The sequence below is a fragment of the Cololabis saira genome, chromosome 4 (genome assembly GCF_033807715.1).
Source record: "Cololabis saira isolate AMF1-May2022 chromosome 4, fColSai1.1, whole genome shotgun sequence".
Lineage (NCBI taxonomy): Eukaryota > Metazoa > Chordata > Actinopteri > Beloniformes > Belonidae > Cololabis > Cololabis saira.
In genome coordinates, this window is record NC_084590.1 from 36,718,504 (window position 1) to 36,787,968 (window position 69,465).

Consider the following 69,465-nt stretch of genomic DNA (forward strand, 5'->3'; position numbering starts at 1 on the left):
TATTTCATTACAAATATGGCTCCTTAATCCTACAATCCTTGACAGGTTAATGACATACAGGATGAATGCAAGCGACTGGAGTTGATGTGGGTCGCAGCAGTGAGTCTGTGCGAAACGGCGGCTGAAGCTGCGTATGTATCAGGTGTGTAACAGATGTTTCTCCTCACTCAGAAATATGTGGCTTTGTGTGGGGTTGGCAGGGATGTGGTAGTTGAAGTGTTGAGCCAGAGCTTCTGAGGCCTTTTCGAATGATGAATAAAATTGTGGGACTGGGGGTCACCTCGTGGCCTGTTCCTGTTTTATCTGTTCTCAGTGTTGCACTTCAGACAGCGGATGGATCATTTACTGCCACTCTGCAGGCCTTAAACAGAGTGGAGATGATTGACAAGAGTCCCCGCTTAATGACCGAATGTTATGTCTGAAGTTTAGCCTTTGAACTTTGCATTTCTAGGAGCTGATCACGCGTCCGTCGTGTTAAGGACAAACATCCAGGTGGCTCAGTCGCAGATGGAGGAGACCCGAAAACTCTCCATGGACGCAGATAAGAAACTGTCTGAAACTAAAGTGATGGAGGTTGAAAGGATGTCTCAGCATGCTGCCTCATTAGAAAGCGGGAATGACGAGGAAGAAATCCCTGAAGCTTATCTCAGAGAGGACTGAAAGTGGGTGGAATAACATCTCTGCAGCATCTTCATTCCTTGGTGTGATGTGTTTGACTCTTTCGTAACCAAATTTGTTTCTTTTGCATCTATGTCCTACAAATAAAATAAAAGCAGCATCATAATTCAGAACCTCCTTTGATGGGTTTGGACTTGTGATCAAATAGAAAACTGTTTCGGCGCTTTCAAAAGCAACAGGTTTATGGATCATGTTTTGGTGTATGTCATCGTAATAAATACAATCGAAAGAACTGCTTAATGTTTTATATTAATTTATTGTAATAGATTCACATTTCTAGTGTTTTAAATTAAAATATTTTAAAAATTACATTATAGTACATTTAGTTTTGTGTGCTTAGGGCTTGCACTTGTTATATCTTGTTGCACTAAATAAGAGGGATATTTAAATTGTACTTAAAATAGAATCAAGTCAGTGTGTCTTAAATTGTTGCTAAAACATGAGATCTGGAAACCATTGCTTTTCACATTTAGTCAGGTTTTAATTTAAATCATGAACTGATGTTTTACATTGTTTCTATGTGAGCATCTTGGATATAGTCTGGTTGCTCTAACAGTCAGAGAAACTTCAGAAAGAGTACATTTGATCACACTATTAATAGTAGCAGGAATGTGCTTATTTTTCTTATTTGAAATAGAGCTGAAGCTAAAACTTGTCCTCCCATTGGGGTAACTGTATATGTAAAGCCTTTTGCTAAATGTTCACTTGTGCACCTCTACAGGTAAGCCAATGGGACTGGCCAGGTCTGAAAACGTGTAAGGGAATGTTCACCCATCCAGCCTTCCTGCAATTGTTTCCACCCAACTGTAGCTTCAAATAATGCTGCTTTTGCTCGGCTTCAGAAGTAACAACTATTTTGCTTTTATTTTTCACAACAAATTATCCACATAAGCTATAGTTCTGTGTTGTGTGGTTATGTGAGCACTCTTTAGCTCCTCCACCTCTGACTGAGACTATTCCGTACTATGTGTGTATTCCAAGATATCTTTTACAATATCATCTATTTGTTTGTTGCTAGAATCCATGACAACTGTAAAGAAGGTCTTCTAGTTCTTTTCCTGGAGATCCAGCATATCCTTGTAAAAGAGCTTTTGCCGGTCAAGTAGCTCCTTTAGGGTGTTCATAGAGACATACTCCTCATCCATGCTAGTTTTAGGCTCCTCATTTCGTTCCCATCTTCGTTTTTCATGAGGCATGGTTGGAGAGGAAGGTGATAAGTGGTTGTAGGGGCCTGGTCTTGGCTAGCAGCCACTGGGCTGATAGTTATCTGACTGCTTAGATCACTTCAATTCACTATGTTATCCGTTTTAAGTGTTGTATTTGAAATGGTCTCTTTTGTGGAACAAGTAAACAATTATGAGCATAAGTAGCAACAGTTAAGTGATAAAATATTCAGGATTACCAAGATTTCAACCAGATTTCAAGAGTGAGAACTTCCTCAGCGACTTCTTTCCTCCTAAGACCTGCACTTCAGAACTGGGCAGATAGGATAGTTCCTAATGTTGATCTTTAAAAAAAAAATTAAACAAAGACACAAATAGGACCAACAGTGTCATAGAGCGTATACGGACAAAGGAAAAAATGTTATTATTAATAAATGATTTTGACTCAATTGTAATGAACTGGCTGGTCATTGCCATTAGGTCTCCATCTGTGGTGCCGTGTTTTAACAAGCTGGGCAGTTGTTGGGTGGATGAGTAGCAGTGAAACGGTGCGTAAAAGAGGGATCAGTACCAACTGTCCATGACTGAACCTCTGATGAAGAAAATATTAAGTGTTTGACAGTAAAACTGCCAATCTCACACGTTAAAGGAGATGTATTATGACCCGACCCCCCCCCCATTTTTTGGTTAAAATAACAGAGTTGCAATACAAAAGCTCCCTTCTATCCACTTTATGCTGATCTCTAAAGATTTCATACACGTCTGTCTCTCTGCCACACTTTCCAACAGTTGGTTGACTTATTTTATTAACGCTTTTTATTTATTTACAATTATTTATTCACAATTTATACAAATATAATTGTCCATGGGGATTAGTAACATTTTATTTAATTCAGTTCAGTTTTTAACTATGTTTGTACAACTCTTATTATAGCAGCTGATATTTTTTCTTAACCGGCGGAGTCAGCTTTTAAAACCTTTGTAAAACTTCTCAAAATGTGTGGTAATTTGTGAAAAATGTTTCCTTTAAGGTCTGACACCTTGAAAGGTCATACCTTTAGGAGACCGAAAGCATTTCCATGGTGCTGCGTGAAACAAAAATGATGAAAATATGAAGTTTCGTGTTTATTTTATGCCTTTTTAGATATCACGTTATTTTCTGTTCAAGTATTCCCATAAACAGAAACTTTGACCATACTTGCATGACAGTGCTCCTTGGCTTTTTTTGGTTTTTGTATTCACTCAGCGACTACACCTTCACTGCAGATTAGCCGTATCCTCACTCTCCCCGGTGGCGCTTTCAGGCCTGTCGTCACTTCATCTACAGAAAGCATCTTTCCACACTGACTCGGAGCAGGAAACGAGGCGGCGTGCCTCTGGGCAACATTAAGGCCTGGACGAGCTGTTACACTTTTATGATCCGCTTTTAAAATGGGAAGAACTTCATACTTGCACGTTTTTCTTTCCAGTCTACGTTGCGCTCGGGCTGAGAGGTGAGCGCCCGGTCACCCCTGAAAAATAAATTGCACGCAGACGCACCACACTTGCCTGGTGAGAGTTTTGTCTGGCCTTTACTCGAGAACAACTTTCTAAAGTAAACTTTTAATTCATAAGCTTAAATTCATGTGAAATAGTTGCTCTGCCAACGTTTGAATCAAATTCTCCTCCTCTAAGACTCGGCTTTTGCCATCAAGCCTTACTCCAGCAGATGGCGATCTAAATCCATTGGCATAAGCTACTTGTGCAGTTTCCTGGCAGTATTTTCTCAAAGGGAGATAAAAATAACATATTACTTTAATTCCATTAGTTCTGTATTATTAGAAAAGGTTTTAAATGTGAGTAAGTAATTAATATAAGACACCTCATGTGACTCTACTGCATCCCACGGTACAAATATCTACACCTGCCTCTCTAATGCAGCAAGGGCTGTACAGTAAAGAACTCAAATTAGTCTGCACTAAAAAGACACTAAAATGATTTCCGTGACTCCTCTTTCCAATAGATATGCATGTCTTAATAACAGAATTAATGTTGTGGAAACTTGCGGTCCTAAAAATAATGCTTAATCTAATAGCATATCCTTCCGTAATATGAATATGTCTTAACTGACCTCACATATACCTTCTAAAGGTCAGCGTGCACCACAAGAGGGTCATTTGAGAGCCAGCTCGTTATGGGGGATGACTTACGTGGAGCTGCAAGCACAAGTGTGTAGCGTCAGCAGCGAGGTGACCTCTCTCTTGTCTAGTTGGCCGACTTTGGCAGGGGATGGGACTGTGAGTGTGGCTACAATGGGGGAGGGACGGGAGAGGGGAGGGTTCTGAGGTGTGCAAGGACAGGCTCACCAATGCGACTAGTGAGGAATGTTGTGTTTAACAAAGGCTGTTTTCACAGGCTGTAAAACCAAATGTCCCAGACAGCCTGTGTGGATGTGCAAGCACTGGTCACAGGGGAGGTGGTGCCAGTGCAGCCGCGCCGTCGAGGATCATTTTTTTTGCGACACAAAACCTCAAATGAGGTAACCACAATTATAAAGGTCATGTACCACAAATGCGTGTAGAGTATTTAGTGCCACCAAGGGGATTTGAGCATTCATGCAGCATTATGTATTTATGTCAGTGGTGTGAAATAAGGCTTCCTAAAACAGTTTCACCCCAACTGGTGATGCTTTTAGCACATTAAATGTTTGAAGGGGGAAAATGAGATTTGAATAATGTTCTTATAAAGCAACCACCCTCCCCCAGCGCACCAACTTTACAGTTCCAATGTAAAGTGAACCAAAGGGACGATTGATTGGTGAAAAGGGCAGCACTTTCACCGGGGGACATATAGCTCTTTGAGGATATAAATAATACACCAGAGGGTATAAAAGCGGAGGGCATAGTGTGATGACACATCATGGGTCATTTTTTAATCACAGTAAAGCTGAGCCACAGCACCGGATGAGGGAGACTCCTTCCAGAGTCCACGTATCCGTATGAGGACTCAGGGCAAAGACAGGACAGGACGTCACTGCAGGATGAAACTGGTGGCTCAACGTGAGGGAGCCACATTGGAACAAGCATTTTTGCTTATCTCCAGAGAATAAATATGATGTCCGCTAAAAACTGCTGAGGGAGCGAGTTTATCAGTTCAGGCTTCACTGCATGATAATAACACTGCTGCACGCCGCGCTGGATTCCTGAATGAGTAAAAGCTGTAATTATCTCAAAGAAAAGAACAATGCAAGTGTTTCATTACCACTTTGTCTTAGGACATACAGTGTCTGCATGGAAGCTCTTGAGAGCACACATTTTCAGCGCTTTACTGGCATGTGATTGCTTTGTCTTTCACTAGATGATCTCCTGGGGTTTACATTAACTTTCACATTCACTTCCTTGTTTTCCCTGCAGTTTTAAGAATCTGATGCTGATCACACATCTTTTTTTTAAACACGTGCCTCACTAAAGCAACTGTAACTGTCAGCTTCCCATTACTGTTAAATTTGACAAAAGTGTTTTTACTCTGTGCCTTTTGATTTAACAGTGATGCAAATACTTTTGTTGATCTGAATTTATTGGCTCGATTGGATCGAATGTAAATTTCAATGTGCCACAGTATTCCAAGAGCCGTCACAAATGTGTAAAGTGAAAGCAGATCGCATATCAGCTAACGATTTAAAACCAGGATATTGAGATGTGATCTATAAAAAGCCTGTGCTTGGTGGACAGAAGGACTGCAGGGTAATCAGCAGGTTTCTGGTCTGATCCTCACAAAAGCCATAGGAACTGCCAAACCAGATAAAGGTTTGGTGTCTTCTTAAACGGATGCCCCCCTTTTTATTTAGTTTGTTCAGTCATTGCTGCAAGGGCGATAATGATGCTGAAAAAGTAAATGGTGGTTTGAACAATGAAGGGTTTCACAGTAGTTTTTTCGTGGCTGTAATGCCTAGTTTCACTAATGTGTCTTTGGAACAGGGGATTTCCCGCCAGTGCAAACACAATTTCATTTTTATTTCATTGTTATAGAGACAAAATCTGGTTTCTATATGTATAATGTGTAAAAGTTACTTTGAAATGAGTCAACTGAAGGCATAGTTAAGGATTATGTGAACGGTTTCCAAAAGAAAAAGGACAAATGACCAAATGCTCACCTTGCAGAATTTTTTGATTCATAATAATGTCCAGTATTATGAAAAAAAGTTCAAGCTTGGGTGTTTATGGTTTCATCAGAAAGGCATCTGATCAGCCCTGTATTCATTCTGTGGCTTTGCAAAGAATATCTTGTGTAACAACAAGAACAAAACGTCCAGTATCAGATGATATATCCCCCACAGAGTCCTAATCTCCCAGGAGTTGCTGTGGAATTACTTGAAAAGGTAAAAAAAAAAAGAACAAAACACTGAAACACTATAAATCCACAATAGAACTGTGACTAGTTCTTCAAGTACTTTGAACAGGTGGTTTATTTGTTAGGTCGCCTACATGGCAGTCAAGGGCTGGTAATAGGAACAATATAGTGCAATCATATTTACAGAGCAGTAATATGACAAAGACAAAACGGATGTTTTCACCCATCTTCTATACCTGCTTAATCCTGTACAGGTCACGGGGGTCTGCTGGAGCCTATCCCAGCTTATTACTGGTGAAAGTCAGGTGTACACCCTGGACAAACACACGCACACTTACGAGCAATTTAGAATCATCAGTCAACCTAACATACATGTGCACTGTGAGAGGAAGCTGTACCCAGAGAAAACCCATGCAAGCCCGAAGAGGACATGCAAAGTTCAGAAAGGCTCCTGCCAGGCCAGGTGAACCAGAAAACTTCTTGCTGTGACACCACCAAGCTGCCCTGTAATTTTTTTTCAGTTTGAATTTAAAACTGGCTAAGTCAGGGTTCATATTAATCAACCCGTCTCTCGAATGTAGATTAGCCAATGACTGTGGGTATTAGCTGCCCAGGGGCTAGAACTGGGACATCTGTAGCTTTGCGCTCCATAAAAGAAACATTGGAAGATCATGAACTTCCATCTGTTTTATGCCTTCATGAAAAAAGATGGTACAACAATGTGCATGTGGTACTTGTAATACTGATTCCATGTATTTCAAGAGAATGGGTAATGTAGTTAATTTTATCCTATTTCATAAATCCCGACAAAAACAGGCCTAAATCTCCGCTTAAGATTTAGCTGCCAACTTAATGTCCAGGAGATCAACAAGGATGTCTGTTTTTTTTTCTAGGATGAATCAAAGAAGCAATACTTTTAACTCTATGAACATTACCAAATTGTATTTAATCATTGAGTGCGAGGTAATTAACAGTATTGTATCATATATTTATAACTACAGCTCTAGTTCTAGGTAGCTAATATCTGAAGAAATATAGTGCTATAACTTCAGAACTTCTACTAGTTTTACAGCACTAGAGCTGAATTTCTATAGTGTAGTAGATCTAAAGTTATGCCATTCGAAATTGAACTACTTGAAGGTAAATGTATTAAATCTTAGCAGCGGTTGATCCAGGATATTGACATCTGCATTCCTGATGACAGTAAGATGAGACTTCACCTGCTTGTACTGCCATCTACAAACCCTCACTTCCAGTTTAACCTTATTATCAATCTTATATATTTTACTTTGTAAATATTCCTCTAAAGCATATGTTAGTACCATTTGACTGCTCCTCAATGAAATGTGGTAATTTTCTGTTGAATTGCATCAAAAACATCTTGGGACGAGGTTTTTGCACAGTTGCCATTATAAAACTAAACAATTCTGATAGCTTGTCCAAATTAGCAACAAAAAACAAAAGTGGGGGCAGGACCTACCAATAGGTCATTTGGATAATAACGAAATGCATTTTCATCCTGTGCAAAAAAAAGAGATAAAAAAAAAAGTTGGTCTGTAAAAGGGGCAATGTTTTGTCTTATATCTTGCATTTCAGTTTCTATGTATAACTTTGTGTAACTTTGGGCTGTCACATATGAGAGATAACCATCATGAAGGAATCATAGAAATAAAATTCACCCAAATCAGTTGTCCCAATGTGAGCAGTTTGACAACATACTCTTGCGACCAAAACCTGCTCGATATCATTTTCTGACCATGTCAGATGTCTTATGACTCAATCTACTGACTAGCCAAAGTTGAAAGGCAACTTTTGGAAATTGTGTACCCACAATCTCCACAGCATAACGTACGGTCCACGTAGGAGTTGGAGCCCACTAAGTGTTGTTGTATTTTGATATTTAACCAGTTTGTCTATATCCTTCTCAGGACTGTCTTCCTGCCAGCTTGATATGTCATGTTTATATTGACATAATCTAGCATTGGTTGGTCGCCAAAATAGACCTGAAACACATTTTTAGTGGAGCAGTGCAAACGGTTGCACCACTCTCATCGACTTGAATGGCACCGACTGTGACTGGCTCAGCTGTGCTGTTCTGCTCACATTTCACAACCAGCGTGACACAAGCTTTAAGACCACAAATGTAGTGAGGTGTATGATCAGAGTGGGTACAGTTATACTTGGGGCGGGGGGGCCTAAAACCCAGACATGCATAGAAGCTAGAACCACCACTGTGACAATATTATGACATTACACCACTCTATATGCACTGTAGACACTTTATGCCATTTGTTTACACTCCCAAGTCATATGCACTGAATATTTGCACTAGTTTAGCAACCTCAGATAGGTTGTTTCTATCTCTGCATTATTTAATTTATAATCTGTATATACTGTATTTACTATAATACTTTCTGTTGCACTTCTGATTGGATGCCAAACTGCATTTCGTTGCCCTGTACTTGTGTACATGTGTAATGACAATAAAGTTGAATCTAATCTAATCTTATCAAATTTTACAACAACTTCCACTGACAAATGTCTTTTTGTTGACTATTTTGTTCTATTAATAAAATTTTGCAAAGTGACCTGTCAAGTCTCCTGTTTTGGCCGGGAAACTACCGTATTTTACCCTTCTTTCCCGCCGTACTCCCTGTATTAGTATTTTCCCCCTAAATGTCCCGTTTTACAATATAATCATTTTAAAAAAGCATTCCTGTGTCTCTCCAAACTGAATTGTCACTAACCTCGCGAGAACTGCCACTTGCTTTAGCCTGGTTGTCGCGAGGTTAGTGGCAACAACGGGAACAAACTCGGAACAACAAATCAGAGATGAATGGATGTAATGAGAGAGAAAGCATTTCTGCCAAAAAAGCGAAGACTTTGTTTATATATCTCAAAAAATGGGATACCAAATGTACTTCCCTAAAGAGGAGCAGATGGGGCCAGAGAGCCACATGAGTTAAAATGACAAATTAAAAGAAAATGTTTCACTTGAAGACAATCAACGTGTATATAAACTGAAAATATTTAAATAAATAAATGTGCTTTAATTCCCTTTTGTGTTTTCATTTAGGCTCTATTATAGGAATAAGAATGTCTACAGCATTTCACTAGGGGGAGTGGCAGCCTAGTGGTTACAGAAGTGGACTGGAGTCTGGAGGACCCAGGTTCAACCAAGGTGAACCACTCTGGGCCCCTGAGCAAGGCCCTCAACTTCAACCGCTCCCCAGGCACTGTCCAAATACCAGCCCACTGTTCTCTAGTCTAATTAGTGATGGGTTAAAAGCAGAGGATACATTTCAGTGTGTTTCCATGTATACTGACAAATAAAAGTGTTTACTATTATATTATTTCAGTGTCAACAAAGGTAGGCCTATCAGATTCATACCTGTCAAGTTCCCGTTTTGGCCAAAAAACTACCACATTTTACCCTATTTTCGGTTGTCCTCTCGTATTAGTATTTCCCTGTAGATTTCCCTTTTTATAATACAATAATATTTAAAACAGCAAACTGAATTGTCACTAATCTCGCGATAACTGCCCCTTGCTGTAGCCTGAGTGCCAGTTCTCGCGAGGTTAGTGTCGACAACTGGAATACATTCGGAAAAACATATCAGACATGGATGTAACCAGAGAGAAGGCATTTCTGCCCCAAAAAATGAAAAGACTTAGTGTAAATATCTCTAAAATTGGGAAACCGAATTTACTTTCCTAAAGATGAGCAGGACAGAAACATGCGTCTGTGTCATCAATCAGTGAATGCTAGAGAGCCACATGAGTGAAAATGACAAACTAAAAGAAAATGTAAATGTTTCACTTGAAAATGTGTTTATAATGTGTATATAAACTGAAAATATTTAAAAATAAATAAATGTGCTTTAATTCCCCTTTGTGTTTTCATTTAGGTTCTGTTATAGGAACAACATACATAGGATGTACACAGCATTTCAGTCAACAAAAGGTCAACAAAGGTCGTCCTATCAGGCTAAAAGCACATAATTTTAGTTTGTTATTCTCATTATTCTCTCATTCATTCATTTATTTTAATAGTGTATATATATTTATGTTTCCTGTTTCTTATTTTGTTGTTTACATAGACTTTGTTTACATAGTCTTTACACGTGTGCACTTTTATGGAGCTGCTGCCTAATCTCATTGTACCATTATAATGATAATAAAGGCTTTCTATTCTATTGTATTCTATTGTATTCTATTCTATTCTTTGTAAGTGGTTGACAGGTAGTAATCTGTCTTAAAATGTAAGATACTGGACCTCGGTTGGGCTGGTGGGACAGCGGCGGGAAAATTTCCCTTATATTTTTTTAAATCCAAAACCTGACAGGTTTGGCCCCTGGTGATCAAGAACACATATTAGTTAGTTAGTTAATATTTATTTTGGTCAATCACAAGCATAAAAATCAACAAACAAAATAACAAACATCCACAGGTTTTTCCCTGGTGAACATTGTGATTATTTTGACCGAAAAGGTATGGGCTAGAAGCATAAAGCTTATCTTGCCCACCTTTTAACATAATAGAATATGCAAAAAGAACAAATGAAGTATCATGAGGTTACACAAAATAATAATAATAATAATAATAATAATAGTAATAGCTGTAATAACTGTAATAATAGTAATAGTAATAATAATGATAATAATGATAGCTCTGAAAACAGAAAGTGAAAAGATGCTAAAGAAACCGACAAAACCAATTTAGGTTGTCATTTCATCTCATGCATGTGTACATTCTTCTTTGTTTGCTTATTGTGCTCCTATATATGTGTCCATTACCTTTGCTTTGAATAATATCTTGTATGCTTTTATTGAGTTTGCTAATTTAAGGTCGTTGTCTAATGAGTTCCACAGTTTTACTCCTAAAACAGAAATACATCTGCCCTTTGTATTTGTTCTTACTGCTGTTGTCTTAAACATTGCTCTTCCCCTGAGGTCATGTTTGCCCTCTCTTGGCTTGAACAGTTCCTGCATGCAGCCCGGAAGTAAATTATTATAAGCCTTATATATTATTACAGTGGTGTTCAGATTAACTATATCTTGCAATTTAAGTGTATTGTTTTGAATGAAAAGTGGGTTTGTTGATGCAAGATAGTCAGCCAAGTTTACAATTCTAATTGCTTTTTTTTGTAAAATATAGATGGGTTGGATTATTGATTTATACGTATTCTCCCCCACACTTCCACACAATAGGTAAGTTATGGGAGTAGTAGGGATCTGTATAGTGTTTGTAATGATCTTTTATTTATAATACCTTTCATTTTATATAATATTGCTATTGTTTTAGATAATTTTCTTTTTAAGGTATTAATGTATGGCTTCCATGTGAGTTTTTCATCAATAATTATTCCTAAGAATTTAGTAATGTTTGTTTGTTCTAATTTTGTTATTGATGATTAGGTTTATTGGAGCATTTATCATTTTGTTGCCAAAAACAATGAATTTGGTTTTAGTGTACTTAATGATAACTTGTTTATTTTAAACCATTTATTCAGTATGTTGAGGTCCTTCTGTACTACATGCAGGAGCTGCTCAAGATCTATACCAGATGAGTACAAGCTTGTGTCGTCTGCAAATAGAACACACTGCATGTTTTGTAGGGCTTTACATATATCGTTTATGTATAAGATAAATAATTTTGGCCCTAGTACAGAGCCTTGAGGAACTCCAAAAGTTATTTGTAAGGGTTCCGACTCGACTCCGTTTAGGCTAAAAAATTGCGTTCTTTTATCTAGATAGCTTTCCAGCCAAGAGAGGGCAATACCCCTAATTCCATATCGATATTTTTTTTTTTCAATAGTATTTTGTGATCAATTGTGTCAAATGCTTTTTTAAGGTCAATGAAGACCCCCACAGTGTATTTTTTATTACCTATTGCTTTGGAGATGTTTTCTACCAGTTCTATAAATGCCATTGACGTTGATCTGTTGGTTCTGAATCCATATTGGTTATTACTTAGTAATTGGTGTTTTTCAAGCTATCAAGTCTTGCTACAAAAAGTTTTTCTAGAATTTTGGAGAATTGAGATAAGAGTGATATTGGTCTATAGTTTGTGTATAGTTGTTTGTCTCCACTTTTGTATATTGGTTCTATTTTAGCACATTTCACTTTGTGAACATTATACGATAGAGAAAAAAAAAATTCTATCGCTTTATTTGATATTCATTCAGTCATTGGCCTTTATTTAACCAAGCAGGGGCCTCATTTATAAAAGAGTGCGTAGGATTCATACTAAAAGTGCACGTAAACCCAAAAGCCGAAAATGAAAAAAAAAAAATCCAGATTTATAAAACCGTGTGCACGCACACTTGCACGCAATGTTCGCTTTATAAATCACAGTCCAGCTGGAAGGTTGCGCAGGTGAATTCGGCTCATATCCCGCCCTCTACACGCCCACTTCATACCATAAATGGGCAATGCAAAGTAGTATTTGCATATGAATGAGCCTGCTGAACATGCGTAGTGGCTTCCTGCAGCCTGTTTGGGCGTCAGGATGAATGAGATGTGTCGAGCCACCGTGCCACTAAATTTCACAGAGACTGAGAACGAGATGTTGTGGATGAGGTTGAGGCCAGGAAAACCACATTATTTGGTGGTCACAGTAAAAGTATAAATAGTATATAAATAGTATAAAATAAAGCGAGTGAAAATAAAACGCCATGAGGCGCAAGGGCGCAATTTCCACTGGGGACAGGGGCACATGTCCCCCCTGTTCCCAGAGGAAATTGCGCCCTTGCGCCTCACAGCGTTTTATTTTTCTTTTCAAACTCATGCTTGTCCCCCCCCCTTTTTACAGTTTAAGAACTAACGGTAGGCTCAGCCTGTAATTGCAAATCATCAAGACACTCTGTGCGAAGACGGGACGGGCGCCCCGCTCCCCCTCCTCCCCTCCCCTCTCCCCTCAGTGCTGCTCAAGGCTGATTTCTGGTTCCGCGTTAAATCGACGCAGAGCCTACGGCGTAGGTTACACGGCCACGCGCACCGTACAGTGCGCGTGGCCGCGTAACCTACGGCGTAACCCTACGGCGTAGGCTCTGCGTCGATTTAACGTGGAACCATAATTTAGGCATAATTAGGCTTAACTAGTGTGTGCGTGTGTGACAGACGTGCATGGGACAATTGTAAAATACGGAATAAACTGCGTTCTGTATTGAACCAATACGGAACGCAACTTTTAATTCCCAATTACGTAACAATTCCGTATTTCAAGGGACGGGTGGCAAGCCCACTCACCGCGGCTGCAGCTCCAGCAGCAGCTGAGCGTCCTGATTGACGCTGTGCTTCAAACACAGAGGGACACGATCAGCGCTATTATATTATAAGTCTGATATGTGATGACATTAGAAGTATGACATGAATCTGGCTTCATTTCACCACCTCACCGCCTGCGTCGCCAGTTCCCAATATCTTAAGTATGTTCCTACGGGAGGGTAAGGGTTGGCGTAGGGATACGCAGATTTTTCGGTTCGTTTTTTCTTTTTAAATCCCAACCTTTGTGTAGAAGGTGGCTTGCACATCTTTCAAGCCCTGTTTTGTGCGCAACCAAGCTTTATAAATGAGGCCCCAGGTCATTAAGAACACATTCTTATTTACAATGACGGCCTGGCAAGCAACAAGGACCACTTGGGGGGAAAAGGAAGTGGGCTAAGGAGTAAAACAGTAAAATTGTAGCTCTACAAAAAGGTAGAAAATCATTAGGTAGCATTTTTTGGCAAAGCAGCAGAAATTGGCAGAACACTGTTCTCATTTAATTGGGAAGATGCCTGTTAAAAATGATTGCATGGGTAAAAGGTTTTACAATAGCATCAGTTATATTTTTGAGTAAAGTCATATATTCTATATTTGTATAGTCAGTTCATTTTTTATTTTTCAGATTGTTAACAATTTTCACTATTTCTTGTTCATTAAAGGAGCATGAGGCTCCTTTTAAGAAATGAGACTCTCTAGCGCCACCCTTCGCCACGATGGCCGTCAGGGGTACTGCAGCCAACAGTGAAGCCGGCACGGGAGAACGTGCATGCAGCGTTATGTGACATCACATCCGCCGCCCAGCGCGGGAAATTCGGAGTCCGAATTGCAGCACATTTTGCAGCACACAGCCTGGTTAAGGCAACGGAGAGATACACTAGAGGGCTCATTCTTCTTGGTTTGGAACGCTTCATCTGACATTATTACTAGAAAACTTAAAACGTATACGAATTTTTTTCATAAATTCTGCCTCAATCCGGCCTCAAGCTCCTTTAAAGGAGCCGTCTGTAAGAAATGAAAAAAACTGGTACTGCAGTCACTTTCAAAATATTGTTGAGCGGCGTGTACCCTCCCCCTCCTCCCCCCGACCAGAGGTTGCCAGGTAGGCTGCAGAATGCAGCAGGAACGTAGGCTGCCATGGCTGCGATAATTTACAGCCGAGCTGGCAACCCGGATGCCGAAACAATACTGACTTGGTGATTGGGAGATAGGTGGAGGGTGGAGCTTCAGGCCAAAACAAAAAATGACAACATAAACATCAGTTGAGGGCTGCAACTCCTCTTTTTAAACTGGAATATCCTGGCTTGAGTGCTGTTGTCAGTGACATAAGTATTTGAAATGAACATGATTTTTAAATGTCTGTTGACATATCGGGGTCATTTTATGATTCGTTTTATTATTGCTCTTACATACAGCTCCTTTAACGCTAGTTGAAGCGATGCAGACTTGTACACGTCATCACGTCCGTACGTGCGCTGCTGTTTGTTGTCCTGGAGTGGTCCAGCCCACGCGCCCCGTCGCCATGGAGAGCAGCTCCCCGTGAGCGGCAGCGGCTCAGAGAGCAGAGAGAGGATCCACACGGACGGACGGACGGGTCCACAAGTGCCGAGGCGCACGAACACACGCAGGAATCATGGAGAAAAGATCCACGCACAGGAGGACTTTATCTCGAGACGGACTGCGACTTTTGCCGGCCGTTGTGGTGTTTATTGGACTGGCCGGTGAGTTAACGGGACTCCTTCACGGAGCTGCTTGGAGCAGAAGTTGCTGCTGCGGCTCAGGCTGTTCTCATTCCTCTCAGTTCTCTCAGTTCTCTCAGTTCCTCCGGCATTAGTCATCATAGCTGCAGCCGGACACACTAGGACTGGTTAAACCTTTATGTGCTTGCAAAAAGAGCTGTTTTGTATGTAAGTCAATGATAAAAGACCTAAATGTAGTTTTCAGATCAGAAAGGACGGAAAACCGCTGCTGCATTTGAATGCAACTCCTTTAACAATAGTTAACTTTTACCTCATGGCGCGACTTTTTTACTCCAGACAGAAAAAAAAGTCTCCTGAAAAAGTCTACTGAAGTAGATTTTTTTTTTTGGCCCAGATTAACCCAGGTCACAAGTTTAGATGCCGCACTGATTCAGTGGTTGTAATGCGTAGTCTCTTCATATGTCAGATCATTTAGTCTAGCATCATTCCCATAATGTGAAAGGGGGAATACCGGCTGGGTTTATTTTATTTTTTTATTTTCCCCACCCCTGTTCAAAAAAAGCTGCGGACACACCGATGGGAATCACTGCAACACACTTACAAACGAAATGGGAGTAACGTGGGCGTCATTCCCGGGGAACAAAGAGGAGCTCCCTTGTGAAAAGTTTGGGGATAAAGGCTGATTTATGGTTCTGCGTTACACTGACGCAGAGCCTACGCCGTAGGCTCTGCGTCGGTGTAACGCAGAACCATAATTCAGGCTTAAATGTTATGTGATAGGAGGGGATCACACTCCGCCTCGGGGTGGCAGGGGAGATGAAGACGTGTTTCCAGGCAGGCACTGCAGCCGCAGAGGCTCCCGAGGTATTGACCTGCAGCTGGGCTGCCTGCCAGCCACAGCACTGGCCGGGGAAGCAGCAGCAGAGCTGCATCCCAGCCCTGATCCTGCTAAAGAAGAAGTGCAGGGGACAAACATAGTGGCCACTAAAGTAAATACAACCCAGGAATGCGCCATTCGTTTTTTTTCTTCCCCTTCCCATTATTCAAGGGCAGTGACAATCCTTTCAACTATGCATCTGTCAGTTGTTTCTTTTTGTTTTTTAAATGGAAATAACACTTCCAGCATTGTGGTATTCTCTAACTAATAACTTCATACTGGCCCTTTTTTTAACTGTGCACATTAGTTTCTCACTATATCACTTTTTTCCATAAGTCTAAAGAAGAAAAATTGCCACTCCAGATTTTCAGGGCTCAGCATGACTTGTCAAAAGAATGATATATTTAGTTTTGAAACTACAAAAGGTCCCAAAAGGCAGCAACAAAGTGTTGGCTGAGATGCAATACCATACGGTGACCAAGCTGTGGATTTTATATTGTTGTGCTGCTCTCATCTCTCTTCCTTACATACGCACACACACTTGCAAGACATGTTTGTTGCAGAGTCCTCTTCATACCATACTTTTTCTGTCTGTACCCACAAAACACTTGTTCATAAATCAACGCAAGCGGCTGATAAACAACACATTGTTGCAATCTAAGCTGATTAGCTTCCAAATGCTGTTTGGCACTTTGTGTGTGCAGATCTGCAATTCAGCTTATCACCTTGACACCCAAATGTGCTTATTATTGACGCTGGTGACACACTATCCAGTAATAGGGTAGCTTCGTTAGCTGGTTTGGAAAGGAAACTATGCAAATCTGTATGACTCTTGGCAATTTATGGTTGGAGCTTTTGTAGGATCAAAATACAAGTGCGCAGGAGACTTGGTGACAAACGGTTTTGATGTCAGGTTTCTTCACTGTGTCATTTTCAGATTCCCTTGTAGTGTAGACAGCACTGTGAGGAGGGGATTCATCCAAGGCGTGGCTACAGGCTGTGAGGTCTGTAATTGAAGACCATAGTTTTGTGGTTTCTTCTCTAGGGGCCGCATGATTCACGATATAAATAATGTAGTAATGGAGCCACCTAAATTACAGACTCAAAACAGAAATAGCTTTGAAAAAGCAGTTCACTGACTGAGCAGATTTGATCCCTGTAGAGGTTAATAGCTTTGTCACCACATGGCGTGGGGCAGATCGGGTCAAGGTCTTTTGTTGGAGAGATTGTTGGATAACTTAATATAGATATATGGGGGCTATTCTTGTGTTAATGCTGATAAACCTTTTGTAACAATACTTTAACACCATTTTGTTGAGTCAAAAATTATGGTAAACTTTAAATGCAACTAAATTAACTAGATTGATGAATGACCTTAATCTTAGTAAATATATTTATGTAAAACAAACGTCTTTAAGATTCATTTGTTATTCACAAAACCTTTTTAAAGTAGGTTGAAGATGTGGATGCACATCTGTGGGACACAGCTGTTGCCTCCATCTGATCCTCCTGATTTGCTGTTAAATATCAGTTGTGAAGCTGATGTTTGAATACTCCTTATCACATTAAATGCAGGCAGGGTTCTCTCTTTGAAGGAAGGCCATCAGCAGATGAGTGTGGGGCTTTGTAGTGGGACACGGAGGTTTTGTGTGGGGTTGAGGGAGCAGGCTGTGGTCACCAGCTTCTGTTGACTCCACCCTTTGCTTCCTTTTCCATGACAGATGTAACCGACTGTCAGATGCTCCTAATAGCAAGCTGTTTCCCAGTGGTCTATTAGTAAATGCAGAGCATAAGCCCCAAGTTTAACTTATCCTTTAACTTGTCTGTAAAAGGATTATTATGACAACAAAATCAACTGAGTCACTACAGTCAGTTGTTAATCAGGATTGTGTGGACTGATCTGTTTTGACATGATTTATCTTAACAAAAGATCATGTGTCTTATACTTTATACTGGCAAAAAAGTATTGTAAAACACATACATCGGTAATGGTGTCCATCTAAAGTATGGCTGCATAATCATTGTAATATGTGGATAATATATTTTCAAAACACAGATCTTGTTACTGGTGAGGAACATGAAGCCAAAGATGAATGAATGCTCAGCAAAATGCTGAATAGGAACAAGCGATTGTAAAATGAAACAAAATCGACTTGAGGAGTGAGTGAGTTTATTCATTGGAGGTGACCGCGGAGATTCCCACTAGATCAATCCTACTTGTCTCAGTCCTACGAGAAACAAAGTTGCTGACTGGCTGCTCCCGGAAAAGTCCTCACAGTCTGTCTATCCAGGCTCTGTCTCTCTCAACATAGTAAGGGATTGAGCTGCCGACCCAGCCTTCCTCTATGCACCAGTCTCCCCACTCTTAGATACTGATCACTGTTCAGTTTGTGCATCTGTCTCCTCCCTCTCTTCACTGAGAAAGAGCTACAGTTTTCCCATGAGAATTTCCTTTTCAATGCTGTAACTTGTGCATGCTGTTTTCTGCAACTCTGTTGAAAGAACAACATTAGATGAGGACATTTCTGTCTGGATGAACCTGTTCAAATTAATCTCTTCTTCTTAATATCATGAAAAAAATTAATTACTGCAAGGTATTAGTTTTTTTTGTATAGTTATTGTGCAGGTCTTATTTGAAGCTTTCCACTTGCATCGTGGCATTATCTATTTAACTCTATTTAGTATTATTGTTTTTTTGTTCATTTTTGATATGCTTTATTGAGTATTAAAAAAGTGATGACTAAGCATCAACACTCCACATCCGCCTGCATATGGAAAGATACTTCTATCAATGTTTAGCAAAAGAGTTAGCCATTGGGACCACTGCATATGCAAATTTGGACCTCTACCTGCTTTGTTGTTCTTAAGACAGATAAGAAAAAAAGTGTCTTTAAAAAATACAGACACACCACTTAAAATAGTTAACCATTAGACTTAAAGAGCAGCCACAACAATCGGTCTGTAACCACACTAGTGTGATTTCAAAGGCTGTTTTTAAAACAAACTCAATCTGCTTCCGTGTTAGTGTTTCAGCCACCATGAATGCGTATCACATGGCCATCCGCTGTTAATGATCTCTGTTGCTGATTGCTCTTATAGTGGATTGCTTCCTGCATGTATTGGACTGGCAGCATAATTAGATGCGGAAATTATCTAAATAACAGCTGATATCAGGGACAACAGCACACCAACCTCAGGAGTTTGTTTTCTTCCATCCATATTGGACTACAACAGCTGTTTACATAACAGAATTTGGGTTTCCAGCAAATCAAATATTTTTCATTTTCAAGGGTCAAAGAACTGGAGTGAAAGCAAGACAGCCCTGCTACTAGTGTCTTAAAGTGTAAACACAGCAGTGTAGATGCAGACTTGGTCAAACCTTTCTTTTCCATCCATCCATCTATCCATCCATCCATGTTCAGGGATTAGGGATAAAACAGAAGCGCCGTCAAGTCTTGCTGCTGAAAAGACCCTCTCTGATGGTGCAGAGCGTGTGGGTACGCACTAGAATGCCTTTGCTAATTTTGCCAGTAGGATAGGGAATATGTTTCATTCATTTTCTGCCAGTTCAAAGATCAGCATGGAGCGATGGGCACGTGTCCCGTGAGTATTGGTGTGGCTCAGCAGTGGCCATAGTTTCCACGTTGTAATTTGTGCCAAGCAGGGCTTGGATGGCAGAGGCAGACACAGTATCACTTTGTGGTTTTATTGGCTGGTAGCTTAGATTCATCTGGAGCTGCTTGAGAGGAACTCATTTTCTTTTTCCCACATGGCAAAATTTATTACTTGTGATGGAGTGAATTAACTTTTTTTCCCCTCAAATGTTGACCAGGATCCAGGAAGGTATGCCACCCTGCAAGCTTTCCCAACATCTGCTGATGCAAGTGCGTTGCAGAGATCATGGTTTACTTGAATTCAGACACTTTGGGTGACTTGTTATCGTTTTCTTTGAGAGGTTTTATTTGAAGGACTGTCGCCGCTAGATAAACCATTGAGATGGATACTATAGGTTCTTCATACACAAAGATAATCTTGTTCAACAGTACTGCACCACATCACTAATTTGTACTCAGTCAAGATTTCAAATTGATTATTTTCTTTTGGAACTTGTGTCACTTTTGTAGTGTAATGGAGTTGATCAACCAGGGGATCAGCAGATATTACGCACCTCCCAATAATCTATCATATCTACCTCATTCTGCTGCACCTCTCACTTAAAAAAAAATGTACATTTGTTATTAAGAGCTATCATTACCATGTCTACCCCAGTACTGCTGCACCTTTCACTTTTTTAATTGTATTGTATATATGTTAATAAGTGCCACATTGTTTATTTACTGTACATTTGTTATTTACTGTTGCTATTTTTAAATCTGGGTACAGTGAGTGAAATAACCAGAGTCAAATTCCTTGTCGGGCAATGTTCAAACATGGCCAATAAAGCTGATTCTGATTCTCAATCTGTTGCTCATCGCTAAGAGCCCCATTTGTCGTCAGTATTGGCCAATAGCATCTTTGTAATGCTGCCCCCAGTGTTCAGTATTTGGTATTTTGTATTTTAGAGTATGTATTGATGTCATGTTACACTTGATTTCTTCCTTGAAGATGTCCATGAATGAGACATTTTTGCTACATTCCATAACTTGGAATATCATCATATTGTAATTTGCTTTATTCTTCAAACTTATTTAGTCTGATGGGAAAGCTCGCCCTCTACAAATGGCCATTCTAGTTTGATGCTTTGCTTTTTGAAACGACTTAAGATATGTTTGCTTAACATCGCAGAGTTTGAACTGGACCTTGTTTTTTATTCAGACCTTTTCGAAAGCTGCATTCTTTGGCCTCTCGTGTTTCTCTTATTTGTACTCTATAGGAAGTAAGTTCACAGCTCACACATGTTTTACCAGAGACTGACAAAAGCAACCTTTTCTTTTTTTGTTATTAAATGGCATTTGGCAAAAGGCTTACTGCATTACCACCATCTTGTGATGGTGATCGTTGCACTACAGATTATCACACTTAGGACCCTGCATCTACTTGTGGGTCTTGCTGTGGAGAGAGCCTGCAGGGCCTGCCGTTTTAATTGAAAATGCATCACTCAGCAGCGCAGAGTGTCAATGCACTCTATTAAGAATTATTTCATTTCTAGAAAGTCCATAAAACACTCAAGCACTCGTCAGACAAAGCTCTCTGTGTAGAAGCAATGTTTTGTTCTCTTTTTCTTCAAACAAACTTTAGATTCTCCAGTAAATTGTGTGTCGATTTTGTACATATCAAATCTAATTTTATCAACCTCTGTGCAGTGTAAACATTATTACTGAGACCCATTATTTTGCATTTTGACTTTTAAAGCGGAACAAAAGACTTTCATTCATGTTAAGATGTTAGTTTTAATTTCATTTGAAGGAATATTTGTTTGCTTTTCAGAAGCAATTGCCCTCTCTCTTCCCAGCTGTTGACAAACATCCCCCAATCTAACGTTGGACTCCATCCTAGTGGTCTGTTGTGACAACTGCGTATCGCTTCATGGCACTGTCGCACATCAACAATGATGAAAATAGCTCACAGAGCTTCAGTGGACATCTTGGTAAAGGCAATAAGTGACTCAAAAATGTAATAACAGAAGAGAAAATGAGAGTGACTGAGTAGGAGAGTGAACAAGTAATATTGCACACAGCCGTAAAAGCGTCTTAACCTCCACACCTATAGGGGGGCCACTGAGCTAAAAAAAAGCACAAAGGTTCCTTTGTGCTCCTTTAAAGATTTACATCTTCTGTGTTAGTGAAAGAGTCGAGTGCCACAGACAGGTTAGGAAAGTTGGGCAGGATTTCCATTTGGGTTTCATAATAATGTACAAATATAGAATTATGCCACTCTTGGCTTTTAATCTCCCCGTCTGGTTCCATGAATAAATCATTGATCATTGATAGTTATCACTGTTTTCAATCTACATCCTATTTATGTCGGCACTGGGAATTAACAGTCATTAGAACCAGAGTGTGTCAGTAATTTGCCATTTAAATCGGGGAGGAGAAGGAGAAAATGCAGAAAATTACTTACAAATGCCAATAGTGGCTGTGCTCTTTTTAACTTTGTTTTATGGTAGTATGTCTTGTCTACCAAATACATCTTGGATAGACAGGAGCTTACTGTTTCAGTCCCTGAGTCATAGGAAACAGCACCATATAAATGGCTTCCAGATATTTCCATGGTTAATTGCCTACTGTGAATGAACAGAGGAAAACTTTTTAAACTGTTTTTTCTTGCTATTTTTCAGGAATCAGGGTTTTTCCCTTAAAGAATAGATTACACTTTGTTATGGAGGGTAGGGTCACTTGGACACACTGTGGCTTCACAATTCATATTGAAGGTTTACATGCTGGATGTGCGCTGTCAGCGTTTGAATTCCCCAGGAGAGGAACGCAAAGGTTATGGGAAACAGGTGTGGCTTGTTTCACCGCTCAGTCTTATTTGTTTCAGTCTTTTCAGCTGTGGGATGGGCATGCACGCTGTTGTGTGCACTGACCCACCCCCTGCCACCCAAGTGGGAGGTTATTAACACCCACCAGTCGAATACTGGGCCTTGTTGTCTGGAGCATTGTCCCATCTGGAAGGATGTAAAGAACCTTGACATGCTTAAGTTTTTCTAGATAAAGAGTTGCTACTCCTGCCTCCATATTTCTTCTGATTTATGTCCAGCCTGGATGAAACATCAGGACTACACAGACTTACATCATCCTTCAAATCTCACAAGCACAGTGTTTATCAAGGGATCAAACTTGGGATATTGGTAGAAATGTAAAAAAAGAAAAAGAAATTGAGTTCAGCAGACAATTTCAATAAAAGCTTTCTGATTTATGTGGATTTTTATGTTCATATTACCATATTACTGCTCTGTAGCATCAGGAACTGACATCAGGGAAACTCTAGTTCAGAGTTGGCTAATATGGTTTACAATTGCCAAACAACCCTTCCTTGCTCATGATGCGTAAAGTTCTAGTAAAAGCTGGAAATGGATTTTGAACCACTCTTTCCATCCTGATTTTTAGTCAAGTGCTATCAAAGCTATACTTCCTTTCCATACAATAGCTTTCCATATTTAAGTTGTCTGACCTGTTTTAGTCTAGGATTCTCTCAGACTATTAGGCTAATTCAAGTTTCTCATCCTGATCAAAGCTGTATGAAATAAGAAGTAGACTGCAGGTTTTGTTTCTGTTTAATATCACTGAAAGAGAGTATCTCTATTCTTTCTCTTTTCTTTTAAATATCTTAGCTGCTCTGTCCCTCCATGACAGCATTATACATTACCGTTCACTTCTGACAAAATTGATAGATGCATATTTTGTTTTTGTTTTACTTCTGTTTGGTTTGCAACAATACAGTCACAGCAGTTGCAGGTCCAGTTATGGCTCTAGGAGAGTGTCACGGTATCACATTTTGCACAAAGATCATATTTTAAAGAGGAGAGAATCACCGTTTAATGGCATGTCCTCACAACCCAGATCTTTTAGACTGACATAAGATGGGTGAATACTGCCATTTATGCAATTAAAATGTTTTCTTTTTTAATTCCAAGTAAGTTTCTTCTTTTGGGACCACTAATTTGACCCAGAGATGTAACTTGAATCCCAGAAAAAGACACAATGGGATGTTGTTTTGCTGGCTTTTTTTTCTCTCTCTCCTTGTTTAAGTTTTTGTATTTATATCGAAACTCTTTGGACATGTATGGGAGGAAACTGTAGTTGATACACTGAAAAGAGGTATCAGCCCCTTTTTGATTAAGTCTTGACATGGCTGTATAGTCTTTGGAGGAAAATAATGAAACAATCTCATTTTAGGCAGAGCAACATGCTTAATCTGAGGAACTCCCATATCAAAAGGAACTTGTCTTTTGATTTCACCAAGCTTGTGCTCCAGTCAGCTGTGCTTTTTAAGCATACGTTTGGCGTTACCTGGACACCTAACTCTCTCCATTTTCTCTGTTCCAAGTAGGTGGTACAAGTAAATCAAGAGTACCACTTTAATCTGTTGCAGAAAGAGAGCGAGACTGTGCCCTGAAATGTGGGTGTGCCGGGAAATGAACTTCCTCTGACCACCATAATGTAAGGGATGCTGCAAACTACTGTTTTTATTGACCACTGGATACAGAATGTACTGAGGCAGGTTTTTGTTGAACTACTTTTCTTCCTTCCTCTGACGTGAGTGATGATTGTTGACATTCAGGGATGCTGATTATGCAAAAGTCCTAGAACAGCTTCTTTTGTTGGAATTGATGTTAACAAGACCAGACATGGTCTTATTTTAATTTTCTTGATTGATTCAGCCCCCCACCCCCCAAGTTTGAGCCATTGATTTTTGTTTTGGCTGCTTTCACATATTTATAACTTTTTTTTTTATTGCAGCTATTAACTGTATGTTCAAAATCAAACCAAGATCTGCACCAGATTATAAAACATTTTCTTTATTCAAACAATACTACTTCAGTATACTGAATAGAACTTTTTAAAAATACAAATAATATTTCACTTCAAATAAATTTAACTCTGCTGCTTGCTTGTTCAATATTTGACATTACAATCCCGGTTGGTGATTGAAGGAACACACCAGTCAGCCACAACATGAAATTACTACCAAGTAAACAATGTTTACAAGATGCTCTGGATGCTCTGGTGACATGGGTGGGGAAAAACAAAATATCCGTGGCCACAAATTAATAACGCGTGGGAATGAGATCCTATTCTTTTCGATACTTCTCTACTCATCAGAATTAGTTTTGTCCAGCTCTTTGCAGGACTCAGTACTGAGTAAGCTGCATGCACTTATGACAAGAAGATGGCATGATGGTGTCTTTTTAGACGTAGCTTTCTTGTATAAAGGGACTGGTGGGTTGAACGAAAAATGAATGAATAAATAAATAAATTCTAGTACTAGCATTGCAGCACCTGTGTCCAACTGGACTCACAGCAGTCTGTAGAGCACCTATCCATGCTGGACCCTCCTATGTGATTTCTTGCTTGTGTTGTTCTGTCAGATGTAAGTCGCTTTAGATAAAAGCATCTGCTAAATGGTAGTAGTCGCAGTCGTCGTCGTCGTCGTCGTCGTCGTCGTCGTCGTCGTCGTCGTCGTCGTCGTCGTCGTCGTCGTCGTCTGTGGCCATGAGATGATTATTAGGTGGCCACGAATTAATGAGACGTGGCCACAAGAAATCTTTGTCATTTCATCAGTGACACTTTTGACTTTCTGGCATCAGTGGCTTCAGTCGTAATCATGGAGAAATTGGATCAGATTTCGTTCTAATTTAATCTAGGGATAAATTATAATGATATACTTAAATCACTTGCGGTTAGACATGGAGTAATTCAGAGCAAAAGACACTTAATGCAGCTGCTCAAAAAGCACAAGCTCATACGTGAACGATATGCCGTCCTCAGGGAAGTTATAGATTTCATCATGAGGCTGGAAGGACCTGGAAGACTATACGATTACAGGTGGATGTCCAAAAAAATGCATAAAAAATGACATTCCGCACTGGACCCTCACTCCTCGGCCATGGGCCGTTCCAGACAACTGATCCGTTGACAGTATTTTGTCCCAGGACCTAACTACATCTGGCATGTAGATTCTTAAGACTAATTAAAACCATATGGATCCTGCACCAATGGTTGCATCAATGCTTTTCCTGCAAAATAATATGGTTAAAAGCTGCACACACAAGTAGCGACTCACCCATTGGCAGATACTTTTTGGAGGCAGTGGACAACATCCCATCTCGTGGGCCACGCTTTATTAATACGTGACCACCTGATAATTATCTCGTGGCCACATATTAAACAAGTCGTGGCCACGAAATAGGATCTCGTTCCCACGCGTTATTAATTCGTGGCCACAGAATATTTTTTTTCCACCCATGTCACCAGAGCATGCAATGCTTCTCATTTATAACTATTCAATAATATGCTGGGAAAACCTGCATCACAGCGTTAACACCGATAATTTGACATTTGTCACATATTTAATGATTGTTTGTACTGTACTGTATGTAAATATCACTCCTTTACCATCTAGACAGCAATGAGTTCCCAATAAAACAGAATGGGAAGCCCTGGGGGTACGAGGCAGAGTCTGAGGTGTTCACCTGGCCTCCAAACTTTCCAGATACTATCTTATGGCATCTGTGGGAAGCCGGCCCATTCCATGAAGGAACCTAAGAGGCAGAAAGGACCCTCTGCTAATAGCCCATTACCAGACAATCCAGGACATCCTCTGATGTTCTTTCACTCTCACTGTTTAGAGCTCTTTTGATGGAAAGGAGGACTTGCTCAGTAGTACGTGAAATTGCCCAATCCAAATAGCGTAATGTGGTGTTCAGATAATGAATGATTCATTACACATTTCCCCACAGCATTGAATTGGTCCACTTTCAAATGTATCCTGATTAGGAAAGGGGTTGGATTAAAAAAAAAAAGTATCCTCTGTTGGTCACTTAAGAACAAATACTCTTTAGGCAACACTCATCGTTTGTAGTCTGCCATTTATAAACAAACATTTCTGATGATTCAGTGGAGTCAGTTATACAGACAGGCCAAACACACAGTTTAAGGTATTTCCCCATTTAGTGCAGGGTTGCTGGAGGAAAAAGTACAAGAGCATATACATAAAAACAACAGCCCGTATAACAGGATCAAATATCCTGATACCTCCTTCCTTGACTTAAGTATCAAAAGGTTGATGTGATTGTTGTTTTTTTTTAAAGAAAGGATAATCAAGACTTACCTGGTAAGATGTGCAAATGCCGGCATTTTTATTGTTTTTTTCTTTTTAAGATATACGTGGGGGGTTTCAAGGAAAAAGAGAAGGTTGTGTGAAAGCGATGATCTCATTGCTTCTGGTGTCTTGGTTAAAGCTCTAACTAGCTACTTTAAAGGCTCTGTTTTAACTGAGGCTGTGGCCCATTTTAAAAGTTTGTTTGTGATACTTTAAAACACAGACCTATTATGATATAGGTCTGCGTTTCAAGAAAACATCATCCCATAACTAAGCTTAGCTGCATGCCTTTGGAGAAGCCAGTGCTTTACTACATGTGTTTACCTGGAAATATTTCTATGACATCGAACCGTAACACAACGGACATGGAATCATAATACTTACGATTAACTCTTTGGCATAACAAAACATATTCTGCTCTACTTTTATAAACAGACAGAATTTCATGAGGTCCTAATGAATCGTCTGTGATATGCTTTTGTTTCAAAATACCTCAAATAGTCCAACTCCTCTCTTAAAAAACAAATTTAGACTACTTTTTGAAGCAACTGGTTTTATGAGGTGAAAAGAGCCACTCCACTTCACTCCACCCTTCTCCTTTGTGGGGTGAGGATTGTATGAGGTCCAGCCTACAGTTTCAAGTTGGCATACAAATGGAAATGTGTTTCATTTAACAAAAAAAAAAGAAAAAAAGACTTGCCACTCAAATATCACGTTGTAATTTGGTGTTGCTTGAATGGGCTACTTTTCATCAGTGTTTGCAAATTAAAAGCTGCTTCTCCTAATGGCACATTGGAACAGAGTTTCTAAACTGACTTGTGAAAAAAAACAAAAACTAAAAGAATAACTTTTGAAAGTCATATTTTCTTGTCACAATACAAAACATTCATCAAGGTAGAGCATTCTAAAATTATTTCTTTCTTAAATCATCTATAAAACTAATTATGAGAACTTCCTGTTGGTGGCAAAGTTTTTTTTTTCTTCTTTTTTTTAGAAAAGAAAATCCAGTAACTGCAACAAGATTATATATTTACTTCTACTTCTAAGTCTTCTAACTGCATTTAGTTGTCTGTAAAACAGTTAAATGCAAGAAATCTAAAATGAACAATCGTGAGAATCATTGTTAAGGAAAACCGATTCTCCCTGGAGTCCCTGTGGTGCTGGGAAACGTTCCATTATGTTAGATGACTATAATGAAAATATAGTAGCCTTGGTACAGTAGATCTAGACTGAAACAGTGGAGTCGGTGTTTAGTCCAGAGCCCATTCTTTCTTCTGGGAAGCCTAAACAACTGTCTTATAAGGCTGCTTGATTTAAAAGAGAAAAAAACAACATGATCTGGATTTTGTTTTGGTCAACACTGAAATCATAATTTATTAAAATGCCACTCGCTGTTAAAGCAGGATGCATCAATGTCATGCTTCATAAAATGTAACACTAGAAAAGAATAATTCAGGCCAACATAGCAAATGCAGGTAGAACTGCTCAAATTATAATAGTCTGGTAGAATCATAGCGAGCTGACATGTGAGACATGAGCAGCCGTGCTTGGGTTGGTGAACCCTGCTGTACTTGCTATTGTAATTAGAATCATGCAGAATTTTGCTGAATTGGTAGGCCAGATCTAGTAAAAGATAGAAAGTAATTAACACACTGTAGAGATACTTTCTAATTTGAAAGGTTATGTTTGATTATGTCTGTTCTTGTTTGGTCCTCTGGTCATTATGGCTTTGCAACAGTCACAATCTAAACCAGCTTCTGGCAGTTTTTAACACGGCTTTGTTTTGAAGTAGTTTTTTTTGTGTGCTTGTTTTTTGTTCATTGGATGACATTTACCGTAAAACGAAGAGGGAAAATGCACATGTATATTTTCAGATATGTAAAGGAGACATCAACTTCTGCACTATAAATGACTGTAAGATTTTGACTGCAGCTTAGATGCTGTTGGTGGTGATCTGTTGGTAAGATAAATATTGTCTTTTTTCATTGCTATTGGAGTATTTTTCTTAAACAACGCCATCCATATGGTGCAATAAGAATATAAGAATAAAAAGGGAAAATAAACTGCAGTCAGATTTTTGAACTGAGAAGTGAGCGGTATTATCAGCAACACGTACTTAAATTTCATTGACAGTGCAGTATATTTATGTTGTTATATTTATTACTTCCGTGAATAGTAATGCTGCATATGTGATTTATTTTATTTTATATTTTTACATTTTATGACTAAATATGACACTGTCTCCAGAGTGCTCTGGTCAGAGCGTAAATGTTCAGGTTGACTTCACATGAATGCACCCGTTCGAATATTTTTTCCTACTTTTTATTATTTATAAGTAAATTGTATATTCTACATATAAGAGTAAATAATTATGTCCTGATTTCCTTTTAAGAAATCATTGATAACAATGCCATCAAAGTATCAGATTTAAGAGGTAGTAGTACTATTCCATGACCATGATAAAGATCCTACAAAACTGACTCAAACAAAGCACATAATGTTGTGTCTCACTCGGATTGGAGATGGCATGCAATCAAATTTCTAGGAAATTCAACTGTGACTATCCAGAATTTCACGTCATAGAAATATTCACAACACTACAGTTTTACACAGTAACCATAACCAGACATGCTATATTTCACATTGTTTGTTTATTACGTAAACAATACAAAATATTAAACAGTCTGTGTCTTATGTTTTTGAGACATGAAAACAGTCCTGTACAATACCGTCTAATAATACAGAAACATTGAGGATCCACTCTGTTAAATGGTGTGACAAGACACACACTGGATGTCTTTTCCCCTCAGCTCTGTTCTAGAGTCACCGTAAATGCATTAAAGTCCGTTAGTATCTGCATTTCAAGGAGCCCATAGTCCAATTTAGACTGTAGCTTCTCTCTTTAAAAAGAACGGCTTTGAAATTAAACTGATTGTTCTCACAGTACATAGTAAATTCCTCTCTGTGATTTTTGTTACCACGCTTGACGTTAATAAATTGCATTTCTGTCGTTACACATTTTTTTTACACGGATGGAAAAATAACACGGCAGCCCACTTTAGGTCTGTAGCATTGTGTGCTCATACTGAAATACCACAAACCCCCACAGCAGAAAATAACAAATCCCACACGCTAAGGCAGGATGCTGAAGGAATGTTTGTGTTGCTTTGGTACACAGTGGCAGACCTTGTCCTTCAGCAAGTCCCACAGCACAGCACAGTTGACTCTTATGAGAAGTTGCAACCTGTGATATCACCATCCACGTCAACAGTATTGATCTTTTTACTTTTAAGCACTGATCTTTTAATTAAATGTGGCAGATGAGAAGGGCACCCAAGTCTACATCCCTATGGGGGAGCGAAGAGAAAAGGGTTTTGAAGAGGACAGTGACACATGAAAGAGGCCCACCTGCCCCCCCCCCCCCCCCCCCCCCCCCCCCCCCCCTTTTTAAAGGTCTGTCAGCCTGTGTTTGTCTCCACCATCAATTAGCCCACTAAAAACCTCACGCCCTCACAGGATACAATGCTAGGAAGGAAGGGGGTTGATTACAGCTGGTGTGGTTTTTTTTCTTCACTCTGTACAAATATTTCTTACGATAAAGGCAAGCTATAAAACACGCAATTCAACACTTAGCCTATCCTGTTTCTGACTAATTAAGACAGTTATGTGACTAACAGAAATGGAGCAGAGGTTTAAGGGACCTGTGTTAGCATGATGGGATGTTCACTTACCCGAGGCCACAGCTCTCGAAGCCAACAATGCCAAGCAAATGATGCCTCCATTCTCCAAACTGACCTGATGGCCTTTGCTGTCTTTAAAGCTATAGATCCATTAAATTTATTGCCAGTAATATAATTCCAGTGACACTGCAATTGACCAATTGTTACAGGTTTTGCATTTTAATTTCCATCTTTTTAATTGGATGATGAAAGCTGCAATTACACAAAATCACAAAAGAAAAATCACTTTTTTAATACAAAGTATAGATACCTTTTTAAATTATATTTTGATATACCTGTAGTCCATAAATCACCATGATGAGGTAATTTTTGCTTAAGTTATCAAATTTTTATAATCATAAATAATTATGGAATGTATACTTGTGAACAATTGAGGGTGTTAAGCTTTGCATTATCAATTTTGATTAGCTTGTGCAAAGTGTCACCATATTTATTTTTATCTAAGGTTTGGACCAAGATCTCGGTGATGGAAGGGTTGAACTGCTGCATGAAGTCTTTTACAGGACAACTGTTCCTGACTCGCTACCAGTTTATGTGCAAAAATTATATCTTATGCTTCCTGAAACATTCTTTCACAATCAGAGCCATATGAATCATGGCATGGTCAATTTGAAACATACCCCTATGATCAGGGATGGGGGGGAAAAAATCTATCAATGGAAAATCCTGCTTATTCAGTGTATTCACGTCATCAGATGGCCTCATTTCTCTTGGGTTTATAATATTCCTGAACCTAGACCTGAACACAGCCCTCACAGGCTCTCGTAGGCCATTTGCATAATGAGTGCATTACTTCATTCACCGCTCCTCTCACCCTGAAGATGCATAGATAAGAAAACTGGACTAAGACTACACAACCCTTTTCCATTGCTCCAGAGTCCAGTCTTTTTGCTCCAAAACAAATTGAAGTCTATATTTTTTCAATTAGCCTCACCGATAAGTGGCTTTCTTGTGGTTACACAGCTGTTCAGTGTCATTACCTCAAGCTCTGTTTGTTCTCGCTTTCACCCTTACACGATGTGTTGTGCTCAATGTGCTGTTGATTTTCTCCATTTCAGTTTCCCCAAACATATGTGACCTACGGCCCTGATCGATCACGTATTTGTAACACCATTTCCTTCTTGAAAATGGGGACGGTTTACCACTAACCTTTAGGTTTTAATGATACATTAGACAACTGTTAGTCCAGCATTAAGACTGCCGTCAATCTCCTTAGTTGCTGTCTTTGATCAATAATTTGATCTTTCTGAAACAGAGTGACATCTTTTCCAAGACCACAGGATGTGTTTTCGGACAAGGTTGTCAAGGAATGAGAAACTGCTCCCTGGATTGGTTTCATAACTTGTTGCACGCTGAATCGAATGAATCATTGAAGGACCTTTCTATTTGCCAACTTGAATCCAGGTGGTGACTTTTCTTTGTTTCTTTGAATGAAAGCACTGTATGTGATAATGATGACCCCGGCCAGTTACAATGTCAGCTCTTCCTCACAGGTGCTCCAAACTATTCATCTGTAATCTAATTTCTGTACTTTCTCGATCGCTGCCTTCTTTCTTGCTTTGTGTCCTCATTCATCTTCTACTCAGCCCAGTTTCCCCTCGCTTTAGACCTAAACCACATTCCCTCCTGTGCAGATCTTATGTCTGCATTCTTCTCCTGTGAGGTCTTCAGATCAGTTCCTCATGAGTGCTGTTTGACATGATAATCTATGCATGGAGTTTGTCTACATGAACATGACATATTGTCTATTTTGTTACTGCTCGAGAACGTCTCTGGCAGTGGATCTCTCTTGTCTCTCACGGCCCTGACATGCACCGCAGGGTTTACTGGGAGGATCCCGACCAGGGAGACGGCCTCTCCTAGGGAGGTCAGGGCCAGAGCAGGGTCAGGTCTGGGTAGGTGGAGATTTTGGCTCATCAAGTGGCCAATGTGGAATGCTTGAGCCAGTTGCCAGGCAAAAAGGAAGGTTTTGATTTACCCTTGCGTCTTTCGAGCAGCTTGTCGCAATTAGTGATGTCAGGACGGAAAGAAACAAATATGAAGCATTTCTTCAAAGAGGCAAGCATTTCCTTCCCATGAGTTCATTCTTTCCTCGAGTTTCTCAGGGAAAATGGGGCAAAAGTGCAACCTATTTCTCTTCGGTCAAGTCAGCCGCCTCAAGTTTTTCTCTTTCTTTCCTGTGGAGTAAGCTTTAAGAGTAACACATTATGACGAGCAGCAAATCTATCTTTTCTTATGTATCGCTTTATAAAACCTGAACATTTTTGTTTACTGGATAAGATCGATGATCAGTAATAAACACAGTGACACTCGTGAGCAGGACCTTGGCTCTGCAGCAGTATGCCTGTTCCTCTGATGAAGCGCTGTGCAACACACTGCTTACATTTCATCTGCCTGCAGTATTTTCGATATGTCACGAAGCTCTAGTTTGTGAGGCCTGCCTGTGTTCTTCATGCTCGCAGCCTACACAGCCAAGTTTCCCCACTCTCCTTCTGGCTGTAGGTATCCCGTGCAGAGGCCATCTGCTCAGGGTGGAGCCCTCTTTAAACAACCCCCCCCCCCCCCCCCTCCGTTTGTCTTCCTCTCTCTTCTCCACCTTACTTCCAAATGCTTTACTGTAAAACAAACAGCACATAGCATGGATGGAGTTTAGTTTCTTTGTGTGCTTTGACAGGCATGAAGGCAGACACACTGAGACGAGGCACGGTAGCAGTTGGAGCAGCGTGTCGGGTCGCTTGAGTATGTGGAGCATATTGAGAAGAAGCCTGGTCCATGACACGTGTCTACAAGCATCAGTGCAATGTCACACATGCCAACCATGTTGGTTTACTACTCAGACAGCCTGAGCCACAGAGCATTTTTTAATCACCTAGCCTTTTTATGTTCTGATTCCAGTTTTAGATGCATTGCATGCCTTTTATATTAACGTCCAGCTTTTGTCAGTGAAACAAATTTCTTAGTTTTTTTTGCAATCAAACAAATTTAAGTGCGAGTTGCAGAAATCGTGTGACAACAAACAGCTGTCATGTCAGCTCAGATGACTGTAGAGTGGAGAATGTAAAACCCACATGGCCCTGACCCTGATACTCCCCCACACCGATGCACTCAAGAGAACTGACAGAAGTAATCCAAACAGGGTAAGACAGTCCCTGCAAAGCACATTATACCACTGGCAGCTTTTTTTTAGACCCGATCCTGAATAAAAGGTGGGAAACAGAAGTAAACGGATGTCTAAACCATTCTGGCAAAATGGTGTGGTCATCCAAAGTGACTTTCACAGATGTCTTTTCAAGTGGATGACAAATAAGGCAAGTTGAGTTTAATAATGTAATGGGTTAAAAGACTCAATACAGTGCAGAACTGCGGTGAATCAGGATATGCCACAAAGAAAAAACATAGGTAAGATCTTCTGAAAATTTGGATTCGAAAAGAGAATGAAAACAAACAGGAAAGCCCAAATGTGATATTTGAGCATGAGACTTCACAACGCAATCCACATATTTAAGAGTGAGCAGCTATTCAAACAGAGGGCTTGTCTCTGACACACATGGGCACACACTTATTTTGGGAGATACAAATTCTATGCATGTGTGTGTTTGTGTGTGAGTGAGTGTGTGTAATCACTGAAATTACAGGGGACGTAATGGAGCACGGGGAGCCTCGGTCTACTTGGCTATATTACTTGCAAGCCATGATAGCATTGCTGTGGCTTACAGCTCACATTTGTGCCAAAGACTTGAAATACCAGTCAGTGGACCACTTTTAGAAGCCTCACTCCTTACACATCCGAGACACACAAAGTTTATGGCTCCTAAACATAGCTTCATCTTACTGTAATACTTATAATTTCTGATTAATAGAATCAACATTATACTATTTTTCAATGTAAAATGTAAAAGCAGACATTCATTCACAAAGTTTGATAACGATCTTCTCTCCAATTCTGCCTGGAATACCTTTGTAAATCTTTGTAAACATTCTTGAAAATAACCATTTTTATCAGTGATTCATATAAGATTATTCTCACACAAAAAAGGAAACCAAAACAAACGAAGGAGAAAGGATTTTTTTTTTCTAATTTTATTTTGAGTAGCAGCTTTAATCTATAATTTAGGATTTATTTCAGGTTAGTTTTTCAAAATATGGCATTCACCCCAACCGAGCTGGATGTTTTTGTTGTGCTACAACTCCGTAGCAGTTCTGTCAACAGTGATGTGTAGATTACTAGGACTGTGAGTCCTTGGCAGTAACGTGATGTGATTCTGATTGTTGTTGTCATGATTCTATTCAAAATATATTCCAGCTCAGAAACAGTTCTTTGATTGAATAAACAGATAAAAAGGAGTGTTATATACAGTATATTGTCTTTTGCCATAATAAATTATGGTTCCTGCTGTTTCCTGTTTCCAGTAAACTGGAAATGAGACGTAACTGACTGTTAAATGTATTTGAGTGCCACAAAGAAAAAAAACAAGAAGTTTTAAGCTGATTTCTACCATTTTACAATGAGTTTAAATCATAAACGGTGCAAAAAGAACTGAACAAACCTTTGTGATTTTTTTTTTCCTCAGGCCTCTAGACTTGACTATATTGGCAAGAGATGACTCCACCTGACATTGATCAATCCAAAAATAGGCTAATGGGTGGACTGAAAAAGCTCAACTTCTGGTTGGAACATGCTTACTAAACCTCAGCCTCTACAAGCTAGCTATTTTAGTTGTAATTCTAACTATCATTACTGTACATTCATTCTGAGTGAATCTGTCCACCCATCCTTATTTCTGCTGTTGCTTCCGAAACGACACTTGAAATTCTGGACCTGAAACGAGGTCTGTTGTAGTTCCACCTCGACTAGTCGACACTTTGCTAACTGACAACAACCTGGAGGCCCCCAGGGCACTGTTGTTGGTTTCTGTTTGGTTGTTCTGTTTTCTGCCAGGACTGGTGACCAATAGGGTGTTATGTAAGTTTTGTTCTCGGCCACTTCCAGGCCAAGCACTATTATCTTTTGAATAAGAGTGATTATGCACCCCCCCCAGATCAATATTCCCAGATCTGAAGTCAAATTCACTGAAACTACTTGGCAGTTAGTGTGTTGACACCTAGTGTAGCTGTTACTACTACTGACTTCAATGAAACTGTCAGTCTCACTAAAAATAAATAAATAGATCAAATAAAATGTACCTGATGGGATGCATACAAATTAATTCCCACACAATTGTGATAGATGTGAAATCTAGATATGGAGAACAAAACAATTTTTTGTTCCAGGTTGTAAATATGTTCATTTCTGCTGTTAAGATTGGGCATTTTATTATGTTAAAATTATTTTATAATGGAGCCAGCCTATAGTGGTCATTCAAAGTAGTGCACTTCTTTGTTGGCTTTAAAGAAGAATACCAGACGTTCATCCATCCATCCATCCATCCATCCATCCATCCATCCATCCATCCATCCATCCATCCATCCATCCATCCATCCATCCATCCATCCATCCATCCATCCATCCATCCATCCATCCATCCATCCATCCATCCATCCATCCATCCATCCATCCATCCATCCATCCATCCATCCATCCATCCATCCATCCACCAATTTGCCTAATCACCAATTTGTCACCATAGTGACACACAAAGATAGACAATACTCTCTTGCTTGCAACCTTGCAACATTTTGAAAGCAGAGGACTGTTGAAAGAAGAACTTTCTTTGTGAGAAGCGGGAGTACTGACCACTGCTTCTCCTCATCTCTTGATATTCATCTTTTTTTCTTTGACTCTCATTGCACATCTTTCCCATGAGCTCACAACCACACGTATATTAGTGGGTCTTTATTTTGTTCATATTACACTGTATTTATTGCCACTGACTCATATTGTTTTGACTACAGCATTCAGTTGTCCATTAATGCTTAAAGCTACTTTGTGTTCACAAACTACCACAGATACACAGACCAAATAACAATTTTTCAACTATGAATTTAAACCACTTTTTGTACCAACCAATTTAATGGTGATCCGTCCCTCTCTTTAGTGGATTGTTTTTGACCTGTCCTACTGCCTCAAGTAACCACACAAACACTCAGTAACTATTAAAGCATGCTATTACTGTATGAGATTGCATCGTGTACCTAGACTGCAAGTTCACATGCATATCAACCTGAGCTCAGACTGCAACACCGTTCAGTTTTGCCTTTCAGTTTTATTCTCAGATACTTATATTTTCTTGTCTGCAGTTCAGCCAAGAACAGTTGGTACTGATCCTTCTTTTAGGCAGAATCCTATCACGAGTCGAGGGTTGTTTAATACAATATTACCGATAGGACTGCTGAAGACATAAAAGTTAAAAGGCTGGTAATACACCCGTAAAAACCTTCAGTGGCATATAGGCTTCATAAACCCTTGAATTTCCTTGTGTTTTTTGTGGCTAATATCAAGAACGGCTGCTTGTATGGTCAACCTTTTATAAATGCTTGCAGGTCTTATTGTTGCTACTGTTGGTGCATTGGTCCAGTGGCAAATAGAATTTATAATTTCTGACAAGGAAGAAAAACTGAAGAACAAAAACACCAATTAGTTCAATTAGAAGTTGGCTTTCCGAGTCAGGATAGAAGTACCGGAAGCATTCCTAACTCATTTTTTTCTGAAGTAAATTATATAACAGCTAATCAGAAATGGATATTAGTACTAATGCAAAATATGAGGGCAAAACAGTTTTGTCTTCGTACTAAACACAGCAGGGGAACTTTTCTTCTAAGCTGGTTTTGGTTGAAGGTCACGGTTGTACATAAAGATGAGGAGGCTGGATAAATATAGGTGACATGCGAATATTTCAAGTCTGAACTGCTCAATGAACGGCATTTGACTTGTGCTTTTATTTTTTTTCTCAGCTTTTTACTATAGTGTTTAGTGATTTTAAACACCCAAATACGCACATTCAAGATGAGAAAAGTGATTATTTTCATTAGGAGGAAAAAACTTTCAAAAAATATGGCAGTTAAAAAACATGCCTTGGGCCCAGAGTCAAATTAGGGGCCATGTAAAAAGGGCGAATACAAACGGTTTAGTTCCTTATTTCCTTTAATCTCCTTCCAAGTTTTTTTTTCTAGTTAATTATAAAGGTGCTCTGATAATTAGCAAGAGGAAAAGTCTGAGTGTCCTGTGGTGAAAGTGTGTAGCTCATTAAACACAAAGCAGAACAGTCACCCAGAGTAAATGTGTTTTTTTCTTTTTTCCTCTGTTTTCAACTTTATTACAAAAACATGCAAGATGACTATCACTGTGACCTTGGAAAACAAGTCAAACTATAACATTGTTTATTATTAACTTAAGTGTGAATGAATTGTTTACCTTTTAAGTTTAGAGACAAAGGGGCTCATTTAGTGTAAGTTCACGTCAGTCTGTTTACTCTTTTGACAAATGTACTGTCTCTACACTAGAAAATGGAAAACTGTGCTCTTTTGCTGCGGTAACAGTTAACGGGTAATTTAATTCTGTTTTTAAGTTACAGCTACAACAATACAGTCTTGTTTATCTGAATGTGATCTTTGTCCTCTTCTCTCTCAACAGGTGTGAGCGGGAAGGTGATCGTTCCTGAAAACGTGAACGCGGTCCTGGGGAAGAACATCACGATTGGCTGCAGAATAGAGCTCGGTCCAGACCTCAATCTCACTCAGAGCTCCTGGGAACGGCGTCTTCCTTCAGGCACCATTACCCTGGCAGTGTTCCACCCTGAGTACGGAATCTCATACTCTCCAGAATATGGCAAACGCATCGCATTTGTTGCCCCTTCAAAACGGGATGCCACCATTACCCTTGAAGGAGTCGGTTTTGCAGATATTGGGTCGTACACCTGCAAAGTGGCAACATTTCCTCTGGGCAACACACAAGCTTCAACTATCATTAATGTGTTAGGTAAAGTATGAACTTTTTCTTCCATGCTCACAGAGTTGTCCTTCAAATTGTCCTTAAATGCCCTTACGAAGCAGAGCATCGATTTTTGTCATTGAGCTAAGCTTAAGTGTAGAAGTGTGCAGATTTGAATTGTGTTCAGACCAAACGTGAAAAAAGCAACAAAGCTGGTGTATAAAGTCAGTGGAAGGACGCAGATAGACGGGTTGACACGAGCAGCAGCTTATCATCAGGACAAATGTTATGATGGTAAATACAGATAAATAACTTTTTAATCACCTTTCCTCCGTTAAACAATTTTAGCTTACACTTTAGTATGTAATGTGAAATATGCTGAAATATAACCAGTGCAAATGTAATTCTTTTTTGCATAACTAGGACACAGGCATAAGCACAGAGGGAACAATCCAGTAATTCAATTATTAATGTGAAATAAAAACTTAAGTGATTAACAATAACCTCAGTTTGGAACAGACTGTATATGTTTCTCATGTACAACTACTACAAATTAATGCAACACTGGCAACTTTTCTCTCTGATTCAAAAATAGGATAAACTATGCTAATCTGCTGCAGCTTTCTGGTTGTGGAAACCCCCAGGTTTCACAAGCTGTCGAAGACTGTTGAGACAAAGAGAACCAGACTCCTAAACTTTCGACCCCCTTTTTTTTTTTTTTTAAATCTGTCTGTCCTTCAAAGCATAAGCATCCTGTGTTATAAACAGAGTACCATATTATTTGATCCAAAAATGGGCCAGTATCATTTGCACATTGTCACCTAACCTCTGATGTTTGACATCAGGGAATTATAATCAGTATTAAGTTGGTGCCTCAACTTAACCAACCTATCCAGTGAAGGCATCTACAACCAGTCAGTAAAGCCTGAGTTATGGTTCTGCGTCAAACCAACGCAGAGCACACGCCGTCACCGTGACGTCGTCGTGAACCCTTCGGACTTCTCCTTCACTCCATTTCGCCGCGGTGCAGTACCCCCCGTGACCGCTAATTTGCGATCTTTCCCTGAATGGTTTATCCGACTTTTTTTCCGGTCACAGTGAATCAAAGAGATAAGCACAACTATTGCACAACTATTGTGAAAAAAACCAAAACAAAAAAAATCACACATACACGAAGAAAAGAGCGCGGAAAGTTCACAACAGCTTCAAACCGGAAACCGGAAATGCATTGCTACCAAACGAACCAATCACAGCCCTCTCCGTCTGCGTGTGGTCTGCGTTGCCTCAACGTGTAGTTACAATTTTCGGGAGGTACGCCATAGGCACGGCGTCGTTTTGATGCAGTAAATAACTCAAGCTTAAGTGGCAGGAAAGGACTATTTATTATTTTCATTTCATTGATTATCTTTGCATATACGGTTTAACTGTAGGCTATAGCTGTGGTGTTGCTACGGGAACCATGAGGGCAGCACAGTAAATATATTTGAATTGTCCTTATCTACTGATAAGATGGTTCTAAACTGGTTGTATAGGTAGATAACTAATATGATACAGAATAGAATATACGTTAGTACATCAAAGAACTTTCATTCATTCATTCATCCATCCATTCATTCATTCATTCATTCATTCATTCATTCATTCATTCATTCATTCATTCATTCATTCATTCATTCATTCATTCAGTTCCTGTATCTATTTTAATGAATCCTATTCAGGATCACAGGTTTGGTCCTAATCAGAGGCAAGGGCCACCCCAGACAGGTCACCAGTTCACATCAGTGTCAGAAAACTGTCCTTCTGTTAAATCTTAATGATAAAAGGTTTTAATACAAGAAGAAAGTCAAAGAAGAAAAATACGCTATTTTTTTAATTTGTTTATTTTGTAGTTCTGCTACTAACCTTTTCATCCGTGTTCTAATATTGATTATCTAACAACTCCTGGACAAGTCAGTGATTATTCCTCTCAAGCTGTCCATGTTCCTCACTATGATCATGCCGCGAAATGACAGTTTTAATATCACATCTCACACATGCAAATGGCACCTAGTGCATGGACCGTGGATGATTTAGGCAGACGATGGCTGCTGTAGACAAATACTACTGCTCCTTGGTGGTATCACCAGCATCACATGGGCCACTTCAAAGCAGCAAACACATCCACCATCTGTCAACGCTGCTTCTTTACTCCCTCGCTCTCCACCTGTTTCCCTCTCATTTGTTTGTGTTGTAATTCTTCTTCTTTAGTGAGCTGCATGCAAGCTACACCTCACCCGTACTTCCTGTAGTGCGTTACATTAACATCGGAGCTCCCTGAGCAGCAAACAGAGAACTGTTTGTCCGTGACACTGATTTGGCTTTGTACAAGGTGACGATGCTAAAAATATGCATCCATGATTTTTCAGGATTTATTGTGTTGATTATGACAACTAATCATTGCAGTTCCACTCTTATCTGAGTCTGGTTGGCTCTCAGCTCATTGGAGAGTTTTCTTGCAGCTACATCTTATAAGTGACAGCCTTCACAGTGGCATTATTTTACACTAAACTGAACATAAATATGTACTACTTTGGACAACAATTTGATGCTTTTCCATTCATACAGCCTGCTGCTCTTTTGGATCGAGTGCCAGTAGTAGAGTGGGGAATGTCTTATGGAAGAAATGACGTGGCACAACATTTTTTTTGCATGTTTTATGTGAGTGTGATGGTACCAGAAGCAGAGAAGAGGGCTTTAGGAATTCTATTGATGATCACCATTGTAGTTCAGTTCCCCTCTGATCTCAGCTTTTATATTTTTATCACTCCCCCAAAGAGAGATTGACTTTGTTGAACTTGGTTCGCAAAATATCCCCCCCGGTGGACTGGGTGTTTTTGTTTCACTTTTTGCGGGTTGTTTCGGGCACTGGAAAAACAGGAACAGGAGGGAAAACTTTGTGGGAAGCTCTGTTTTTGTAGGCATCTGTGCAGTCCATCAAAACCCAGGAAGGTGCAGTTATTGCAGATGTGACAAAAACATCAAATGCTGCTTATACGTAAAATGGAAAAGGTGAAGCAGCATGGTTATATTTGTCTTTGCACAAAGCCTTCGAGTTAAGATGTGTAATTTTCGTAGTAGTGACATCATTGCTAACTGAGGATAAAGTGTATAGTTACTGTAGCACCTCAAGCATCAGGTTACAGTGCTGTATTGATGTTAATATTCCCGCAATGACCAACGGATCATATAAGGCTCAACTTGCATGTACCGGTAAATAAAGTAAAAATGCAATTCAGATGAATGTAGTTGCGTTAATGAATGAAAAAGTAGCACTGTGTTGATTCAATAGTGCAATTGTTCCTTCCTTACACCTTATAGCTATTCCTGTAATTATGCATTTTACTGCCATTCTTGCACAGTATAGGAAATTATGTTTTTAATGATTGCATGTTTTACTACAGCAAAGATTTGCTTCCCTCTTTTTAACTGTATAACGTGACATGAATAGTAACACAGTGTACTAACATCACACAAAATCTAATTCAAACTATACAAAGACCTTACCTACATGCCGCTTCAGTCATTTTGATGCGCGTAACATTGTTTGAACCATACTGATTTACAAATATGCTATACCACCAGTGAACTCAAGTGTCCATAGGAATTTGTGACTGTACTAGCAGGAAAGCGCTTCATCTCTAAGGATGAGGACCTTTCACTGTGCTCAGCATATGTCTCAAGCTCTAAGTGGGAGCCAGTGTTGAGAGTGAGAGGATGCACTGTAGGCAGCTTCTTGTCTTCCTTTGGAGACAGAAGGAGACTCTGATGTCTAATGAGAGGCACATTAAGTGCTGCTGCAACAGCCATGATGTCTGGGACTTCACAGAGTTCAATTACACCTTGCTGTCTTCTCTAAGCAGCCTCTTCGACATTTTTTTGGCTTGTGCAAACACATGCACACCCATATGCAAACGCAGGCCTTCTTTACAATTAAGATGTAATTAGGGTGTAATTATGGTGGAAATAAATGTTCTTCACAACCTAATACACGTCATGTGGGAATTAGATTAACCCACAGGGTATTATTATAACAAAATCACAATTTCAAGACTTGAAGTCAGCAGGTTTATATCCCCAAGTGGACCCTTCATCTCCGCTTTGTTTTGATTTACTGGTACATTTTTAACAAGACTTGTTTTGATCATAAAGAAGTACGTAGTCCTACAGTCAAGGACGGCTATGAGCCAACAGCTATATCCTTGTGGACTTTTGGATAACCTGTATATGGAAACTATTTTGATAATACCATATGATTGGGCCTTTTTCAGGGATTTCCCTTTTTTCTTCCCATCTGTGCATCATACAGCATTTTTATGGACGTAAAAGATCTGAAAAGTGACTGTTTGTGCACCTCTTGCAACACTTTCCAGTTTCCTGTGTTACTTATCTATTTCACAATGTAGCCTAGCTTGAATACTCCTTCAGGCGTCTTTTATTGACAAAAACCGAAACGAACCAGTTCAGACACACTGAAAAGTAAAAGAAAATTACGGCGTTTATGGAATTTATATCACATAAACCATTTTAGAATATGGAAAAAGCAGAGTAATATAAAATTATGACTAGGTTAAGGAGCATAATGCTTACAAATATTAGTGTACAGCATGTATTTAATTTTTACTTGTTTTCTTCTTTTCTCAATTTAGGGGTCGTAACTTGATTAATGTTTGTACTTTGAAAAGCACACAAAAGACCTCAGATTTGGAGGAGCTGATTCCCACTCGCGCCACTGAGAGCTGAAGATAGTGGTGGGATGACTGAATCATCATCAAAAAAGCAGAGGCACATTAAAAGAGATAAACAAAAGTAAAATAGAAAGTAAAATAAACGAATAATAGAAATGATGACACACGTTGCTATGATTAACAGGTGTGGTGGACACTGACATGAGTTCAGGTACCAAGTCCTGATACAAACGTCTTAGATTTTAACAGCATCACATGACACAAAGGCAATATCTCCTTTTTAGTATTTAATCTTTATGTCCAGCAACTTGCAGGAAAGGCTTAAATATTTAAGCAAATATTTGGCAGGAACTGGGCCACATTGTACAAGGCAAAAGTCCTCACGTGTAAGCAGAAGGAAGGAACCAGAGGAAAAGATCATACACAGTGAATGAATTATATGAACCCTTTGTTTTTAACTGCTGACAGGTTAATGGAAATCTACCAGCTTTCTTACCAGAAAAAAAAAAAAACATTCACACAATCAAGTTCATGAGGTAGGTTTTACTTGTTGAAAGTACTGCTGCATATTTTTGGACAGTGTAAGCTTTGAGAATTTAAATAACAACGAACATCTTTTACTTTAGTCTTAGAATTGTCTCTTTTTTTTGACCGATAATGGGGCTTCCGGCTGAGCGATGCTGTCAAGTTTCTTAATGATTAGTGTCATGCTTTTGCTGCCTTTTTAAAGGGTTTTGTTTCTGTTTTCAGTCTACTAAAATGGTCATGGGCATCCTCAGGTTTTGTATGATGTGAGTCAGAAAGCTATAATCTGCTCGTCAGTTGCCATAGCTCCAACATCTTGTTATGTAAACTGTCAGATATTGAGATCAACTTTAGCAACCAGCTCACTTTTGACTCGACTTTTTGTATTTTATTTCTATTTAACGCTAAATCTTAGTAAAAAAAAGTGATTCATGTCAAGTATACGTGCATTAAAATGTGTTCCCTATAGACATCTCCACTCTGACGTCAGTCTTCCCTGTATATTTGTGGATCGGTGTGGATGTGGACCAGAAAAGGCCAATGCAGCCAGTTTGCTGAAAGGAAATCGTTATCCATTTCCTCTTAACACATTTCCAGTCATCCAAAGAGTTCCCCTCCCTTTTTGACAGCAACTCCAAATTAACACGTCTATCTGATTTAGTTACTCTGCTGTTTCAGCCAGCTCGCCTCCCAGCATAGAGCAGCTACTGTTTAAAACTGGGAAGGTTGTGAGGAGGGGCAGTGGAAGTGAGTGAAGAATGTGGGGTGGAGTGCCCCCGCAAACGGTACACTAGACGTTGGGTTATATTTGGAATAAGGGGGCGGCCAGTAGATATTTGAATTTGTTGTTGGACCTCCTCTTTGGCGGAGGAGGAAGAGGATGGTTTATGTCTAAAAAATAATGGCCTTTTATAGACTAGTGTCTCTGGGAAAGATACTCAACCATCATTGCCTTCAAATGCATTCCCCACTTCATAAGATGTAATGTTACGGACTTTGTGGGTGCATGCCTTGCACGCCTATTTCAAAACTCTGAAGCTTGAATTGAGTGGAACAACTCTGAGTTAGTTTTTAAGAGGTGGTGCGTTGCAGCACAATGAAGAAATACACTAACAAAACCAGAAGTGTAACCCAGTTGAGGTTGTGAAGCTTGTTTACTTCAACGTTCCTCTCATGTGTGTGTCCACCTCCATCAGCAGACTTCTTTTTTTTTTTTTTTTTGCTGATCAATCCCTGCAAATTGTTCATGATGAACTTTCCCAATGTCATCACTGGCAGTTTGTGGTAACTTCATTGACTTGTTTTTCTTTTTATACCCAGAGCAGAATTAGTTAAAAATGCTTCCCACTATATTTGCTCTATCCTTTTCTGACAATGTGGATTGGTTTTGCCCCCTTGCTACATTTCAAACTTGAATCATTGTCAGGGAGCTGGTGTGGCATTACTTTACCTCAGAACCGCTGGGAAGGATAAGGTGACTTAGCTCCTCATCTTCCAGTACAACAGAGTCGCATATAAACAGTGCACAGTTGGTTGCAGCCTCAGGTTCTGCAACATTAAGTGTTTTTTTTCTCCTTAAATCATATTTATGCTTTGAGCAATGGTAGACTTTACTGGAACCATGTAGTAGAGCTGCTGCTGCTGTACTACCTTTTCCTCAAACATATTGTCTGCTAGGCATAAAATAACATATAAATCTCTCCCGAAAATCCCGTATATGACTGGATGGAAAGGCTCATCAATTTTTAATGCATGTAAGAAGTCAATTTGTACTCCTTTTTGCAGTTAAGTATACGGAGGCAGCTGCACATTATTTATTCATACATACTGTATATACAAAAAAATCAATATGCTTTTTCATCTTGTCATTTCTTCTCCTGCTCTTTCAACAGTGGAGCCCAAGGTGTTCGTGTCGGCGGGCCCAGCAGCTCTGCTTGACGGGGGGAACGAGTCACTCGTGGCCACCTGCATCGCAGAGCGCGGCCGCCCCGCTGCAAAGGTTTTCTGGGAGTCGGAGCTTTACGGGCGATCCGAGAGCCAGAGCCAGGACGAGCCCAACAGCACCACCACTGTGCACGTGCGCTACATGTGGCAGCCCCAGAGCTACGCCCAGGGGAAGACGCTCACCTGTGTGGTCCGGCACCCGGCCCTGCAGACGGAGTTCCGCATACCTTACACGCTAAATGTTCAGTGTAAGTTATTCATTAGAAGACATTTTTCATATGACGTCTTCTACTGACACTCATAATGATATTTTTTTTTTCTTTAATAGGAGTATTTAAGTGAAACAAGAACCATATTAGTGAAGCATTTCCACTGTGGAAGTGCACTCAGTCTCTGACAGAATCCTAATCACATTTCAGACTGTTGCTTTCCTGCACTAAATTGCATTTATATCGAGTGATTGTACCATTATACACTATTTTGAGTGTAAATTTTGTTTTACTACTATTAAAAATAGAGTAGAATGAATGTTTTCTTGAAAAAAAAAAACCCCATGAATTGTTATAAATATATGGGACAATATTCATTCTTATCGCAGTACCTCAAATTGTACAGTCTGTTACAGCTAGTTTAAATTATGTATAGGCTGCTTAATACTTTTCTCTTTCTCAACCATAAAAGTGCAATTTAACAGTCATCCTAATGTCATAATAACTGATTCATACTTCTTAGCAAGCAGTACTTTTGTCTGGGTTTGGCTAATGAAGGGATTTTATGAAATATTGATCAGACTTTAACAGCAACATAAGTTCCACAATGCTGCAAGGGGCAAATGATGGCGACCCGTGAAAGCCTAGGTTACAGGAACCTATAGCACAGTAACTCATATCAAATGCAGAGGCAAAGGATTTTAATTGCAAAGGAAGCATTTCAGTGTTGAACTGGATGAAAAGGGTCAATGGACACCATGAGTCGAGGCATCTTCACTGCAGTAATGAGTTCCTCATTTGTTCTCTTGAGAGATTTGAAAGAAAAATTGGATATCCAAGTCAGTGTTTGCCATGTTTTATTACGGTGGCACGGATGGGCTTGATCTTTTTTTTCTGTGTTAGGATGAGGCAAGTCGAGTTTATTACTAGCTGCAGTTCATCGAGCATGTGAGTGAGTTTGTCATTTTCTAACGTTCCGCCAATCCATGGTCATTTATTTGTTGTTCTGGTTTGGTTTCACCGGCAGATCCTGTGGCCTGTTACAGTCCTGCACAGCATTTCTTTTGTCATTGCTCGCCTCCGTGCTTATAATACACGCTTTGTTCTCTCAGGAAAAAGCCCTTTTGGCATCAGACTGTTGGGATCACAGTAACCGATTATGAAGTCCTGGTCTTATACCAGCGGAAGAAAATTAAATCAAATAGAAATGACAAATTATCTTATTACACACAAATTATACACACACTTTTTTCTTCTTGTTTTTCTTTTACAGTTGCACCAATTGTATCAGTGGCAGGAGTTGACAAAAACTGGTATGTGGGTCGAACAAATGTGAAATTCACGTGCGACGCCAAAGCCAACCCACCTGCCCGTCGCTTCACATGGATCAGGTCAGTTTGCCCGATTAATGCCTTTAATACTTGTCTTCAGTCGTCATTGGTTGATGTTACATGACCTTTTACATGAGCTCCACCAATAAAAAGCTTCTATAAACACATGCATTCACTGATACATCAGTCTGACTTGAGTCTAGTGAAGTTTGAGTGAAGATATCACTGGGAGTTAGACTTTGTCAGCTGTTACATTCGGTCTGCCAATATGTAGAAGGATACCTCAGTAATTCACAATGTCTTTATTTGTTTAAGCTTTCTTACTCCTGTTCTTTTTAATAGGACATGGAAAGGATCATGTTTGTTTAGTAACTAGTAATGGGTAGTACAACATAAAAGAAGAGCTGTGGTTTGGCTCACTGTAGTCTATTAAAACCAGTTTAAATACATTTCACTGAATCTGCAAAATGAAGAAGTTTGTTTTGAGGAATTACCTCCACTTTAAGTTGGACAGGTTATACTGTAATACTGGATCTCTGTGGAGGACCGCTGCACCTTTTGGGAAGACACTTTGCTATAAATAAGATTTCAAACAGTTTATGCATCAGAGGAACTCTGGCAGCTTTTTGTCATAACCTTGCTTTGAAAGAAATATTGTGGAACTTGTACTGAAACAAGTGCCACTTTCTTTTGTTTATTTGTGCTTTTGCCTGATGGAATTATGTAATTATTTGCCACATGCAGCCTAAACCAGCAGAGAAGTGACACGGTTTTTCCATCATGGCTTGAAAAATAGCTCTTCGGTGATTGATTCACTTATAAATTTTGACTTTTTTTTTTTTAAGAGAGATCTCTGTGTTATGTGCTGCAAACTAAAATGCCATGCCTAATTTTCATTCCTAACATCTGTTCAGGTTGGACGGGCCGATGCCTGAGGGTGTGGAGGTCTCAAACAATAGCCTCGCTTTCACCCGCTCGCTGGAGCGCAATGATTCTGCAATCTATCGCTGTGAAGTGGTGAACGACATCGGCCTGCACAGTCAGGATGTGAATTTCTGGGTTCAAGGTACTTTGACGTTTTCCTCTCAGTTTCATGACAGACATGGCTGTAAAAGTCTGGCCTTCATGATATTCAGTTCCCTCTTCCTGAGGTCACGATTCATTTCAATTACTATTCCCACAATGATTAAATTATGCATATATAGTTTATAGAGCAATTTAAAAAGGTCAACTGATTAGAAATCAAATACTTTTATAGTATTTGATTTCTTGTGCCATCCATCCATAGCAGTGCAATACAAATTTGAAATTCCCTTATGAAATTAAATGAGAAATACAGTGAATATGCCTTAAAAATAAGTGCGATAACACTTTTCTTATGCAGACGCATTAGCATTCATAATTATTTATAAACATGGATTCCATCCTTTTGTGAACCATTATACTAGAGGGGCTATTTATAAAGGTATGATATTATTACATATCTGAAATGTCGGCCAAGCATACATACGTGTCATCTACTTTTTAAGAATGTGTGACGGGGCGTTGCCTTCAACTGCTGCAGCGTTTGCTATGACTCCGGCATAGATGTTCAGCTTTTCTTTAGCTCTGAAGCTCCTTAAAGTATTCAGAAACAGGACTTTATCAACTTTTAAGTTTGTTCCTATGTACAGTAGAAGTACAGCTGCCTCAGTGACAACAGCTAAATGGTATGCTTCACCGTGTTTCAGCTGTATCAAAGTGCTCTGCTTTTTTTGTCACGCTGCCATACAGGTTCAGATTCTGAGTAGAAAAATTAATGGATGTTGTCCCTTTTTGCCTGTAAAGAATTTAGCAACACGTTGCTTTTTTTCTGCTATTAGGCAGCTGGATGTTGAACTTGTTAAACTCCTTTCAGATCAGAGTGATAGCCAATGACGTAAGTCTAGACATTAGAGGATTTTCCTGACATGCTTGCTCCTTTTGGCAAACCGTTCATATTAAATAACTCACATTGAGCTCCTTCTGCACAATGTACAGTCCAAAGTGGATGCAAATGTTTGCTTCCATTAAAGACAAGAATACTTTCTGCCAAATTACTTGCTCGACCATTACTTACCAATCAATCTCTTCATTATAACTTACCTTTATTACAGAACATCAAAAAAGCATGCAGAGTGCTATTTTTGCATTCATCAGGTCCTTGTTTTCAGTAACTCAGGACTCGAATCAAGGCTTTTTGCTCTATACGATTATAAATGTCCTTGTCCAGATCTTCTGTCGCACATTCCTGGAAGTGGAGGAGCACGGTTTGCAGATAAAGAATATCAATAGCAAACGTTTCCACTGTTGTGGTTTTTGGCAACATTTGATGTCTCGTATAAGGAAGAAGCTGTTTACCCCTGCTGGTTCAGCAAAACCTGCACCAAAGTGGCCTTTTGCTGTGTTTCTGTTAAGGTCAGTTTCCACAGTGGGATGTAATGAATTGTGTTTGCAGATTTGCAGTATACTGACGTCTGCATTTACATCCCATAAAATGTTATTCAGCAGTATATTATATTCTCACAGCAGTGCTGCACGAAATGCAATCAAATTATTTTGCTTAATTCAACACTTTATAGATTAAACTATGAAACAGCAAGAGACAGGACTTCTGTGAGTCATCAAAGGGGATTCCTCAGCTTTTTGGATTTATTCATTTAAACCATCCCATAAAACCCGAGTCAAGCTCAGCCGCTCCGATCTGCTTCTTCTTTCTGTCCCTGGCTTTCTGGTTGAGTTCATCATTGTAAAGCCGGGGCGTGGATCCTGAGAACCCTGCATGTCTTTTTATTTTCATTTCTTACCCGGCCTTTTAATCCTTTTCCAAACAAAGCAAATGCTGCTTTTGGACACGTACTCGTCTAACAAACACAGATCTCTTGGTTTCTCACTGCAGAGGGGGAAAGGGCTGGAGGCGTCCCAAAACAGGCTGTCAGGCTTCATCTGTGTACAGTCCTGCTTCTGGAGTCCTGCTCCAAATGAAAGCACAGCTGACATCCTGTCCAGCGCCGACTTGCACTGAGCAATTATCCTGCCTCTCTCGTCAAATATTAAGTCTCGGACATGCAGCCTCTTGCCTCCCTCCCCTGTGGAGATGACCAGGTTGAGCTCAGTAACACCTCCCCCCTCATGGCGGTTTGGTGTAAGATGTTGAACATTCCTAGCTGGCTCTGCAGCGGATTGGCTGCTTCACTCTCAGATGATCAGCTTCATGATTGCGGATGCTTGTAATGTACATGAGGTTAGTGTCCCGCTGCAGGATGGAATTCATTTTGACCAGCAAGCGTGACATTTCCGCAAACTTAATCGGTTCTCCCTTATCTTTTCTCATTCTTTTCCATCATGCAGGATCTTTTAAGCTCTGATACTTTTTATGATGTCAGGTAATTACATTTTACTCAGCCAGAATTGGAAATGATTATACCTCGGTGGGGTTTCTGGTGTTTGCAATCTTAAAAAAAAAAAAAACCTCTTTGTGCCTCTGAGTGTTTTTTTAAACAGAACTCGTGTTATGTAGTCAGGCTTGTGATGTGTCTGTAGACTGATCGACTGCTGCTATCAGCCTGCTCTCAGTCCTGGAGGCTGCAGGTCAGCAAGGAGCCACTTATCCTGACCTTGAGCCCCTCACGGTCCTTTTTATCCAGCTGTGGCTGCTATCGCAAGGGGTGACCTGCAGAGGACAAATCAGATGCAGGAACCTCACATCGATCATACACTGTTTCATCTTCTCACATTTACAAATAAGGAGGAGAAGAGAACTAATCGCACTCCCCCAGATGCTCACGAGTGCATGTCCTCTTATCTTCTTCAGTGTCTTTGTCATGCCCTGTCAGACATTTGGCCCTTAACCTCCGTCTGTTGCTATCATTTCCCCCCCTTTTACTCTCTGGCACAGTTTTCAACAGATTTTTTTTTTCTCTCCAGGAGATACATGTCCCTGCTCCAATACAAGGTTGTTATAAATGAATTAAAACAAAATAACAACAAAAAAAACCATTTCCACTTGCTTTGTCAGTTGCTCCAGAACATAAAGTCCCGTCTCTGACCTCAGCTTTATTGCTTCTCACACCATTTGTTGTTGTTCCTCTCTGGTTTAAATCTTTTTATCACATGTTTGCTCTGCAGATCCTCCCCCCACCACTGCAGCCCCGAGCACCACGGCATCCCCCCTCCACCACACCTCCGGAACCGGCACTGCTGCGGATCAGAGGAAAGCCCTGTTCACCGCCCCCACCCTGGCCTCCATCAGCGACAGCAGCCTGGGCACGATCGTCGGCGGAGCCGTGGGCGGAGTTCTGTTCCTGATCCTTCTTCTGATCCTCGGCGGGGCGTGTTACATGCGCCAGCGGAGAACCTTCAGGGGGGACTACTACACCAAGCAGTACCTGGGACCCTCCGACATGCAGAAAGAGTCTCAGCTGGACGTGCTGCAGCCGCACGAGCTGCAGGAGGTTTACGGCGACAAAATGAGCAAAGGCAGCCAGGAGCTGAAGCCCAAACTGGGCGGAGACATTATTTACCCCGACTATACCCCTGAACGGAAGAACATGGACGACTGGGCAGACAGGGGGGACGGCCACAGGGGCATCAAGGAGGGAAACTACTACCCAGATCACTACAACACCCAAAACATGCATCCCTGTGGGCCTCCTGTGCACAGTCCCATCGTGAACAACGGCTCCCCCTACCTACCGGAGGACTGCTATGACAACGGTACGGACAGCGACTACGTGTCCCACATGGACGGATCTGTGATTTCACGCAGAGAGTGGTATGTTTGAGGAAGATGCAAATTACAAAATGGACAAGTGACTGAGAATAAGTTAACAAATGACAGATATTTCATGAAAGAATGTGTCATTTCAGTTAAAAAAAAAAAGAGAGAAAACAATGACATTTCTCAGCTCAGTTTCACAATGAGCTCTTTAAATAATACTGCTCTGCCTTGATTGTAACCACTTAACCTTAAGGGTGTGTTTGTGGATTGTATTACACTTTTGTAGCATTTCAAAGAGCTACAGATGCATTGATGATATGTGTTTGCCTACGGTATACGCCGATGGTTCAGCTGATGTGAATGAGGTTTTGTTTTGTGCTTGTTTGTGTTCCCACCTGTCTTTTTTTAAAGGTTGCAGGTCAGGCGTTAAGGCCCTTGCTCGTATTTATACTCCTGACTGATTAAGCTCTTCCCCTCATTACTTCTGTGGCATTTGGAAAACAGTCTCTTGATCTCTTGACTGCTTTTTGCATTTTCATACAACCAGTATTTAAGAAAAAACTATATTGCATGTGTTTTTTTTTTGTTTTTTTTTAATACACAAGTGTCATTAAGTGAAAGGGAAAGTCACAAGAATAAAAGGGAGAACCGGAACAGCGTTGTACCAAGGGAAAAGCAAGCTGACTGGTGGGAGCACATGACATGAAGGCCCCGCCTCGTGTAAACTTTTTGGGACATTTTCTTCTTTTTTTTTGTGGCTTTTGCAAACTCCCAGAATCTCATGTAAGTCATAAAGTGTTGAACCTGCCACTTGAGTGAGGACACTCCCACCGGGAGTAATACCCTTTACTCTCAGCTTCACTTGTACATATCTTGTTCCCATATCTGTGTTTGAAGGCTGTTGGTTACCATAGCTACACTAAATAGACTTTCAACCATGACAGGGTTTCCTTTTTTTTTTTTGTTGCTTTTGTCCCAAATACACAAAGTGCACAAAACTCATTAAGTGTAAAAGGTCAATAAGAACTGATTCGATGCAGTTTGCTCAAGTAGTTTTCCACACAGCTGCAAGACTCTTTGCTAAGATCTGCTCTTTTTTTTAATAGTTCACTCCAAATGCTGCTTCTTGTTCGTGTCATTTCTTGCCAAAAATTGAAACTGATATGCCAGTCCTTGTCTTCGTCTGATATTGGACACATCTGTCTACTTATTGCTCCCTTTTTCCAGCTTCGTTCTGCCAGCACGTTTAATTACTCCGGTGGTAATTTCTGTAGCTTCACTTTTCACCAATCAATCACCAGAATATCAGCCCGATGTCGTCTTAACTCAACACAGATGTGTAGCCATGCCAACACAACCGGCTCTGCCAGGGTTTTCATAGCAAAGTAAAAACTATTAATGGCAAACGGTGGAACATGTTGAAGAAGCCGCACTGTGGGAGTGCACAACCCTCTTAAAATATCCCAGACGTGGAGCACAGCTCAACTCTAGTCCCACCCAGGCAGCCAATGTCTCGTTTTATAGACACATTTTTTATGAACAGTTACAGTTGGTGCTAACAGCCGCCCCATACAAGATAAAGTCTTACGTGTTGGAAAGAAGAGGCCGTTGAAATAAAGCTTGATGATACGCAGAGGTGAGATAACAGGCTGCCGGATCAGAATGACCACAGTAATGACAAACATTTCAAATAAAAACATGCTACACGGAGAAGGTGCTGGCCTTAAATGGAGCAAAAATCAGGTTTGAAGATAATCTAAAACAGATCCCCATATAATCCGTATTGAAGTGTGCTAATCCAGTCTTTCGTGTAGTTAAAAGCACAACTCTGTTATTACAGTCGTCAGTAAACATCAAAAGAAGCCCGCGAGGCCTCGGCTTTCTCCACCGAGGCTTTATATGACAGGCCGCATCGCTGTCTTTTCCATTTTCCCTCCTCGGTTCGCTCTGATTTCTGTCTATCAGACCAACACCAATTGGTCATTATAGGGTTTTTTTTTTACAACATGAGATCAAAGTAATGAGTTATGAAAACCAGATGCGACCATAACGGCTGTCATCGTCCGACATTATGCGGCTCCACAAACCCCCAACAGCTCGATTGCTCCTGCCTGACATCCAGCTGTCGTGGTCGGTGATCATAGTTAGGCAGCAAACACAGCTAATCGATCCTTCAGTTTTAGTTTGTTTGAAATACGATTCGTCAGATAGCTTGGAAACAGTGTGAGCGGCTTGCGTCACTGGTGAACAGGCCAAAACGTTGGGGTTTGGCTGCTCTGAAGATGTGCCGCGATCATGGAAACAAGAAACTTTATCCACAAGTGAAAACAGCGAAAACCGTCGTGTGGGTCGGATCTGTCTGTGTAACGGCTCCCCGACGACTGCATGTACAGTACGTAGTTCTCCCTTTCCCTACACGCAACACATCCAGTAAAATGAAACAAAAGAGCTGACATCATTGGTGATCTCATCTCGCCTTGCTTGATGTGACCTCAAACCTTTCCACTTCGTGCTTTGTTTTGTCTCCTGAGGGATGATAGAAGAATCAAAGTGGCCTTTGCTAAGTCTGGTGTGAAAAGGTAAACTTAGTCCTATTAGGAGAGTCCCGCTTGTCAGAAAAAGGTTCTTATATGTTTGTTAGTTTGGCGCCGTGGCATTGGGTCTGCCTTTACTTTACTGTTATTGGGAGTTTTTATGGATTTTGGGTGCACTTCTCCACCCTCGTTTTCTCATGCCAGGGCTTTGGTCGAAGGTTTAGATGGCTTAGAATAAACTGCTTTAATCTCTTTAACTTGCTCTCACCCTCGTCGCCACACACACACACACGCACACACACACACACACACGATTGCCACACATCTGCGACTGCAGCCCGCACTCAAAGAGCCGTCTCCGCCTCAGACCTTCTGCTTTTTAATCAACTGTTACATCTTTTCCTCCTCACACTTGGCAGCAGGGCTCGTACTCTGATATATGGTGCATTCTAATCTTTTTTCTTTTTTTTTTTTTTTTTTGCTCATCTGTAGCCATCAGCTTCGGTTTCTTATTTGGTCACGTTCATGCAAACTACTGCTGCGTCTCTAGAAATGATCAGCCCTGTGAGGCTAACGGGCAAAAAACCGAAACGAGCTGAAGTTGGGAATGATTTTGTAAAGTTCGTTGTCATTTTTTGATGGACTCTCACCTCTTGGTTGCATGAAGTGTTATTTGTTGGCAGCAATATTTTCAATCACTGATGTGTGTATACATGTACATATTATGGATAGGACTAACGTGGAACCGGCTCATCCCTCAGTAGTTTGTGTACAGTTTGTTCGGGACTCCCCTACTGGATGGCTGGTTGCCTTAAATGGGCTGAACAATGCACAAAGGTGATAGTTACTGCAAACAATGTAAAGGATATTAATATCATTAAAAAGGAGGGCGGATATCTCCTTTTAATATGTATTTCAACTTCATATTTAATTTTTTTTTTTTGCTGTCAGCACATCAGAATAGACAAGAGGTTGATTATCATGCCTTATACACGTTGAAAGGACACATGTAACAAGTTGGTTACTGAGAGAATTGTAATAAAGCAAAGTTTCACAGCTAATTTAGGCAAGCCAGATAGAAAATATTATTTTCCTGTAAATATGCTGGCTGTTTCTTTTTTTGTTTTTATTATTATTATTATTATTATTTTTGGAAAAAACAAACATTTTTTTTGTATGTGGTCTGTAATTTTCAGAGTACCGTATTAGTTTATCTTCCAAGCGTCCAAGCGGCTCTTGTCTCATGATAAAGTAGACAGCGGTTCTATTTTCACTGCATTTTATATTTGTTCTTGACAGTTTGTGACCAATTATTTTGTATGTTGTTCAGGAATCAGAGATAAGCGGGTGGTAGATTGTCTTTTTTTTTTTTTTTGTTCTTTTGTTTGCAATAAAACCACCATTATTGTACTCAAATGTCTCCTGGGTTCCTACCTTCTGAAAGATGTTTTATTTCTATTCGAGAAAATACATTTTAAAGACTAGTTTGATAGCCTTGTAGAAAATGAAGTATATTACAAATATGATTTTTGGGCACACTTTTTTGCCATCACTTTAAAGAAGGAATTTAGATGAAAACTGTACTTTGAGAACCCTCTTGTGGGTATAAAGGCAAAGAGGGGTTCAAGAGGCTATGGTTGGAACATTTAAAACCTTTATTTATCCACACAACATTCAAAGTTAAATCATAAAAATGATCTGCACAGTATTAAAACATTTAACATCACAACTTAAAACATCTCCAATAGGAGATAGGAACTATTTGGCTTTTCATGCAGAAATGCAAAAGTTTGGACACACTTCCCCATCTGTTTGAAAGAGAAAGTGTATCCAAACTTTTGGTCTGTACTATATATAATATATATATATATATATATATATATATATATATATATGTATATATATGTATATATATACATCAAAGAGCCTGATGACATCACGGAAACTGATGCATATTTGATCATTTCTTCACAAGCCTTTTAGACTTCCTACAGCACACATCAAGGTTTTAGGACTCCATAAGTCATACCCAACTACATTTTAACAATATTTTTAAAAGCTCTTATTGAAAAAGAAACAACCAGAACAATGAGTGGTACTGTAGGTAAACGTATGTGGAGCGATGTGGTGGCGTCTACTCCCGTTATTACTCCTCAAAGAAGGGGGATCAAGCTGGAAAAGCCCAGAGCCCCTGCTACACGTGCAAAGGTCAACTCTGGAAATGAAAATAGGAAGAGGACATACTACCAACCCTCTGCTCAGAAGCAGGGGAACACCGGTAAAGGTTTACCCGTCTATGGACCACTAGATGTGCTGGAAACGTTTAAGGAGAAGCTGGCGAAAGAGGATTTCTTTCTCGCTCAGGAAAAATACTTTAAAGATTCAGCAGAGAAGGATTCACTTGTTTATTTGAAAAAAAACAGAGAAGCTGAAACTCGTCTGGAGGCTGAACGCCAGCTCACACTCGTCTACGAACAAGAGTTCAATCAGTGCAACGGCATTATTGAGGATCTACTGCAGTCCTCCGAATTTCTTAAAGAAGAGGACAGTGAGCTTAAGTCCAAAAACTCGGAGGCCCATAAGTCAGTCCTGGACGAAATAGAGGACTTAAAAAAGCAACTGGAAGAAGAGACGAGCTCTAATCTTGAGCTGATCTCTAAACTGGATGCACAGGAAATGGTAAAACAAAGTGTGGAGTTAAAGTTTTCAGAGCTCGCAGAAGAACTGAAGTCTGCCCTAGAAACGTCTGAGATCAGCGCAGATGAACCTCAACGTTCTGCAACGCAAAACGTCTCAGAAATAATAAGTGTCTCATGTCAAACTGAGGATTCTGCTTTTGAAAATGTCTCAGAAGAGAAGAAGCTCTCAAATCTCCCAGCAGAAGTCCACAGTGAAGTCCATACATCAGAGGATTTTCTTCCACACACGAACCATGTGTTTGCAGAAAAATTGGTTGAAAAAACAGAAACTTCAGAACCACAGGGGGTCTCTGAACAAGCAGTGGGAGCGTCAGGACCAAAAGAGGTCTTGGAGCTGAAATAGACCACTGAAACACAATTGGTTTACAAACAAGATGGGGTTTCTGAGCAAAAAGCAAAGAAGCATTGACGCAGAAAGAAGAGAAAGGCAAAACAATCTGAAGATGCCAATCAGGTCACTGAACACCTCCCTCAACCAGAAGATGGTACACCAACAGAAGAATCGGCTACAAAAGTGGGAGTTTCAGAACTAGAGGGGGTCTCTGAGCTGGTGGGGGCCAATGAAAAGGAATTGGTCTCCAAACCAGAAGATATTTCTCAACTAGAAACAGAGAAAGCATCACCAGCGGAGCCTGGACCCGAGAATAACAAGATGTTATAACTGAAAACTGAAAAAAGTGACCAGTCTGAGGTCGGTGCTGCAAAAGTGGGAGACCCTGAACCAGAAGTTTTGTCCAAACCGGTACCAACCACTGAAACCGCATTGGTCTCTGAACAGGATGGGGTTTCTGCACAAAAAGCAAAGAAGCGTAGACACAGAAGGAAGAAAAAGTCAGAGCTTACAGACAAGAAGAACCAATTGGAAGTCATTGAAGAAGTCCCTGAACCGCAGGATGCTGGTATAAAAGAGGACTCCGGTTCAGATTCAAACTCCAAAATGGTATATAATCCTTCTTTGTGGAGACGATTCAAGAAATTCCTCACCCCGGCATGTCTGCGCCAGTACAAGCACAAGAAGACAGTCCACGATCTAGAGTGAGTGCAAGAACAAATGGACTGTCACGAAGTAAACGACAACAACAAGATGAAGATTCACTTTCAGTAAAGGTTGCACATTTGGTCTCCAGGTGCTCCGGTTTCCCATTATTAACTTCAAGAAATCAGTCCATTCTAAATAAACAATCAATAAAGGAATCAAAATCTACATGTTTTTGTACAGCTGTGTCTCTGAAAACAACTGTTGTTTTATACTGTGCTTATTCCACATGTCACTGTTAAATGTACAGTGGAAAAGAGTTTTTAGTAAAAACTTTTGTGTTTTGGCATCCTGGTACTGAAAAATGTAAACAGACTTATACGAATAATATATTAATAATTTTACATGTTGATTTCAATAAATGTTGCAGTGTTTTCTCAAATCGAAATAATAACAAATGAAAATGAATTCACAAATGTACGTGTTGTATGGATATTATGAATAAAATCAGGAGTAAAGCAAAGGTTAATAGCTCATTTTGTCAGAACATATAACATCCAGCAAAGAGTAAAGAGCATGACATCACATAGCGTCCTGGAAACTGTGCATAGTAATAACTGTTATAATACAAACAGTTAAAAACTTTTTCCAGGAAAAATGTGATTGGAGATATCTGTAATCTGAGTTGTTTTTTTTATAATAAAAGTAGTTATTCCTTGTGTTTACAGAAACGTTTTGGAAAAACTCTGTGTTTATATCAGCATGAAAAGGTTATTCATTTGCGGTCCTAAACAAAGCTGTAAGCTAATTTCATTCTTTCATAAAAACATCTGTAGTGATGACTATGGTTGAAGGCAAGGCAAGATTATTTATATAGCACAATTCAACACAAGGTCATTCAAAGTGCTTTACATCAACATTAAAAGCGGCAAGACACAATTAAACAGTAAATAACAAATAAAATTATATAACATTATAAGAAAAGAGGTAAAATAATAAAAAGCACAAGTTGTTAAAAAGTAAGGGCAGTAGAGTACAGCAGGTAAGTATTTAATTTAAGACTTCAGTAAACAGTAATGTTTAAAAAAATATTTTAAAGGAGCATGAGGTTCCTTTTAAGAAATGAGACTCTCTAGCGCCACCCGTCGCTACGACGGCCGTTGGGGGTACTGCAGCCAACAGCAAAGCCGGCACGGGAGAACGGGGAGAACGCACATGCAGCGTCATGTGACGTCACATCCGCAGGACAGCGCGGGAAATTCGGCCCCACAATTGCAGCACATTTTGCAGCACACAGCCTGTTCAAGGCAATGGAGAGATACACTAGAGGGCTCATTCTTTTTGGTTTGGAACGCTTCATCTGACATTATTACTAGAAAACTTAAAACGTATACAAATTTTTTTCATAAATCCTTCCTCAATCCTGTCTCAAGCTCCTTTAAGGAATGTGGATTTAATATCTTTTACTATGGAGTCACTATGGAGATGATTATGATACGTCTAGTACTTAACACTAAAAGTGAAGACCTATTTAAATAAATGATACTCCTCTATTTCTACTGTAATTAGCAGTGGGTGTGTGTATTCCAATGATGACGAGCCTTGTTTTTCCAGTGAGGGAGATGCCGCCCCACACCATCACACTGCCTCCACCAAAAGATGTTAATCTATCGGTACAGCAGTCAGCATAGCGTTCTCTGCATTTTCTCCACACGTTGAACCTATAATCCAACTGCCGTAGGCAGAATCTGGATGCATCGCTCCACATAACGTTCCAGCGCATGTTCAGGTACCAGTGCACGTGTTGCCGACACCAGCACAGACGGGCCTGACGGTGAAGTGCAGTCACAGCAGGCCTCCTGGCAGCCCTGTGGAACCAGAGATTGCTTGCATGCAGTCTCTTCTGGATTGTCTGGGAAGAAAGCTGTCAGCCATATCGTTTTGCAAACCTTGAATGCAAATCTGTAGAACAACCCACATACTCAATTCTGCTGCTCAAATGCATGTTCCCTATAAATTTGGCACCATTTGAAAGGGAAATGTCTGAAAAAAGTGTTTCCATCACTAAAAAAGATCCTAACTAAAAAAAATAAAAACCATTAAAATAATAATAGGATGATAAAGAAAAATAACTACTATAAAAATGAAAATGAAAAAAGTAATTATTATCAGCAGCTTGTCATTTAGACAAAATCTGAATAGTTTAGTTACTTTCCACCATATTCCTGTTAATGATGTATATATGTATATATACCACAAATGACTGAAGTATCAAAAGTATCCATATTTTCATTTGAGAATCGATTTTAGAGCATATAGATCTGGTATCGGAAGTATCGATATTTCAGTATCGATCTGCACTTCACTAATTGTGAATGAGTTGAATAAAGTTCGAATTACCAGACTGTTTGTTTCGCTTTATACATGTTTTATCATGCGCCTTATAATGCGATGCACCTAATGGTCCGCAAAATACGGTATATGTATTTCTGCTTTTATTATTAATTATCTCAGTTTTGGTCCTCCATAATCGTGATGGATAATTGATAATAGCGGCAGATCATAATAACGAAAAATAAATCTTGCCTCCCCCCATCGGGGAATCGAACCCCAGTCCCCTCTGCTTTTCTGATTCATTATCTCCAGAAGTTCTGACCACTGCAGATGTAATACATCTTTTGACCGCTAACGAGTTTCAGGGGGCTGTTTCTATACCTTTGTAGCAGTAAGGAGATCGTGGAGAACCTTACTGCTTTAACAGACCTCAAACATGAATAGATTCTCTGATTAAAGTTCTGCAGAATAAAGGGGAAACTAATCTTTCTAGGAAAATCAGTGTGGGCTTCAAAAGAGGACCAACTGAGTTTCTGAGACAAGACCCCTCAGATGAAGCCAAGAGGATCAAAAGTAGCCCTGAGCTCCAGGACATGTCGCCTCCTCACAGAGAAGACAAAGTTAAAGAAAATTAAAGCTGCAAGCAGCGATGAACGGGCCCTCGCACTCACGGCCACCGCCCCCCATAAGCATATCAGAAATGACACCACCCACGACTTCCTATGTCAAACCATTGAAAAGTTATAGCAGAAAAAAGGGACAACCAATCAGAAGAAGGGGCGGGGCTAATTCAGGCCAATGAAGGTCAAGGACTCCATAAAGAATCTGATGACACCACCCACGACTCTCTATGTCAAACCATTCCAAAGTTAGCAGAAAATCGGGACAACCAATCAGAAGAAGGAGCGGGGCTAATTAAGGCCAACGAAGCTTGAGGACTCATTACAGAGTCCCATGACACCACCCACGACTCTCTATGTCAAACCATTCAAAAGTTATGGCAGAGAAAAGTATTCTAGGGGGCGCTGTTGAGCCGTTAGGCCACGCCCATTAATGCAAACCATGAAATATCAAATTTATCACCAGGCCTGGCTTGCATGCAAAATTTGGTGACTTTTGGAGAACTATCAAATATGGACCAATCAGATGAAGGGGGGGCGCGCCTTTTGGCGTCTAGCATCGCCACGGTAACACTTTTGAAAGAGAAAAGTAATGCGCGTAGTCGCAGGATGGAGACGCACATTTTGATGTATAACACACTTGGGGACACGTTACGGTTCGGGCTGAATTAACTGCCGAAGGAATGGCATAAATTTCGCCAAAATGACACGATTAATTCAAAATGGCCGACATCCTGTTCGGTTTCGGGCATGACCCCAAGAGACTTTTGTTTAAGTTGCGCCATGATACAGGTGTGTACCGATTTTCGTGCATGTACGTCTAACAGTATTGTGGGGCTTGAGGCACAAAGTTTTCAAGGGGGCGCTGTTGAGCCATTTTGCCACGCCCATTAATGCAAACCATTAAATACCAAATTTTTTGCCAGGCCTGGCTTGGGTGCAAAATTTGGTGCCTTTTGGGGAACTATCAAATATGGACCAATCAGATGAAGGGGGGGTGCGCTTGTTGGCGTCTAGCGTCGCCACGGTAACACTTTTGAAAGAGAAAAGTAATGCGTGTAGTCGCAGGATGGAGACGCACATTTTGATGTATAACACACCTGGGTGCACATTACGGTTCGGTCTCAATTAATTCGCGAAGGAATGGCATATATTGCTCCAAAATTACGTGATTAATGCAGAATGTTCAAAATGGCCGACTTCCTGTTCGGTTTCGGCCATGGCACCAAGAGACTTTTCTTTTAGTTGCGACATGATACAGGTGTGTACCGATTTTCGTTCATGTACGTCAAAGCGTATTATGGGGCTTGAGGCGCAAAAATGTTTTCTGTCTGAACCAATCAGATGAAGGGTGGGCACGCTTTTTGACGTCTAGCGTCGCCACGGTGACGCTTTCGAAAGAGAAAAGTAATGCGTGGGCTTGGAGGATGGAGACGCACATTTTGATGTGTAACACACCTGGGTGCACGTTACGGTTCGGGCTGAATTAACTGCCAAAGGAATGGCATACATTTCGCCAAAATGACACGTTTAATTCAAAATGGCCGACATCCTGTTCGGTTTCGGGCATGACCCCAAGAGACTTTTGTTTAAGTTGCGCCATGATACAGGTGTGTACCGATTTTCGTGCATGTACGACAAACCGTATTGTGGGGCTTGAGGCACAAAGTTTTCAAGGGGGCGCTGTTCAGCCATTTTGCCACGCCCATTAATGCAAACCATTAAATATCAAATTTTTCGCCAGGCCTGACTTGCATGCAAAATTTGGTGACTTTTTGGGGACGTTTAGGGGGGCAAAAAGGCCCTCCTTTCGTCAGAAGAAATAAAGAAAGAAAAAAGAAAAATTCCTACAGATACAATAGGGCCTTCGCACTGCAAGTGCTCGGGCCCTAATGAGCGTGCACAGGTATGAGGTATGAGCGTGCACACATGGCTTATCATTGCAGAGTCAATAATTTTTTGGATGCTGCGAGTGGACGACATGGCGAGCGTACTCATAGGGACAGTGAGAAAAACCACTACTCGTGATCCTTTTGGTCATTATAATGACATAGATGGCTGGTGTGGAGTTGCAGTTGCTTCACACTACCTGGCCGACTGTCTCTACTACTACTACTACTACTACTGCTACTGCTACTGCTACTGCTACTGCTACTACTACTACTACTGCTACTGCTACTGCTACTACTGCTACTACTGCTACTGCTACTACTGCTACTACTGCTACAACTACTACTACTACTACTACTACTACTACTACTACTGTCATTTAGCAGACGCTTTTATCCAAAGCGACTTACATCTGAGAGTACAACACAAGCAAGAAATCACATGGGAGGGTCCAGCTGGATTGTGCTGGTCAGACTGCTGAGAGTCCAGTTGGACACAGGTGCTGTCACGCCAGTGCTAGAATATCTTTTTTTATTTTTTTTTCTCATTTAAGAGTACCATAGGGAGGAGGGCATACTCAGTCTTGAGGGCTGACCACGCGCGGAAGGTGCTGTTGCCATCAGGCACTATGTCATCCAGTGCAGTCATGAATGAAAACTGTATGATCTTATCCTGGGTGGTGCTGCAGTCTGAGAGCGACAAATCCCTAGAGCCGGTGTATGAAGGGCTGTCCCGTCGTTTTGTTTCTGCAGATAATGAGGCTCTGTGCTGATTGGCTCCCTGAATGACGTGTAGTAGGGGAGGAGCATAAACCTTGCTCCGCCAGAGCAGCCCGAGCCTGTAAATAAATACAACACTGAATTTTCACAAACTTTATTGTTAAAAAAATTAAATATGAGTTGTATATAAATAACATTTATGCACTATTTAAGCCGGATCTGCCCGGCGGATGCTGAACGCTGGCCCCGGAGCCACGCCGGGCGCCCAGCATGGCTCCGGGGCGCATCGCCCATTACCGGTGATCAAACCGACAGATTTCGATGAAAATCTCGGAGGGTGAAGCTGATCCAGCCTGGGACGTACCCCAGAAATCCCTGCTCCCAAAGCGGCTGGGAACCTGGACAATTTAGTCGGACGGACCGCGCATACCAGAAAGTAAGCTGGAGCAGCGCGCATCACCGCAGCTTTAACCGGGGAATCTGACCGGTTCCGACCTGCCGGGACCGCAGGAACCGGCCTGGACTGGTAGCAGGGACTCCCGGTGACCGACCAGCGCAATTTCAGCCGGATCTGCCCGGCGGATGCTGTGCGACGGGCACCGCAACCCCACGGCGGGCGCACAGATCGGCTCCGGAGCGCATCATATGCGCATCGCCCGTTACCGGGGATCAAACCGACAGATTTGGCTGAAAATCTTTGAGGGTGAAGCTGGTCCAGCCTGGGACGGACCCCCAAGGACCCAGCTCCCAAACCACCTGGGAACCTGGATGATTTAACCCGGATCCGCGGCGCCGTGGCGCCGCGGATCCGGGTTAAATCCGGGTTAAATCCGGGTTAAATCATCCGACTGGCTGAAGGAAGGACCGCTCCAGTTTCGCTGCATGCAGTGTTTCACCAGGGAGTGCGTCTCCGAGCATCATCCCCTTCACGGCTCTCCTTCCTGGCCAAGATGATAAACACAAGTTCATCCATAAACACTGTGTTTATGGATGAACAAGTGTTTAACAAGTGTTTGGAGGCCCAGCAGCTGTGGCATAACCTCACAAAAGGTGGTGAAACTGTTATTGTTCCAGTCGTGACCCTGCTACCTGCTCCGGTGAATCTTCCCCCACATTCAACTCCATGAAACCCCTCTAACTGAGGCTGACATTGAAAGAAATGGTGAAGAAGTGGCGAAGTAGCAACAATAGCAGCAACCTGTGAGAAAGAGGACAAGGAACTGTCTTGCTTGTGGGCAGCCAAAGTCTCGTTACCTTGGAGGATTGGGGAAAAAGAAAGGCTACGGGGCACCATCCCACTGGGCGTCTCCGCAGGTCCTGCCATAAACCACTGAAACAAGCCTCAGAGAGTCCACACACCAAATATATTCACTGCGCTGCCAGAGTCTTTTCCTTCTGTCAGGGAGAGGGGATGACTCAAGAAAATGACTTGGGAAGACTTCTCTCAGTCTCCCTTTTATCAGGCTGAAAAGAACAGATGGGCAGCAGAAAAGAGAAAGCGATAGCTCTGTCCGTGATCCAGAGATTTCTGGTTCTTATGTATATATTACACAATTAGAAATGGAACTGTTTTATTTGTTATTGATCGATGTTTCTGTCCAGACTGAAATTACTTTGGTTTGTTCGAACCTCATTTATCTTCCTGGTTGTGTTTTACTTATTTGTTTTACCTCAGCTTGTCATGTTGGACAAGGCATAAATGTCAAACTTTCTACTAAACCTGCTTATTTGTTTGTATGTATTAGCTTATCTTTATTATCACTCACACACAGAGTGATTACGTAGATGAAGAATTCTTCTGGTATTATCCTTCAATGCGAAAGTACAATAATATTAATGATACATTTTATTTGTAGGCTCCTTACAGGAATAAAGTCACTGTACACAAGACAAAATATATATATAAAAAAAAGTTATGATAAAATGTCAAGCTATAAAAAGAACACTGTAAAACATAATAGTAAAAATAATAAAAAACAAATAAGTACATCGTTGAGGTCATTCGGGACCCAGAATTAAATGGAATATGCCTGTCTAAAAAGGTATGTTTTAAGGTGGGTTTTAAAGGAGGTGATGGTGTAAGATTGTTTTATATCCTGTGGTAGAGGGGTCCAAAGACGGGGGTCTGAGTTGCTAAAAGCTCTGGGTGAGTTGGATGGAGGAGGAAGAGCTGAGAGTAGACTGGGTATGTTCATGTGGAGGAGCTCAGTGAGCTAGAGAGGGGTCAGGTTGTTAGTGGCCTTATAGGTGAGTAGTAACATTTTATTAATGATATAGAATTTAAAGGGAGCCAGTGTTGTTTCTGCAGGACATGGGTGATATGACTGGGGGAAGGAGTTCTGGTAATAATTTGGCCTGCAGAGTTTTGAACCAGTTGAAGTTTTTGAAGGGACTTGTCAGGTAAGCCAATCAGAAGAGAATTACAATAATCAAGATGGGACGTAACCAGGGCGTGAACCAAAATAGCAGTTGTGTTGGGTGTAAGAGATGGGCACAGACGTGAGATATCACGTAGATGAAAGTAAGCTGAGCGAGTGACATTGTTAATGTGGGACTGGAATGACAGAGTTCTGTCGAGGATGACACCCGGACTCTGGAGAGAGGGAGAAACAGAAGAGTTGTCAACAGAAACGGAAAGGTTATTTATCTTGGAAAGGGTGGATTTAGGGCCAACGAGCAGGACAGTTTAATCACTGTTGAGTTTGTGAAAGTTGTGAGAGAACCAGGATCTGATTTCCTGAGGGCAATCAGAGAGAGAGAGAGAGAGAGAGAGAGAGAGAAGGAAGGGAGGGAGTGGGTGGGTTTGGTGGACAGGTAGAGCTGGGCGTCATCCACATAGCAATGAAAATGAATGCCTATCTACGGAAAATATTGCCAAGAGGGAGAAGTATACAATTGATCTTATTTCGTTTTTAAAAATTATTTTGTAAATACTTTTTATTTTCACATTCTTATTGTTACGTAGATTTTTTTTGTTTTGACAGATAATTCTTTTAAATATTACAATATTATACTGTGAAACTTTTTTACTGGTATTGAATTAATTTGCATCTCTTTCAATCATTCTGCTCTTTAATATCTAAGTACTTAAGCACTTCTGTAGTTTAATGCAGATATTACATTTTAAATTAAATAATGCTTGTTTTTCTTTCTTTTTTTAAATGTTGAGACCTTAATAAAACATGATTGAAATGGAAATGTGCATAATATACCCTGACTGTTATTTGTCATATGCACAGCCAGTATAATAGATTAAAAATATAACAAATTATGAAATTTGATTTACCAGTCTACCAAGAAAAACAAAGAGAGATTAACTTGTATTGTACAAAAATAGCTGTCAACATCTGATAGACTTTGCTGCAACTGGGACTCAAACCTGCATCCAGGCGATTATTGTGACTAAATAGCCTAAAACACAATGTGAGCAAACTTCAATTCATCACTTTGGACAGCACTAGAAAGGCTATTGGCTATTACTGTGGTATTACACCTGTATACACCTGGCCACAGCGAAGATGTTGTGTTTTTTATCTCTCAAACCCTCGCATGTAACAAAGCACACATTAAAGTGTTTGAAATGTAACAGACATCTGTCATTCTGCTTGGGATACTTGAGTTAAAAACCTCTTATACACATAATGATCTTACTGTATCATTTTATATTATTTAATTGAATTGTTTAGAAACACCAACGTATGAGTAGGACTGTTTCTCTTCTTGGTTATATGTTGCGTGATTGTAACCACATCACTCCAGACAAAATGGGGGCAGTATATAATGAAAAGGTTCATGAATGAGTCTCTGTTACTCGGAAGTGTACATAAGCCCACGCCACAACATGGAAGGTGGTGGTCATGACAGCTTTAGTTTTGAATGAATAGAGACATCCAGCGTTTTGTTCATTCTGAAGCTTACTGGCAGCTCCTGTCACTTGCCTCTTCAGTCTTAATTCTTTACCTAAACCCCCGTGGTGTCGCCAGCCTCTTCCTTGCCCTCTAATTGTACCTCACTTGGTAATTCCTTTGATTGCTGAAGATATTTGACATGCTAACATATCCATCAGAGGTTGGATGAGGCTTGCTGATGAGCGCCTTTCAGTTGTTCACACATAACAGTCGGGTGCTGATGGGAGACCAATGACAACTCACTAGCTTGCCTTCCGGCTAGTCTGCAAGTGCTGCCAACATGCTCAATCCAGGCAGTACGCTCAGCATGATTGACTGTCGAGACGAATATCCCCTCAGCATGACTTCCTCTTCTTCATTTGAATGCATGAAAGTAGACTAAACTCTACATTTAAATCAGATTTACTGGGATAAAGTGGTATTAAAAAGCTTGCAGGTTCATCCCCACTTGTCAGCAAACTATTTTCTGTGACTCTTTATGTCATTTAGTTGAGTTTAAATATTTTAAAGTGTAAATCTTGGATATATCAGCTTTAATATTCTAAAGAAAAGCTGACTCATTGATGTCAAAGACAGGCGGATGGAAGGGTGGTGGCTTTTGTCCCCAGCATGAAGAAGAAGTCACTGAAGCCAGAGATCATCAGTCTCTGTCACCTTCAGCCTCTTCCACTGTCCACACCTGTGTAGTGACTAACTGACCCATCTCACTCGAGTCCACATCCCATCTAACTCAGCACCCTCTTCATCACCAGCTCTCAGAAAGAAGGCAATTTGGGCTCTTTTCTTTTTTTTTTTTTGTGGCACCCACACCAACTTCAAGGCTGTTGACCACCCACAAACCCCTCCTGTCACCCGTCCGTCCTCAGAAAGTAAGATGTGCCTCCTTAAAGATTATGAACTTCTCACACTGGAATGATGCCCTGAGAACATTTACAAAGGAATTTACAATGGCATCTCTAATCCAGGCCCTCCCTCTCTAAGTGCCTGGGTTTAATCCCCCAGTGTTAACCTGGCTTTGGAGCTGCCACAAACACTATCAATATGAGTTGTTTAGAGATGTGCCAATCGTTCCCTCCGGTCCAGATTAACAGCGAGAAACCAGATACCTAATCCCTTGTGGCATGTTGGGGAGAAATCTCCTTTCTTGGACTTCACTTTCATCACTTCATCATGCACGTCTGCCTCTGCCCAAAAGCACTCACTCTATTATCATGGTGTTGCCTGACTGGGATAACCCTGGCCTAATCCATCACTGCTACCATCTGCATGTTTGTGCAGGCAGGGTGGGTAAATAACGCTGTGTCGGTGGGTTTAGGTTACCTTCTTGTTTCCCTTTTCTTGAGTTTTTGTCAAATGGCTGCAAGGGCCATTTTCTTCCACAGGTAATGAATCAGTCAGCAAATGTGTTTAGTTTTGTTACCTCATTAAACAGCAGTAGGTCCTTTCAACATTCTTTAAAGACCCCACCCAAAGATTTTAACACCAGGGTGGGTTTCAGGGTCATATATTTCATGATAAAAAAAGCCTGTTTTCTTTTTCTTGTTACCGCTCCTTCAGAGATGTATACCTCTGATACTTTCAACATTTATGCATTAGACGTGAGAATGGGTCTGTTTTGCGCTCCCAACACACTCCAGATTTGCAGACATGTAACTAACGAACGTGATCACAGCACCAGGGAGCCTGCATCAAAGGCCACAGCTGACTGAGCTGGGCAGACAAATTGTTTGAGCTCACGCGTTTGGAAATAATCAAATGGTGCAGAGGGTGGGAGAGTGCAGAGCACTTTCAACAAAAATGTTATCACATGGCTTTCAGTTACCCCTGAGTGGAGCGTGTGAGGCTTCGGGGCTGCAGCCACCTGTGGTGGTGAGTAGGCCCCTGGGAAGAAAGTAAACACCAATTTCAGTCTTCACTTTTAAATATTGTCT

At 40.4% G+C, this 69,465-nt stretch overlaps 2 protein-coding genes across 3 annotated transcripts in view; both read left to right on the forward strand.

Annotated features, from left to right (window-relative positions):
* LOC133441901 (diablo IAP-binding mitochondrial protein-like) overlaps positions 1-3,312 on the forward strand; it is a 5,267-nt gene extending 1,955 nt beyond the window's left edge. The window contains exons 5-7 of one of the 2 annotated variants that reach the window (XM_061719651.1): positions 46-142; positions 452-662; positions 1,400-3,312. In XM_061719651.1, the coding sequence (XP_061575635.1) occupies positions 46-142; positions 452-660 (306 nt within the window). In that variant the 3' untranslated portion in view covers positions 661-662; positions 1,400-3,312. Of the gene's footprint in view, positions 1-45; positions 143-451; positions 1,355-1,399 lie in introns of those variants that run through there. The other variant, XM_061719650.1, reaches the window with a different exon arrangement.
* An 11,700-nt stretch (positions 3,313-15,012) lies between these two features.
* Positions 15,013-52,155, forward strand: nectin3a (nectin cell adhesion molecule 3a). The gene is made up of 6 exons (XM_061719652.1): positions 15,013-15,156; positions 38,087-38,431; positions 45,525-45,824; positions 47,059-47,176; positions 48,031-48,182; positions 51,263-52,155. The coding sequence occupies exons 1-6, from the start codon at positions 15,069-15,071 to the stop codon at positions 51,916-51,918; spliced, it is 1,659 nt and encodes a 552-aa protein (XP_061575636.1). The 5' UTR covers positions 15,013-15,068; the 3' UTR covers positions 51,919-52,155.
* Positions 52,156-69,465: the final 17,310 nt, after the last annotated feature.

Bases quoted from the DNA above. Each gene is read 5' to 3' on its own strand.
- nectin3a (XM_061719652.1), top strand. From the start codon at position 15,069: ATGGAGAAAAGATCCACGCACAGGAGGACTTTATCTCGAGACGGACTG. The intron at 38,432-45,524 runs GTAAAGTATGAA...CTCTTTCAACAG, and splicing joins AACTATCATTAATGTGTTAG to TGGAGCCCAAGGTGTTCGTG. The intron at 45,825-47,058 runs GTAAGTTATTCA...TTTCTTTTACAG, and splicing joins TTACACGCTAAATGTTCAGT to TTGCACCAATTGTATCAGTG.